This window comes from Pyrus communis, chromosome 14, assembly GCF_963583255.1.
Source record: "Pyrus communis chromosome 14, drPyrComm1.1, whole genome shotgun sequence".
Classification (NCBI taxonomy): Eukaryota; Viridiplantae; Streptophyta; class Magnoliopsida; order Rosales; family Rosaceae; genus Pyrus; species Pyrus communis.
The window spans coordinates 12,332,338-12,403,731 of record NC_084816.1 but is presented as its reverse complement, the minus strand read 5'-3'; the positions used below and the strand labels follow the sequence as shown (position 1 = coordinate 12,403,731).

Genomic DNA, 71,394 nt, shown 5'->3' with positions numbered 1-71,394 from the left:
GCAGAGGAGGAACACAAGAAAGTCATCACCAGCATTGCAGCCTACTAGCAGCAGCTCATTTCCAACGACAACAAAACGGCAAAGATCCGACAATTTCAGCCTGGAGATCTAGTCTTAAGAAAAACATTCATCGTTGCCCGAAGAGAAAACTCCAAAAAGATGAATCATATTTGGGAAGTTCTGCACAAGGTTAGCAGAGCAGGCGACAAAGGTAGCTACACCCTCACTACCATGAACGACAGAGAAATCAACAAGCAGTGGAATGCCTACAACCTGCGGAAGTACTACACATGACCTCCTACTTCTCCTTGAGCTCTGCTCGAACGAAAGAAGCTTGAAGACTCAAGCAACTGAACGAGCATTACCTCACAAGCCGAGGATTATCTAGTTTTTACATAATTTTTACCTTTAAACTAAGTTTGATATCCTTCTTCTCATTTTTCAATGAAGATCTCAAATTATTCATCACTTGGCTCAATTACGTATTTGCAACAACTGTCTACTCCTGCTATCATATGAATTATGTCCCTTCCTAGGGACCAACCATGCTCTCCCCCTAGGAGAGGGCAAACTACGCACTTTGAATATCCAGATGTGGATAGGTCGAGCTACTCTAGTGTCACTAGAACACAATGGTCTGCGTCAGCATCCCTATAAATAGCCGCAATGGTCTTTTTCAAGGCTTAACTAGATTGAAGGATTTTAGCCATTTGACATGATCTGCGATGACTTAAGCCTCAGAGACGAAAGAGACACGTAGCGTAGGTTGCCCTCTAGACGACTGCCCATGAAGATGCACCGCAAATTAAGCATCCTTGATATGACAACCTGATGGCAACCCCCAGCTAAGCATCCTGTATATAGCCAACTAACGATTTTCGTGTTATGGAATAATATTTCTCCTACCTGTTAGAGGCATATCCCTTTTGAGCATCTGCGATGTAACTGCCTACATTTGCAGCTGAGCATCCTTGGTGCAACATATAGGTGATCTCTGTGAGGATACAAAATTCTAGCTTTGGCTACACACATGGGCTTCACACGGTTAAGTATCCTTGATGTAACCAACTAGATTAAGAAGCTGAGCACCTTGTATGTGACCAACTAACAATCTCTGCGTATCCCTGGAAACCTAAAGTCGTTGCCAATTTAACGAGTAGCTTATGGTCTTTGGAAGATTCCTAGGAACCTAAAGCCACTGCCAATTCAACGAATAGCCTACAGTTCCTGGAAGACTGCATACGATACACCATTCAAGCAGTTAGCATCATAAACCCATACAATAGCACAATTATGTGAAAAGTTAACATGTTAACGCGCATATGCACTACCTAGCGCAAAACAACCCTTTAGGTTTGCACTAATTCCTAAAGTTTTGTGCTACTTGCTATACAGCCTACAAAATTGGTTACAAAAAGTGCAAAGTGTTCTTTCAAACCACTGCCCACAAATTTCCATAGAACCACGCACTTTTGATACGAAAGGGTAGTGAATTTCGTGTCCCGGCAATCTTTTGTATGTTGTGATGCAGGCCATGCAGCTCAAAGGATTCGAGAAATGACAACCAGCTAAGCTGTCAATGGTCAGAGGGCAATAACGCTAGATAAATCTCAACAGTTCAACGTCTTAGAAGATCAAAGTTAACAACCAAGCAATCATGCAGACTTGCCTATTTCTGTAAGTAAGTCGTTTAGCTGCTGACTTTCTAGTTAACAGCTTTGCAGAGGTCCTAAGCCTAGATCGGTAGCCACATCATGCAAGCTCATCTGTTTATTAAAAAGTAGCGCACTTCACTAAAAACCTTGTGATTAAAGATCTAGTGGACCACCGATATGAAACATGCAACTACAGATGTTGTTCGGCCCTGCAAGTTAGAAGTTTCAAAATATGCCTCAAGCAAGCGAAGACCCATACCTAACAGTCCGAAGTTGGTGCCTAAAGCAATGAAGATGGGCTTAACTGCTTTGTTCAAAGCAGCTTGCTCAGTTGTTTATTGTACAGCTAAAGCTTAAAGCAAGGCAAAGAGACAAAGATAAAGTAAAACGAAGAAAAATAGTTTATTAATTTCTAGCAAATTGGTAAATTGGCACAAAGGCCAACAGAGTGCAAGCAAAGAAAAAAAAACAAAGCAAGAAAGGAAAATAAAGTAAATCCTAAAGTTTATCTAGAAAATACTACTTATCAACAACTTGGACATCTTCAGCAGCCGAATCGTTCCCAGCAGTATTAACCTCCCACACTTCATCTACAGTTGCCCCATCCTTGGCAACATTGTCACTAGCCGCCTCTGCCTAGGTAGCACCACCTTTGGTCGCACCTACCTCAGTAGCCTGATCTTCAACTGCTCCACCAATGGCCATCTCGAAGGAAAACTTAAGCAAATCCTTTGAAAAAATTAGCAAAAAGCTTAAAGTCATTATCAGAGAAGGCGTAGTCAGACGGCGTACCAATGAAATGATCTATATAGCCAAGCTTGTAGAAGTCAGCTTAACCTTAGGCAAGGACAACCTCAAGACTGGACTTCTCGCTATTCAGTTGCTTATTCCCCTCAATCAGATCAGTACGAGCATTCTGCAACTCATCCAGTTCATTCTTTAGGTTCTCGCTAGTAGACAACACTTCTTGTAGCTCCACTTCCTTGGACTCAAGTCTACTGACAACCTTCTTGAGTCGAACAAAGTCATTATGCATGGCAAGTAGCTCTAAATCCTTAGCAACACGGGCAGACCAAAATTCTGAAATGGCGTGCTTAAGGTCATGCATTAGCAACAGTTGGACTTCAATCTCCTTTTCTGCAACGCCATACTTCAAGTCACTGATCTCTTGGCGCGCAATCTCAAGCTGCTAAGCAATGGGGTCAGAAACATCAAATCTTTTCAAAAAGGTAAGTTCAAACCCCAACTCTTTAATTTTGTTAGCAGCCGAGCAAGCTTCTGCTACCATAGTTGTCGTTATCACCTTAGCAACCTCAGCATCATCCTGCTTCATACGCATGTACTCATCTGCCAAGATCACAAATTTCTGCATCATAGTAAGCAGGGAACCCTTCTATGAGTAAGTTTCACGCCTTACGAAGAAACTGGAATCAATAACCTTGCTTAAGCCATCAACACACTTGACACATGTTTTAATGTCTTTAAGCAGATCGGGCTTCAACAACGCACGGATGTCGAAAAACTCCCTTAAGGCTGGTCTAGCAAACTGTTCACGGTTGCTCATATAGGCAGACGTTTCCTTCTCAACAAGAAGAGTCAGCCATAACACCACATTGGCAGTGGAATCGCCATCCTCGCTCTTCGTCACTACACGTACCTCTAGAATCGGATCGATCTTGGGCACGGAAGGCTGTCTTGGAATAAAACCAGGCATATAGGGCACGACAGAACTCATATATTGTGCAATCCTGTTAGCAACTGTTCTAGCAACCCTAGGAGCAGTAGGCTTCACAGAGAATAAGTTAAGTCAACCACGAGCCTTCTAGCTGTGGAGGAACCCTTGCGAGTAGCAGAAGAGATCTTCGACTTTTTCTCTACTGACGGCTATAGAACAGGGAACAAAAATCTCTTTCTCCCGCCTCTACTAGCAACAGGCTCTATGGTAACGATTAGACGAGCGAATGCCTTACCCTTGATATTAAGCAGGAATCTCAAAAGCGATGTGCACCTTCTTCATGTCTGGAGAAGTCTTGGGAGTTGAACCGAATTCCAAATCTACATAAACAGAAGAGAAAAAAATCAGAAGGCAGTTCAGCCAAAAGTATAAAGTAGTTTAAAGACTAAGTAGCCTACTTACCATCGATGAAAGCAGTCGGAATGCGCAGCCCAGGCAAGGAGTCGTATTCCTACTATTCGCTAATCTCTAGGGTCTCCCTAGCCTAATCATGATCTCTTTTGCTCGAATGATCGAGGAGCCTATGATGGGTCCTCAGCTGCCCAACATCATCAATGTGACCTATGTCAAAGAAGTACCAAAATTCGTTAACAGTCAGGTCCAAGTCAAAGAACATGCTTAAGTTGTGGAACCCCACTATTGCGTGGATCGTATTCGGAGAGTACTGAGTAGGAGCACACTTTATAAAGCACATCACCTCTTGGAAGAACCGAGGCATAGGAACGGTGAACCCCAACTTGAAGTACTAAGGGTGGAATTGATAGCTTTCCTAGAGCCACACAGTTCACGGCTGTTACCATCCTTGACTCGCTTCACGCAAACCCCAAACGGAATTGCATGCTTAAACATCTTAAGGGAATCTTTGAACTACTCATTGAAACCTACCTTGATGTTAGCAACCCCGAAGTAACCTAGCTTACTTGTAGATCTGCCCTGGCGATACAATGGTGAAATAAATTCATCATTCTTGTGGCTCGAGGAAGACATGTTAGAAAAAATCCTACAACGGCGCAATGAAAATTTGTTAGAAGGCTACTCGAAGGAGAAACAAAAATAAAAAATAAAAAATAAGACCAAGACTAAATGAGCAAAGTAGCCATGCTAAGCCACACGTCCTGGTCTCTTACGCTTAGCCCAAATGACCACATTGCAAGGCAAATGGGTAGGTGCCCTAGGATTACCTACCTCTTTCTTTCCCTTGCGGCCCAAACCAACTGAAAGGGGGCTGGCGCCCCTACTCCTCCCTCTTTCTCTTGCATCTCTTACTGCTGCACAGGCCCTAGCCCATGACCGGCGCCCCAGCACCCAAGTCCATGCACCTGGCCTAGCCTGCCAAGCCGTAACATACCAACCGCAACAACTAAGCTACCACGGCAGCAATAGCACAACAAGCCGCTACCTACACTTTTTCCAAGTCCTCAACCCACATCAAGCCAAAGATTCTAGCCCCGAGGCTCAGCAAAATCAAGAAGAAGGAGAAAACTAATTTTTTTTCTTACCTTGGAAAAGAAGAAAAGCAATGGAACACAATTCTTTGCATAGGCAAGAGAAGAAGATTGCTAGGGGAGGGAGAACAAATATCCTTTGGCTTTTTCTCTTTCTTGCGGGGTTTTATTTGCACTCCATACACGCAGACGCAGACTTAAATAGGTTTTGGTGGCAATTACATTCCCTTTCCTAGAAAAATTTAAATTCCAAGTCAAAAAGGGAATCTACATCAAATTGGGACACAAACTCCATTGCAGCTTTGGATTCCTACACCTCCTACCTTTTCCTGCGAGCAGCCCAACAAGTGGGGGCATTTGTGGAGCCAAAAATAATCCCAAAAATCATGAAGTTGACACGTCGATTGTTCCCCAATTAAGACGAGACTGGCCCTATTAAATAAGTAGGGAGCAGTCTCATTCACCATGCATAGTTGAGGTAGAGCAGGCCGAGATTAACGACTACTCAAGGTACCCTTGTCTGTATGAAAAGTCAACAGTTTTTATGATAGAATAATCCCTTATTCTTTTCATAAATACATTCCCAATCAGATAATACCTTTTTCAAGTAAGTAATCCTAATCCCATTTATTTAGGATATTTACCTAATTACTCCAAGATATTTATTTACACAAATATTATGGAATATTCTCACCTAAATTCCACCCTAGGGCCGGCCCACTTCCTCCTTTTCACCTATAAATGCTCCATTTATCTCCAAAATTCAAGAGGCATTTCGCTACCCACAAACACTCAAACACATTCTTCTCAGAATTCTAAATTTGACATCGGAGATTCTTTGGTCAAAGCCCCTCCCCTCCCCCCCCCCCCCAACCCCCCAAAATTTATCGTGGGCGCATGAGGCTTTTGACCTTAATCTTAGGTGTTATTATTTTGTAAGTACATTTTTGTCAAAGGAAGAGACGGTGGAAACTTGCATCCGCAACATGCATCCTTCTTCTAAAAATAAAAGTGTTTACAATTTATGGTTTCTTTGAATACAATGAGAACTCAAAGAAAATTTGAACAGAATATATGGAAAATAACTTGTTTTTCCGTCTTCGGAGTCTTCTCTTATAGACTTGGAAAATAAGAGTTGGATAACTTAGATGATTGAGTTCTTTACTATTAAAAGCACGGGAAAGCAAATGCTTTGCTTTTACTGTTGATGAATAGTAGACTGTTTGAATAATTGTTGCTTTTCTATTAGCTCTGATCCGCAGAGACTTGGAATTTCCAACATGGATATACATCTATCGGAAATGGATTGTTCATAAGTTTATGCGGCTGCTTGAAATGTTGTGCGCCAGCCATTTTGGAAAATTTGTTGATGTGATAGACATGTATTAACGTGCATGTTTTTATTCTCGCTAGTTGACGCGGATATATGTCGATCCCTTTTTTTTCCAGCAAATGTTTCAATGGATATATTTGGAGCATGTAGCAAAGAGATTAAGATGATGAGTTTAATATTTGGTATAACGACACTCATATGCGTGCTATGATGAAGATGCATACATTTTTGCTTTTCAAAGAGTGAGAGACTTCTTCAACATTGAGGTTATCATTGCCGCTTTCTTTGAATAATCAATTATTTTTTTTAGCGATGATGTATTCCCAATCGATAACAAAAATTTGGAAAAAGAAAAGAGGATTTTTGTTTCTAGTAATAATTTAGTTGCTAGTCGAACTGGACTCGCATTTAAAGTACGTGGTAGTCATTAATTATGGATCAACAAAAACATATGGCAACAAACTAACATTTCTCTTTTTAGATCAGTCAGACTGCATTGTAGATAAATGTCATTTATTTTTATGTTGCAAGTATTTCTCGTAAATCATAACATTTCCATAATGTAAGCATCAAACTCAAATATATAAAGATTATGTATATAGTGGGAAGACTTTGTAAGACTTCTATGCCTAATGCAAAACACTCATACAAGATGTCATTTATTTTCATGTTGAAAGTCATGCTTAAAGTGAGACCACAGAAAACTTATCCAAACCTAACAAGAGGAAACACAAATGGTTGGGATGGTTGTACCCAATAGGCCGTAGGCCATTGCTTCCTCGTTGAGAAAGCCTTTATTTATTCGTCTTTTCTTTAGGGCTATGAGTACTTAATCTTTACTCGTTTAGATTTTGATAAGGAAATGTGGATGCAAGAAAGTGGTGCTAAATTATATAATGTTAAAACATCAAACACCGTTGGTTGTCAATTAGAGAGTGTGTGTAACTTGACTCTGTGTGGCTTGGCTGAGTTGAGTTGACTTGATTTTTGTATGCGTAAATTTTGCCTCCACCTCCACATGTACTAAACTTAATATATACTATCTCATTCACAAACTCTAAACATTTTTTATTCTTAATAAATTAAACTGAAGAAAAATCAACATTGCGATTTCATACTTGGGTTCAAATATAAAGATTGATTTTTTCAGTCAACCAAATTGTATCGAGTTGAATTATGAGATTGAAAGGACCCTAATAACACCCTCGACCATGGCTGCATGTATAGTCACTAATTTTTTGCAAGCATACATTTTGAATGCCGATATTTGAAACAAACGATTTGGATCATGAAATTTTGCTATGGAATGAGCTCAAATGAGCAGGTAGTGCCATATTATTAACTAGCTCAAAAATATTTGTAATGAGACACATCTTCCACATATACTTAATTTGAACCAATTCAATGGTGTATAAAGAGCCACACTACATAATCACATTTGTGATCAAATAAATAAACAAATTATTATAATCGAAATCCCATTCTGCTTCTCCATTGTATGAACTTTTCTATACATTTTGGTATAAAGAATTAATTAAACTGTGTAATTAACAGTAAAGTAACTTAAACCCAACTGTTTCCTTGATTTTCTGGGTTTCATCATCATCGGTTTTTTCACCACCAGCATCATCATCATCCATCATCACCATCATCATCATCATCTCTTAGACTATCTGAACAAGACAAATGACCAGAACGCTATCAAAATAGTAACCCCAGTAACAATGCAGATCATGTCCAAAGCCTTCTCTCTCCTCTCCTTTCTCTCTCTCCTCTCTCTCTTCATCTCCAAGTACTCATCGAATCTCGCCTTCCCGTTTACCTCCTTCCTCCTCTTCCCTCCCTCGATCGCCCTCTGCAGAAGTAACAAACTCTCCCTCCCGTTCAAGTGATTCCCCTCCATTCCTTCCACCTTCATGCTCACCTCTCTCACGTGCAGCTCCCCTCCTTCGCTTCCCTTGCACATGACCACCATCCCGCACTGCACATACTCCCCCTTCTTCTCTGCCTCCAAAATCGTCGCGAAGCGCAGCTGTATCTCCCCCGTTAGCCAGTGCCGCTGCACCGTCACCGCCCTCCGGCTCGACAAGTTCGCCGCGCGTTTCCGGGCCCGGTCGATCACGATCCAGCTCAGGCTCAAGTTGTCCTCCAAGTGCTCCAACAACTTCTGGTCTTCCCCGACATGTCGGATTGGTGTTGGGACGGTTTCTTTTTGGTCAAGTAAGTCAACTCGGAAGGGCGAGCAGAGGAACCACCCGGACTCGGTCTCGGACTCTTGAACTTTCGAGAAAATGACCTGGCCTTTGTAAAAAATATCGACGGCGGAGATTAACTCCGTGGTGGGACACGATGGGCTGAAAACGAATTGGGAGGGGGAGTAGTCGAGGAGCGGGAACGAGTCTGAGAAGAAAGAGCGGTGACCGGCAGGGAAAGTGGAAATGAGGTCGTCGACTCGAGGATCGGTTATTGAAGGCCACATGGTGGTGTTGACGTCCCGCCAGAGTTTTTCTTCGGCGGAGCAGGCGTGTAATTCGGAGGAAGCGCAGGCGGCGGAGGCCAAGGTCTGGCCGTCGAGGCGGGTGAGGATGTGAGCCGTGATGATGTCGGAATGGACGGAGGAGATTGAAGCTCCGTCGCCATGATCGACAGCCGGTACAGAAAAGCTCATTGTGAAAAGAAAAAAAAGAATAATTGTTGTAGTTTTAGTTTCTCTGGGTCTGATTGGATGCAGAGAAAATGCAGTGAAGGTTTTGAGGTTGTTTTTGTGTTGAGATGTGACAAGGAAGGGTGTGAAGGGCGGGTTTTATAGCGAGGACTGAGAGGGGAGTAAGCCAAAGCTGAATGGGTCAAACAACGGCTTTCAAGTTACAAGAATTTTGAAGCTTAATTAATTAATTAGTTAGTTAAACAATAATTAAAGTAGCTGCAGTGAAGGAGCAGGCAAATCTCTCTTTGATTGGATATGTGTAATTGAACACAAGCGTGTTTCATATATTTCCTTTGGTTTTAAATAACGAAAAAAGAAGAATTGAACAATCTGTGTTCTCTTTGGTTTTTATTTAGGTTGGTTGATTATTGTATTGTTTTTTGGTGGGAGTCGGGGAGTGTTTGGTTTCACGTATTCTTTTTGAGTTCTTTGGCAATTTTTATATATTATTTACATAGCCTGTTGTAGACCTGGCAAACGGGTCGTGTCTGTCGTGTTCGTGTCGTTTTCGTGTAACACCTGTTATCTTAACGGGTCGTGTCGTGTCACACCCGTTATCTTAACGGGTCCTTAACAGGTCGTGTCACTTTACCCAACGGGTAAAGTGACCCGACCCGTTATGACCCATTATGACCCGTTAAGAAAAAAATATATTTTTTTTAAAATTTGCACATACCACATATTGCGACATAAATATTACTTGAAAACATTAAAACATTTCTCGTTCAAGTACTATATCTACACTCGAAAATGAAAGCCTAATAAAAAAAATAATACATACATTACTAATCTATTACAAATATTAAATGTGCAAGGATAAAGAGTTTTTGTTTTTAAGATTGACTAACACTTAGAGTTTATTTATACTTTTATTAAGTATAACATAAGATTTTGTGGTATCCACTTGTGTAAATATTTTAAATTGAAGATCGAATTCATTCATTGTATTCATATAGGGTCAAGGAGTGTAGTTATAAAAAATCATCAAAATCGGAGTTAAAATAACCGTTAAATCGTGATTTTTCGTTTATAACCGTTGAAAAGCTTTGTCCCGTTACTTGATCTCTGAATGTTTTTTTTTGTGATTTTTTGCTGATGTGATCTCCAAGCATATACAAACAATTTTGACGGTTTGGATCGTTGAAATTAGTTTTGGAGAATTCGTAAAACGATAGATTGACTAACACTTAGAGTTTATTTATACTTTTATTAAGTATAACATAAGATTTTGTGGTATCCACTTATGTAAATATTTTAAATTGAAGATCGAATTCATTCATTGTATTCATATAGGGTCAAGGAGTGTAGTTATAAAAAATCATCAAAATCGGAGTTAAAATAACCGTTAAATCGTGATTTTTCATTTATAACCGTTGAAAAGCTTTGTCCCGTTACTTGATCTTTGAATGTTTTTTTTTTGTGATTTTTTGCTGATGTGATCTCCAAGCATATACAAACAATTTTGACGGTTTGGATCGTTGAAATTAGTTTTGGAGAATTCGTAAAACGATAGATTGACTAACGCTTAGAGTTTATTTATACTTTTATTAAGTATAACATAAGATTTTGTGGTATCCACTTGTGTAAATATTTTAAATTGAAAATCGAATTCATTCATTGTATTCATATAGGGTCAAGGAGTGTAGTTATAAAAAATCATCAAAATTGGAGTTAAAATAACCGTTAAATCGTGATTTTTCGTTTATAACCGTTGAAAAGCTTTGTCCCGTTACTTGATCTCTGAATGTTTTTTTTTTGTGATTTTTTGCTGATGTGATCTCCAAGCATATACAAACAATTTTGACGGTTTGGATCGTTGAAATTAGTTTTGGAGAATTCGTAAAACGATAGATTGACTAACACTTAGAGTTTATTTATACTTTTATTAAGTATAACATAAGATTTTGTGGTATCCACTTGTGTAAATATTTTAAATTGAAGATCGAATTCATTCATTGTATTCATATAGGGTCAAGGAGTGTAGTTATAAAAAATCATCAAAATCGGAGTTAAAATAACCGTTAAATCGTGATTTTTCATTTATAACCGTTGAAAAGCTTTGTCCCGTTACTTGATCTTTGAATGTTTTTTTTTTGTGATTTTTTGCTGATGTGATCTCCAAGCATATACAAACAATTTTGACGGTTTGGATCGTTGAAATTAGTTTTGGAGAATTCGTAAAACGATAGATTGACTAACGCTTAGAGTTTATTTATACTTTTATTAAGTATAACATAAGATTTTGTGGTATCCACTTGTGTAAATATTTTAAATTGAAGATCGAATTCATTCATTGTATTCATATAGGGTCAAGGAGTGTAGTTATAAAAAATCATCAAAATCGGAGTTAAAATAACCGTTAAATTGTGATTTTTCGTTTATAACCGTTGAAAAGCTTTGTCCCGTTACTTGATCTCTGAATGTTTTTTTTTTGTGATTTTTTGCTGATGTGATCTCCAAGTATATACAAACAATTTTGACGGTTTGGATCGTTGAAATTAGTTTTGGAGAATTCGTAAAACGATAGATTGACTAACACTTAGAGTTTATTTATACTTTTATTAAGTATAACATAAGATTTTGTGGTATCCACTTGTGTAAATATTTTAAATTGAAGATCGAATTCATTCATTGTATTCATATAGGGTCAAGGAGTGTAGTTATAAAAAATCATCAAAATCGGAGTTAAAATAACCGTTAAATCGTGATTTTTCATTTATAACCGTTGAAAAGCTTTGTCCCGTTACTTGATCTCTGAATGTTTTTTTTTTGTGATTTTTTGCTGATGTGATCTCCAAGCATATACAAACAATTTTGACGGTTTGGATCGTTGAAATTAGTTTTGGAGAATTCGTAAAACGATAGATTGACTAACGCTTAGAGTTTATTTATACTTTTATTAAGTATAACATAAGATTTTGTGGTATCCACTTGTGTAAATATTTTAAATTGAAGATCGAATTCATTCATTGTATTCATATAGGGTCAAGGAGTGTAGTTATAAAAAATCATCAAAATCGGAGTTAAAATAACCGTTAAATCGTGATTTTTCGTTTATAACCGTTGAAAAGCTTTGTCCCGTTACTTGATCTCTGAATGTTTTTTTTTTGTGATTTTTTGCTGATGTGATCTCCAAGCATATACAAACAATTTTGACGGTTTGGATCGTTGAAATTAGTTTTGGAGAATTCGTAAAACGATAGATTGACTAACACTTAGAGTTTATTTATACTTTTATTAAGTATAACATAAGATTTTGTGGTATCCACTTGTGTAAATATTTTAAATTGAAGATCGAATTCATTCATTGTATTCATATAGGGTCAAGGAGTGTAGTTATAAAAAAATCATCAAAATTGGAGTTAAAATAACCGTTAAATCGTGATTTTTCGTTTATAACCGTTGAAAAGCTTTGTCCCGTTACTTGATCTCTGAATGTTTTTTTTTTGTGATTTTTTGCTGATGTGATCTCCAAGCATATACAAACAATTTTGACGGTTTGGATCATTGAAATTAGTTTTGGAGAATTCGTAAAACGATAGATTGACTAACACTTAGAGTTTATTTATACTTTTATTAAGTATAACATAAGATTTTGTGGTATCCACTTGTGTAAATATTTTAAATTGAATATCGAATTCATTCATTGTATTCATATAGGGTCAAGGAGTGTAGTTATAAAAAATCATCAAAATCGGAGTTAAAATAACCGTTAAATCGTGATTTTTCATTTATAACCGTTGAAAAGCTTTGTCCCGTTTACTTGATCTCTGAATGTTTTTTTTTTGTGATTTTTTGCTGATGTGATCTCCAAGCATATACAAACAATTTTGACGGTTTGGATCGTTGAAATTAGTTTTGGAGAATTCGTAAAACGATAGATTGACTAACACTTAGAGTTTATTTATACTTAGATTCACCACTTCTATTAATTTTCATTTTTCCCTCTCTTTTTTGTTTCCTTTTCAACTTTTTCTTATCATTTTCACTTTTCCCTCCAACATCTTTCCCTAATTGAATTCCCTCACTTTTTTGTTTTATTTTCAACTTTTCTTAACATTTTCATTTTCCCTCCATTTTTTTTTTCAAAAAGGGCGGCAAGTTGGCAAATGGCAATGGCAAGAAATTGATTATTGAAATTTGAGAATGGAAACAAATCACATATGAGTCCTGACGCATCAAATTTCAATGGATGCAAAATCATGCAAATATGCAATGCATGATCATGCATATTAAATTATTAATTAATAATTATTATAGTTTTTATAAAATTTAATATATATATATATATATATATATATAATTAGTATAGATAGACTTAATATTTTGGGGGTATAATTATTATAGTATATATAATTATTATAATTATTATAAATTTTATAGTTAATTTAATATATATATATATTTATTATAATTTTTAGGGGTATAAAATTGTAAAATTAATGTATATAATTATGACAGTATTTTTTGAGGGTTATAAAATTATAAAAATAATATTCTGCTTATCGTGTATCGTGTTTACCCACGTGTATACCTGACCCAACCCGTTATCTTAACAGGTGCTTATCGGGTTACCCGATAAGACCCGATTCGTTATCGTGTCGACCCAAACACCTGTTAATTTCGTGTCGTGTCGTGTCGGGTTATCGGGTCGTGTCAGAAATTGCCAGGTCTAGCCTGTTGTTATCGGCTTTACCAGACCCCAACAGTAGTTGTGGGTATGTTCTAGTTTTGTGTTTGGTTTCAAGTACAAAAACTTATGTACGTATTTATTAGTCTTTGTTTTCCTTGGTTCACTTTAGGCTTGACAAACGGTCCTCTTTGTAGTATGTATGTCATACATGTTATCATAACGGGTCGTATTGTATTAAATTCGATATCTTAACGAGTTTTTAACATGGGATCCAATAACAACTTAATTCATTAATAGGTCATGTATGTTTAACGGGTCATGCAAGAAATTATCAATACTATATTTAACAGTTTTTGCAACGAAGAACATTTGGTTGCGCAAAGAAAATTTCGTCACATAGATATTAAAGCGACGAAATCTTCGTCGCGCAAAGGTCGTGAAAAAACACCTTCTGCGACGAAATTATGAACTTCATCACACAACAAACGGCCGCGCGACGAAATGAGGTTTTGTTGCAATCAATGTATTGGAACGAAGCCCTTGGTCGCAGGAAGAATAAGGGTAACGAGGTACTCATTGGGACAAGATGACAGTGTTAGTAAAGACATTGCACGACGAATAGTTTCGTCCAGTAAACATTCATGCAACAAAAAAGAATTAATTTTAACATTATTAAATTGTTGAACTTTTGTTGTATAAATGATTAAAGTTTTTGTTAAGTGTAATCTAGTGCGAAGAAGATTTTCGTCACGCAAAATTATATTTTTTTTATTTTTTTGGTTCTAGTTACATTTTTCATTTAAAATAATAATTTAATTGTAACTATAAAAAAATAAAAAAATTAAAAACAAAATATTTATGCAAATAGGAAAATGAAAATCTACTGAAATATGTATTGAAAATCTATTTGGCCATAGATGGCGGGCTGTTGGATGTCTTGCGGCTAGAGGGGCTCGGAGGTCTACCGGTCGGGGTGCTAGGTTTGCTCTGGGTTGAGGGGCTCGAAGGTGGACATGGCAACAAAACCTGGTGGGAGACGGATGCAGGACGAGCTGAGGGCCTCTATGATAAATGCAAGCTTACTTCTCAAGTTAGCCACTTTATGTGTCAATGTTGTGACCTTGCCCTTTGACTGCATGGATGAAAAGGCCCAGTTTCGCACTGACGAGCATGCCCCATTCCCCTGCAATACTTCATCTACCTCCAACTGAGGGTCTGATCCAAGGTCTTTGTCAGTAAAAGAAACCCCGCATCCACGGGCGGATCAAAATACTCGACCAGGGTGTTAGGGGTAAGCTGGGAAGTGGACACCTAAATAACGAATTGGCTTTTCTCCACCAACGTTGCCTAAGACAATAAGATAGAAAATTTTAATAATAATTAATATTGAATCAATTTTTATATATACTTGAAAGCATAAGAGACTAATTAAGAATTCAATTATATTTACATGCAATTCCTTGGCCAACTCATCCTCGGGTCGAACATAAACGTCCTTAAAGAAGTCGATCTAGGGTAATTTTCAACCCCCCTGAAAACAGAAAAAGATAAGAAGAATGTTAGTGCGCAAAAAAGAAATTAATATTTGTCACATTTAAAAATTGGAATATTAAACACTTTATTACATGTCGCGCCTCCATCCTATATGATAAGGGCCTTGAACTCGAGTGGTGGAGAAGAGTCTTCTTGTCCTAGTTGATCTTGTCGGCTTTCGCCTTCTTCTATTATACAAAAAAATGAAGGTATTAGTTGTAATATGTAATGAAAATATAACAAAAATTAATTAACATTAGTAAGAGTTTTAAACAATTATAATTAATTAAGTCGTATATATTAACATACATACCACATAGGAGTCCTCTTGAAAATGACCACAGAGCCACGCCTAATCCTCCCGGCGCTCCTCTAACTCCTATGGGCAAACCTCCAGGAGAGCAACCTCTGGATCACAAAACAAGTCAAAACATTTGTGAAGGTCGCTCTTCCACCGCTTAGCCGTCAACGAAGAGCCTATTCAAGTAAGTCTCCATAGACGCGTTCATGTTGTCAAAATCGTAGTTTGTCTACAATTTAACAAATATAATATTAAAATAATATTAAATAGGACATACATTTATTAATAAAAATATATATACCATGAAAACTAATACAAGATAGTTGGATATTTACTGTCAAATAACTGTGCACCTTCTCCTTCATCTCCGTTGGCATCACTTGCCAAAATTTTCACAACATAATGCAATTAGCCTAAAGCGACGTGTCCAATGTCGTGCACCAATGCGTTATGCTGCTCCGACATATGTGCAACCTGATGCCGCTCATTGTATCCAATCGTGATACCATCATTGGTCACCTGGGTGACCTTCGTCGTCTTCAACTGTCTACAAGAATCCCGAATGTTCTTCTTAGCTACTAAAAATTAAGAGCGTCAATTAACATATACTAAAAATTAATATGTTTATTTTTATAGGATTTATAGGAAATTTTGTTTGATATGTTTATTTTTGTTGATGCGCAAAATCAGTGAAGACTTTGGAACAACGTAAAGTGTCAAGTTTGTGAACTTCGGTCGGTTGCTCTGGTCACCTAGTGAAGATAATATGTGAAGAGATAAAGATAGGGAAGCAAACACAAGATGTACATGGTTCATCCTAAGTTTAGCTACGTCCACGGAGTAGAGGAGTTCTCATTAATAGTGAAGGGTTTACACAATACATAGGTTCAAGCATAATCATCATTAGTGAGTTCTAATGACTAGTTTAAGTATCATAATGACATTAGGGATTAATTGTAGGAGAATGGTCTCCTTTTATAGTTAAGTTGAGTCTTTAGCTTTTGTCCGCGGTCGATGTGAGACTTTATGAATCATCATTAGTGAGTTTTAATGACTAGTTTAAGTACCATAATAATATTAGGGATTAATTGTAGGAGAATGGTCTCCTTTTATAGTTGAGTTGAGTCTTTAGCTTTAGTCCTCAGTCGATGTGGGACTTTATGAGTTTTATTCTGACGTTGACATGTGTCGTGCTGTGATTGGCCTCTCAATGGGTCCTTAAAGGTATGACGTTGACCAGTACTCGATAATTTCGGAATTGATCAAGTATGGTACAAACAATTTTTATTAATAATTATTCACTTAAAAAATTGAACAAATATCCTTTTGTAAAATAAGACTGAATGTTGTTACCAAATGATCATGTGCCATCAAGAAAACGTTTAGAATTGTCTCTTTTTTTTTTTAATATATAGTTTTGGGCCATTAAACCTAAATTTGCGTTAATATATTAAGATTTGAGGTAGATTGCAATAATATTCATCAGAAAGACAATTGTGACTTAAGATTGTACTGTTTAAAGAATAATTAAACAGTGCCACTTAGTATTATCATCTAGTAATGTTATTCTTCAATTGTAATGAAAGCTCTTAAGTTTAATTTTCGCCAATAACGAATTTGAACCAAATTCTTATAGCTAGCGTATTGTAAAACTTAACCTATTTAACATAAATAATATCAATGTATCAAAAAAATAATTAAACCGTTATCACAAATTTGTTGACATAAGTGATAAGCATGGCTAGTTGATAGCTCTATTTTAGTTGTCTTTACTTGACTAATAAGCTTAAGGGTCAAACACTCAAACTGATTGAATTAATTAACACTGTTTTGGCATTTACTTTAATTAACGATAATGGAGAATGCAAGTGGACGCAGCGATGCTTTTCTGACTTCCTCTTATGAAGATTCAGCCGTACATTATTTGTGGTATTGACTAAGAAGAGTGCTTGCCTTTGTGTATTAATTTCTTAAGATATGATAAGGACCCTTGTTTTCTTTTAAATTTTCTCACAAAAGACGGGCAGTAGATCATTAGTTTTAAGAAATCGTTTAGAAAGGAAGTAGGTTAGTTTAGTAGTTCGAAGATCAAATTCTAGGGTCTTAGAGCATCTCTAAAGGAGATATCAAAATCCTAGGTGGAATGCCACTATACATATTTGACATCAAAAGTCTCTCCAACCGAAAGAGATGTCAAATGTTAATTTGATGGTTGATGTGGCAATGTCCAATTTTCTATTTTTCCAACCGATATGTTTTTTTGTCATAAATGATATTTGTAGGACCCTTTTTTAAAAGAAATAGATTAAAATAAATTTTCAAGATCTATAATTTGTGAATTAATGGGATCCATACAATAAAATAATTAAAAATTATTTGGCATCACATTTTTTCATATGCAGTTGGAGCTTGCTATTACCTTCAAATTTAATTACATGACACTTCACTTTGGATTTAAATGGTCTTAGTGCTTTGATGTCAAATTTAACATCAATGTCAAATTTATTTTTAATTCATTTTAATAGTGGGTCCCTTATTCCACTGGCATTTTAATCAATAAAATTTTTATTTAATAATTACAATCATTTAAAGCTCTATTTAAATAATAAAATAACATTTGACAATTCGGTTAGAGAATCACAAAATTTGACATAAGGCTTCAGATTACCATATCAGCCATCAATTGTAATTTGACTCTTATAATTTGACATAAGGCTTCAGATTACCATATCAGCCATCAATTGTAATTTGACTCTTATAATTTGACATTGAGATGGTCTTACCACTTTCCATCTGTGCGAGATGAGAGTAATTAATGCTGCTAGTATGAACTCAAGACCGCGCTCTCCCTTTCCTCTCCCAAAAAGTTATCCCTCTTCCAACAAACGCTAGTCGTCACCCCCTTCGCCGCCAGCCTCTGGCTATGGCTGGGGGCCGGTGGCAGGCTCTCCCCTCATTTTCCTAGCTTTTCCTCCCTTCCTTCCCCCTCTTCCCCTTCTCAGCCATCCTCGTCCCCTCACCATTCTCGTTTCTTCACACCACCTCATTCCGACCCCTTATTCCTAACCTTTCACTTCTTCCTATCCCCTCCCTTGCTTCTCTCCCCTGTACCCTGACCCGGGCCTTGACCGTTCAAGATTTTCTTCGATTGGCACTTGTTTCCTAGTGTGGGGTTTAGATATGTGCTGCAGGTGGGCTGGATCCCCCTTTATCAACTCGATTTCCATGGTGGTATCTCCCTCCTCGACGGCTTCGATGATTTCCGCTCTTGAGATTCAGCTTGGTCTGGGATCTTGGTACGTTCATCTCATTGGGGCTTGGCTCGGCTTGAGCGTATTAGTATGGCTCGACTCGTTACGGCTCATTTTATTGTACCTTGGCTCTTCTCGTTATGGCACAGTCCGTCTCGTTAAGGCTTGGCTCGGCTTAAGCGTGGACGCCGGCGTCCCACTGTCTGGATTTTATAGTTGATCTAGGCCTGAACGCCTCGATCCCCTTGCTTTTGAGTTGTTCATCAGATCTTTCTCGGTGTAGTTTAGTTCTTGTTGCCCTTGTGCACCGCGGTGACACTGATGTTTTGGCTAATTTGGTCTTCGCCTTTATGCGTTGTTATTGTGAGTCTCGTTTGCTAACGATGACTTTGTTGTGATCTAGCACTTTTGCAATGACTTTTTATGCCCTCGCTATTCGGTGATGACCGTTGTATCTATCAGTATCTACTCTGTTGCTGCTATCGTTTATTGTGATAGGTCTATACTGGTAGTTTTGTGCGCTTGGCGACTGTGTGATTGAGCTTGTGGGTGTCTACTATGTTATTTGCCTGCTTTGTGCAAATTCATTCCAGATCAATTTATTGGTCACTGGAATTTTGTACGCAATGACACTCTATAATTACTTGGTGTTGACTAATGAAAGGCTATGCGATCGTTTCTGGTTAAAATAAAAAAAAATAAAATAAGTATGGACTCAAGATCTGCCCTGAGGAAAACTGATGTAGGTGCTTGCCGGAGGATAATTTTTTTAATATATACATATATATGTGTGAGAAAGCCAAATTGATAAAACATCAAATACGTTGCTACTTTTGCTGAGTTAAGAGCACTCAAATGTGTGAACCTGCATGCTTCCTGACATCACCTTTCCACATGCACTAATCTCATTAACCACCGAATCAATCAACTGTTGGTTCTTTGTTGAATCAACCCATCATCCCGCTTATTTCTCCACGTAAAACGATACCCTGGCAACAACGGGGTGGATGAATTTATTTCCTAATGCGAAAATTAAGCATGTGGTGCTGGAAGGTTTGGATCATTCTGTGAACACGAAAGATTCCTTGAAACAAGAAACAAGAATAACGTGTACAAAATAATATTTTTGTGTTTATGATTTTGGGGTTACGATCTCTCTCAAATTTGGTCCTCTGATTCTATCTTCGTAGGGTGTAGGTTTGTGGATGAGTTGTTGATCCAAAGGGCCGTCGGGGCTTGATCTAAGGATGAACAGTTGATGAACGGATCTTCAAGGGGCGTTGGGCTTGATCTTGAAGAATGGGTGTATGGATTTCTTCAAGGGCTTTTGGGCTTGATCTTGAAGGTTGATGGATGAGCAGATCTTCAAGGGCTTTTGGGCTTAGTCTTGAAGAACGATTGGATGTGTGGATTTGTTTGTGCTGTTGATCCAAGGGGCCGTTGGGGCTTGATCTTAGGATGAACGATGATCACTTTCTTCAAGGGCCGTCGGGGCTTGATCTTGAATAATGGTTATGTGGATTTCTTCAAGGGCTTTTGGGCTTGATCTTGAAGGTTGATGGATGAGCGGATCTTCAAGGGCTTTTAGGCTTAATCTTGAAGAACAATTGGATGTGTGGATTTGTTGAGGTTGTTGATCCAAGGGGCCGTTGGGGCTTGATCTTAGGATGAACGATGATCACTTTCTTCAAGGGCCGTCGGGGCTTGATCTTGAATAATGGTTTAACGAAGAACGAAGAGAGCTTTCTTGATCCTTCGGAATTCTTGGGAATTTGGATGGTTGGAAGCTTTGGAGTTTCAAAGCTTCAAGGATTTGGGGAATTCTCTTCTAATTTTGGAGTAGAGAAATGTATTTGTGAATTCCTTGATGCTTGATACCTTGATGGAGAAGCCTATTTATAGGCTTTGAGAATGAATCACCACCACAAAATATTTTTTTCCTTTCCAAGCACCATTGCCTAATTTTCCCACTTAATGCAATATTGAAATTGAAGTGGTGTAACTTATGGCCTAATTTCCCACTTAATACCATTTTAAACTTGAAGTGGTCTAACTTATGGCCTAATTTCCCACTTAACACCATTTTAAACTTGAAATGTGTATGCTTTGTCATTGCCCAAATGAGAAAAACTTACTTTGATCCGTAATGGATTGAAGTGTGCTTGCCTTGTCATTGCCCAACATGAGAAGAAAAACTTGTTTTGATCCTCAATGGATTGAAATGTACTTTCCTTGTCATTGCCCAAAATGAGAAGAAAAACTTGTTTAATCCTTTAAGGGTATTTCTTCCTATTTTGTTGAGTCACACGCCATGTGTACAATTTGTACCACACGTGGCGTATGCCATGTATGCCTTGACACGTCAAAACTTTAATGCGTTGGTGAACATTTGTTTTACTGAAATTTTGATGTCTACAAATGGCCCCACTTCAAGGCGCGTCGTAGACATGTGCTTGTCACGTGTAGAAGATGCGTTTTGAAGTCCCTTAATGTAGATGTCAACCCAAGGGCCGTCGAGGCTTGATCTTGAATTGGGCTGGAAATTTCTTCAAGGGCCATTGATGCTTGATCTTGAGTTCGACTGGAAGATTTTCTGGTTTCCTCCAATCATTGATTTTCCTTTGTGCTACTCTTGAACTGGGCAGCAGGATTCTTTTGGTCTCCTCCGAAGGTCTGAGCTTTACTCCTTTTTTCTGTTTCTTTGTTCAATCTCTCCAATTCGTATTGAAGAGGGTTAGAGGATAGCTCAGCATATGCAGTTGTTGCTTGTCTCCACATGCTTCAATGTATCATTTTCACTTGCCTTACTTGCTCCCCTTTGCAGAAGTGGTCCCTTCTCTGGAAGTGTATCAACCGTCGAAGATGACTACTCGAGAGCAACGCTAGGTAAGCAACCAGGGAATAGATTCCAGGCAGTCGGTTCCAGATCGGAAGACTGACTCCAAGTGCCGGCTGATTGCTTTTTTCACTTTGCCATGCGAGTAAGAACAAGGACAAAGAAAAAAAACAGGGAAAGAGCATGATATGAGATACTTTTGCTTTTGACCTTGATGATATGAGATACCTTTTCTTTTGAAGAAGCGGCGAATGGATCAGCACATGTATTTGTTGTGCTTGTCTCCACATGCTTCAATCTACCGTTTCCTCCTGGGTCATCTGTACTCCAGGCATCTGGTATCTTCTTTGGGGAAGAAGAAAAAATTGAGTATTTCGAAAGGCTTTGCTGGGAGTGCGCCCTCAGAGGTGAGGAAGAGTTGGGCATTTTTTTTTTTTGCAGGTCTGCCTTGCCATAAAAGATGAAGGTTGACATATATAGGGATTTCCTAATAGCAAGTGGTGGTACTGTTCCTTTACCATTGTCGACAACTGTTGGGTAATTGAACAGTAAGATTCACGCATTCTCAACTTTGTCAGAAATCTTTGACAAAGTTGCCCGTGATTTCTGCAAAGCTGGGGTTGCATATGAAGGGTGATGACAAATCTGGAAGAGCCCAGCTTTTGAAATTCAGAGAGTGATGACTCTTCGATCCTTGAATAAGCGGCCCAGCTTTTGAAATTCAGAGAGTGATGACTCTTCGATCCTTGAATAAGTGGCCCAGCTTTTGAGGTTCGGAGGGTGTTACCTCTTTGATTTCTGAACAAACGCTTCTTCGATTTTTGAGCAAGCGTCTCTTCGATTTCTGAACAAATGCTTCTTCGATTTTTGAGCAAGCGCCTCTTTGATTTCTGAATGGCAAACAGTAGTGCGGATGCAGCTTTGTCAGAGATCTTTTGACAAAGTTGCACGCGTTTTCTGAAAAGCCGAGAAAGCGTCGCCTAACTTACGCCTTTTATCTGGCTTTTGAGATTTTGAAGAGTGGTGTCTCTTCCATTTTTGAATCGGTGGTCGTATCGCCTCTCCTCTTTATAGAGGTATCGATTACCTCCAACATGCACATCTTGAAGGTTGCTCATTCCTGAAAATCATCTCCGGTGCATTTTGTTTTAACAACCCCTTGAGATTTTTCTCCATCCGACCCTTCTCTTTTAACACCTTTGAAAAATGGCCAACCCATCTAACATTTGCTTAGATTTGAGTCTCAGCAGTGCGCTGCGTCAGGGTAAGGTATGGTGCCCGTCTTTTTTATCTTCTAATGGCCCTCTTACAGGTGAAGACTCCGTGATGACGGATGCAACAACAGCTACGATAGTAGCTAGGAACCTCCTTACTCCCAAAGATAGTAGGCTGCTTTCAGGACGGTCCGATGAGTTGGCCGTTCAAGAGTCCCTCGCTCTCAGTGTTCAGTGTGCGGGCTCTGTGTCCAACATGGGCCAACGCCTGCTTGCTCGATCCCGTCAAGTGGAATCATTGATGGCAGAGGTGGAAAATCTTAAGCAAGAGATCAAACAGCTTAAGTACGAGAATAGAAGTTTGCATGTGCTTGCAAATAACTATTCGACGGGCATGAAGAGGAAGCTTGATGAGCTGCAAGAATCTGAAGGTCGAATTCAAAGTGACCGTCAAAGGCTTGCGACTTATCTCCAGTGGCACCTTTTTCCTGGGTCATCTAGCGTTCCACCCAGTATTGAGGCTTCGAATGCTCTATCTTCAATGCCTCCCGCTCCGATGCCTTCTGCTCCGATGCCTTCCACTTCTAGAGTTTTACCACGTAGTGGGGCTTCACATGAACAACCTTTGTGAAAGCTCCATCTTTTTTTTTTCTTTTTTTTTTTTTTATGATGTAATAAAATTGACTTTCTTTAATGAAACATTTATTTATTTATTTTGATGTGACTGTACTTGAAGTTTTGAAGTTTCAAGTTGCCTACGTACTCTTCCAAAGAAGGGATCAAGTCATAACGTAGTTCAAATGAGTGATGGTTTTGATGATGATTTTGCCGTACACAGTTTATGCTCTTGCGGGCCAGGAGCGTGGTGCGTTTGCTTTAGGGGTAGTAGCGCTTCAAAAATCTGCCGTTGATGGGGCCGATCTTCAACCCGTCTTCTGCCATGATTAAGTAGGCGCCATTGGTGTAGATCTCTTGTATTACGTAGGGTCCATCCCACTTTGATGTGAACTTGCTTTTTGTCTTATGAGTTGTAATGATAGGCCTACGCAATGCCAGCACGAGATCTCCGGCTTGGAAAGACCTTGGGCGGACTTTCTTGTTGAATGCCTTGGATAACCGTGCTTGGTAGCATTCCAAGTGTTGTTGAGCTTCGAGCCTTCTCTCATCCAGCGCTTCCAACTCCTGAAGGCGTAACTTTGCATTTTCTTCATCAGTCAAGCCTTCTTGTATAGCCATCCTTAGTGAGGGAATTTGACTTTCGAGCGGTAGAACAGCTTCTACGCCATATACGAGAGAATAAGGTGTAGCTTGGGTAGGAGTCCTATGTGTAGTCCTATATGCCCAAAGTGCTTCACTTATTCTTTCATGCCAATCTCTCTTTGTTCGGCCGATTACCTTTTTCAGGAGGTTGCACAGCGTCTTGTTGAATGCTTCCGCGAGGCCGTTGGCCGGAGCATGATACATGGAAGACTTGTGCTGCTTGAACTTGTATTTGTCGCAAAGCTCGTCCACGAGTCGGTTGGAGAACTGCTTTCCGTTGTCAGTGATAATGTAGCGAGGCACCCCATATCGGTGGATGATATGCTCTTTGATGAAACGAACAACAGTTTCCTTTTTTACTTCCCTTAAAGGGATGGCTTCAGCCCACTTGGAGAAGTAATCTGTTGCAGCTAGGATGTAAGCTTCCCCTGCAGATGACTTTGGTGTAATTGGTCCTACAACGTCCAATCCCCATGCGTCGAACGGCCATGAAGCAACTGTAGGGTGTAATGGTTCAGGCGGTTGATGTATGAAGTTGGCGTGTAATTGGCAGGCTTGGCACCTTTTGGCGTGTTCCAGGCAGTCCTTCACCATGCTCGGCCAGTAGTAACCCATTCTTTTAAGCCAGAAATGTAGCTTTGGTCCAGACTGATGTGCCCCACACACACCTGAATGTGCTTCTTCCATGGCTAGATTAACTTCTTCCTCACCTAGGCATCTCAGGAGCACTCCTTCAAAAGAGCGTCGATAGAGTGTTCCTTTGTAGTAAAGGAAGCGAGGTGCTCGTCGACGTATTTCGAAACGGTGTCTGAGATCATCTGGAAGCTTTCCGTGCTCTAAGTAGTCGATCAGCGGCTGTCTCCACTCTTCAGCATCGACTGGAAGTACTGAGATGACATTTGTATCATCTAGTGACATTTCATTAACGAGCGGAATCACCCATCTTTGGCAAACTGGCACGTCTGCAACTTCATCTTTTCCTAGTGTCATACTCGAGGCTAGATTGGCGAGAGCGTCTGCCATTTGATTTTCCTTTCTTGGCACATGTTCTAGTGTCACAGCTTCGAACTTTTGTAGCAGTTGGGTTGCTAGCCAGAAGTATGGGACGAGATCATCTTTCCTCACCTCATATTCAGTTAAGAGTTGATTGATTATGAGCTTGGAATCGCCATATACCTCAAGAGCTATGATTTCCATGTTGATCGCCATTTGGAGCCCGATGATCAATGCTTGGTACTCAGCAACATTGTTGGAGCATAGCTCATTCAGTTGGAAGGAGTAAGGTAGTATTTGCCTTTGTGGCGACATGAATACTACTCCTGCCCCCGCTCCGTCTGCTCGTGCGGATCCGTCGAAGAACATCGTCCATGTTGGGAAGATGTCGATGTAGAACACCTCCTCGTCAGGCAAGTAGTGTTTGGTGCAGTTTGCAGTTTCAGCTCGTACATGCAAGGAGCGTTTGGTGCCGTTTACAGTTTCAGTTCGTGGAGGCAAGGAGCGTTTGGTGCCGTTTGCAGTTTCAGCTCGTGCAGGCAATGAGCGTTTTGGTGCCGTTTGCAGTTTCAGCTCGTGCAGGCAAGGAGCGTTTGGTGCCGTTTGCAGTTTCAACTCGTGCAGACAATGAGCGTTTGGTGCCGTTTGCAGTTTCAGCTCGTGCAGGCAAGGAGCGTTTTGTGCCGTTTGCAGTTTCAGCTCGTGCAGGCAATGAGCGTTTGGTGCCGTTTGCAGTTTCAACTCGTGCAGACAAGGAGCGTTTGGTGCCGTTTGCAGTTTCAGCTTGTGCAGGCAAGGAGCGTTTTGGTGCCGTTTGCAGTTTCAGCTCGTACAGGCAAGGAGCGTTTTGGTGCCGTTTGCAGTTTCAGCTCGTACAGGCAAGGAGCGTTTAGTTGTCGCCTTTTAGGCTCGTGCGAACGAGGAGCTTGTGGTGTCGTTTGCAGTTTCAACTCGTGCAGACAATGAGCTTTTGGTTATCGCCTTTTAGGCTCGTGCGAACGAGGAGCTTTGGTTGTCGCCTTTTAGGCTCGTGCGAACGAGGAGCGTGTTTGAATTTGTCAAACGATCTTAGCGAGGCATTCCTTGCAATCTTCATAGCAAGGAGTCTTGACCGAGTGATTGAAGAAGTCTTTGGGGAAGAAATCGCACATTGTGATGGCAACAGACGATCTTTGTGTCATAACTTCCTCATCCTCAACACTTTCATGTAGCTTTGAAGGTTGACGGTAGCTGCTTTGCCCCCTTTCCGATTGGTGAACTTGTGGAGGAGACCTATGTTTCTTGTGCATTTTCTTTGGAGTGACATAAGTCCATCCTTCAACTTCACTTGACGTGACTGACATGGTTTTGGAGCATGCCCCCAGCGGTTGAGGTGAAGATTTTGAGTTCAAAGAGCCAGAAGTGACGGTGGTATAGTTTGACTTCACCACATCATTAAGATCTAGCTCGATGATCCCTTTCTGAGCTAACTTCATGATGAGATCTTTTAGCACAAAGCACTTTTCCGTCGGATGACCAATGAAGCGGTGGAATTTACAGTACCTTGGACTGTCAGTACGGTTCATCTCTTCCGGCCGTTTGCACTCAGGTAGGTCGATCACCTTTTTGTCAAGCAAGTCTTTCAACATGGCAACCACGTCAGAGTCGGGGAATGGATAAGTCTTCTCCTCAAGCTCCTTCAAAGTGCGTCTACGTATCTCTTGATCACAAAAAGCTTCGGTTTGAATCGCCTTGCCTCGTGTATGGGTTTTGACTGGAGTTGTGTTGACCGTCATTGCTTCCTTGGTGGGTTTCCACGCAGCCTTATCCACCTTGGGCCCCAAAACTTTGTCATTCTTGTAGTCGGTGATCTGTTCTTTCTTCCCATGACGGGTGATGCTTAACTCCATATCATGGGCGCGGGTGGCTAACTCCTCAAATGTTCGTGGTTTGATGCCTTGAAGGATGTAGTGTAGTCCCCACTGCATGCCTTGAACGCACATCTCAATGGCAGAGGTTTCAGAAAGCCGATCTTTATAATCCAGACTTAAGGAGCGCCATCTATTTATGTAGTTGATGACAGGTTCATCTCTCCACTGTTTCGTACTGGTCAGCTCTAGCATGCTTACAGTACGACGAGTGCTGTAGAAACGGTTGAGGAATTCCCTTTCTAGCTGGTCCCAACTGTTGATAGACTCGGGTTCGAGGTCGGTGTACCAGTCAAAAGCGTTACTTTTCAGCGAACGTACGAACTGTTTGACAAGGTAGTCTCCCTCTGTCCCAGCATTGTTGCAAGTTTCAATGAAATGGGCGACATGTTGCTTCGGGTTGCCTTTTCCATCGAACTGCATGAATTTTGGGGGCTGATAACCCCTTGGCATCTTCAAAGCATCAATCTTCTTGGAGTAAGGCTTTGAGTACAGTACGGAGTCATGCGAGCTTCCTTCGTACTGTGTCTTGATAGTGCTTGCGATCATCTCCTGTAGCTGCTGGATAGAGAGAGATTCCATGAACGCCGTTGCTTGGTCTAGCTTCAGCTTCTCTTCGACTTTCTCCACTGGAGGCTCCTCTTCTTCGTCGACTTCTTTCTTTAATAGGCCAACATTTGGGTCGACTTTCACGTCGGGCAGCGCATCTAGTTGGTTGACAAGTGCGGCAATCTGCAAGTCCTTCTCTTCCACAGTCTGTGTAAGCTTTGCAATTGCTTCGCTCATCTGAGCCAGTTGTTCTTCAACAGAGGTGACGCCGATGGTCATGACTTGTGCAACCAATAGACATGACTTTCCTTCAGACATCCATAGTGCTGATGAAGAACCCCATTGGCCATTTTGGGGTGTCATCTTGTGTGCCTCAATAGCATGCTTTGGTGCCCCCATCAAGGTCAGGTGGATGACCGACTCGTGCCTTTGATGCTGCTCTTGCTTGCTTAGCAGTACCAACTTTGCAGCGGCATGTTGAGAAGTGGTTGTGGCACCAATGGATGCTCCATTTGTGGCGGAAGTGCTTATGCTTCTTCCCTTGGTGGTTGCAAGAACGGCTTGTCCCTTGCTTGATGCCATTGATTTTGGAGGTGTGCTTTGGTTGTTGTCAACTCCGTAACCATGCTCCTTCAACTTCTTTTGAGTCTCGGTGAGGTCGCGATCTTTGTCGTTGACGGTGTTTGAAACCTTCTTTCCAAGATTTGAAGAGGAGGCAAAGTCATGCCTAGCCTTTGACATGAGTTCGTAGGCATTTGGGTTAAAGCCTTCTTCGGTCTTCTTAGTTGGAAGAGAGCTTGGTTTCACTTTGACGCCATGCTGTGCCTCCAGACAGTTGATGAGTCCGGCGGTTTGCAAGTTTTTCTCCTCTGCAGTCTTTATCAGCCTTGCAACTGTTTCCTTCATCTGAACCAGCTGTTTTTCAATGGAGGTAGTGCCGATAGTCATGACTTGTTCTTTGTTTGAAGCCATGGACTGTGCTTGAATATCTTGAACGGAGACAGAGATGAGAGGTAGAGATTGTCCCACTGGGCGTGCCAAATTTGTGAACACGAAAGATTCCTTGAAACAAGAAACAAGAATAACGTGTACAAAATAATATTTTTGTGTTTATGATTTTGGGGTTACGATCTCTCTCAAATTTGGTCCTCTGATTCTATCTTCGTAGGGTGTAGGTTTGTGGATGAGTTGTTGATCCAAAGGGCCGTCGGGGCTTGATCTAAGGATGAACAGTTGATGAACGGATCTTCAAGGGGCGTTGGGCTTGATCTTGAAGAATGGGTGTATGGATTTCTTCAAGGGCTTTTGGGCTTGATCTTGAAGGTTGATGGATGAGCAGATCTTCAAGGGCTTTTGGGCTTAGTCTTGAAGAACGATTGGATGTGTGGATTTGTTTGTGCTGTTGATCCAAGGGGCCGTTGGGGCTTGATCTTAGGATGAACGATGATCACTTTCTTCAAGGGCCGTCGGGGCTTGATCTTGAATAATGGTTGTGTGGATTTCTTCAAGGGCTTCTGGGCTTGATCTTGAAGGTTGATGGATGAACGGATCTTCAAGGGCTTTTGGGCTTAATCTTGAAGAACGATTGGATGTGTGGATTTGTTGAGGTTGTTGATCCAAGGGGCCGTTGGGGCTTGATCTTAGGATGAACGATGATCACTTTCTTCAAGGGCCGTCGGGGCTTGATCTTGAATAATGGTTTAACGAAGAACGAAGAGAGCTTTCTTGATCCTTCGGAATTCTTGGGAATTTGGATGGTTGGAAGCTTTGGAGTTTCAAAGCTTCAAGGATTTGGGGAATTCTCTTCTAATTTTGGAGTAGAGAAATGTATTTGTGAATTCCTTGATGCTTGATACCTTGATGGAGAAGCCTATTTATAGGCTTTGAGAATGAATCACCACCACAAAATATTTTTTTCCTTTCCAAGCACCATTGCCTAATTTTCCCACTTAATGCAATATTGAAATTGAAGTGGTGTAACTTATGGCCTAATTTCCCACTTAATACCATTTTAAACTTGAAGTGGTCTAACTTATGGCCTAATTTCCCACTTAACACCATTTTAAACTTGAAATGTGTATGCTTTGTCATTGCCCAAATGAGAAAAACTTACTTTGATCCGTAATGGATTGAAGTGTGCTTGCCTTGTCATTGCCCAACATGAGAAGAAAAACTTGTTTTGATCCTCAATGGATTGAAATGTACTTGCCTTGTCATTGCCCAAAATGAGAAGAAAAACTTGTTTAATCCTTTAAGGGTATTTCTTCCTATTTTGTTGAGTCACACGCCATGTGTACAATTTGTACCACACGTGGCGTATGCCATGTATGCCTTGACACGTCAAAACTTTAATGCGTTGGTGAACATTTGTTTTACTGAAATTTTGATGTCTACACATTCCATGCTAATTTTGTCTCCCAAAGGGAACTTTCTGAAAGGGCCACGGCGTTTCATTTATGATTCTAGATGGGGGAAGAAGCTGGAATGTCGAGAGATTATCACGAATGCTTGGAGGAAATCGGTGGAGGGTTCATTAGCGTTTAAGGTATGTGAAAAGCTTAAGGGGACTCATCACCATTTGGGAGAGTGGAAGAGGATCAAAAACCGAACTCCCAACGCCGTATTGTGGAGCTTCGTGCGGAGATTAGGAAGGGGGTGGTGGATGCGGGTGTGCGGCAAGACTATATCAGTGGGAAAGAGAGAGATTTGGAGGTGGCTATTAAGGAGGAAGAATTATATTGGAAAATGAAATCTCGAAATACGTGGCTCCGAGAAAAGGACAAAAATACTAAGTTTTTTCATGCTCAAACAACTCAACGGAGAAGAAGTAATTGGATTTTGGGTTTAAAGGATAGCAACGGAGTATGGCAAAAGGAATCCGTATGTGTACAACAGATTGTAGTTAATTATTTTACCACATTATTTCAGTTTGGCAGTGCTCGGTTGGAAAGGGAGGTGGCGGGTTGTGTGGGAGGAAAGGTTGATTATAGGCAAAATGCAGAACTTATTAGGCCATGTTCTATGGATGAAATTAGAGATGTTGTGCACCAAATTCCAGCTACTAAATCTCTTAGTCCTGACGGTTTTACGGCTGGGTTCTTTTAGGATCATTGGGAGGTGGTGGGGGACGATATTATCCGGACGGTGCAGGCTTTTCACCACTCGGGGAGGTTGTTACAGAAGGTTAATCATACCCATATTGTCTTAATACCGAAGGTGAAGGCTCTGCGAAAGATGACAGAACTTAGGCCAATCTCGTTATGTAATGTTGTGTATAAGATAATTGCTAAAGTTCTAACAAATAGGTTGAAGAATGTGATGGACCGGGTTATTAGTGGCAATCAATTGGCATTTGTACCAGGGAGGCAGATTCATGATAACATTTTGGTTGTTCATGAAATATTGCATTCTTTAAAGCAGGGTGTGGAGGGCAAGGAGGGTCAAATGGCGGTCAAATTAGATATGGCAAAAGCATATGATCAAGTGGAATGGAGTTTCCTGATTGAGGTTATAAGAAGTTGGGTTTTCATCCACTATTTTGTACATGGATACGTGAATGCATCTCTATGGTGTCGTATAGTGTGATGGTGAATGGTGTTCCGTCGGGGTACTTCCGACCGGAGAGGGGATTGAGGCAGGGTGACCCATTATCACCTTTCCTTTTTTCTCATATGTGCAGAAACTCTATCAGCTTATATTCGAAAAAATGAAATGGAAAGGCAGATTAGCGGGGTGCGAGTGGCGCCTGGAGCAAATGCCATCTCTCATTTGTCTTTCGTGGATGATTCGATGGTGTTTTGCAAAGCAGATGAGACGGAGGTCAGGAACATAATAAAGATATTGGAGAAGTATGGTCAGGAGTCCGGTCAAATCATTAACTTGGACAAAAGTTCTATTTTCTTTTGGAAAGGTTGTTTGAAGAAGAATAAAAAGCGTATTGTGTCGAGAACGAATATTCAAGCAAGAGACGACTTTGGCAAATATTTGGGGATCTAGGTAGATTTTGGACATTCGAAGAAGGCAGTATTTGAATCGGTACGACATGGCATTGAAAGTTGCATAGATGGGTGGGCGGAGCAATTTTTGTCGCCGGCAGGGAAGGAAATATTGATTAAATCAGTGGCAATGGCGATGCCGAATCATGCTATGGCGTGTTTTAAATTGCCAGTGACCACGTGTAAAGAGATGGAGCGAGTCATTGCTCAGTTTTGGTGAAGAAGTCAAGCGAAAATCAGGGGATGTCATTGGGTGGCATGGGATAAAATGATTGTGAGTAAGAAGGTTGGAGGTTTGGGTTTTCGAGACCTTATTGGGTTTAATTTGGCTATGCTTGATAAAATTAGTTTAAGGGTGTTGTGGAAGCCAGATTCAATGCTTAGTATGGTGCTTCGGGACAATTATTTTCCTAATTCATCTTTTCAAGGGACAAGTCAGCAAAAGAAATCATCGTTTAAACCGGTGCTGAGGAATATGGATCCTAATACAAGGGAGTGTGAGTTGATGACAGCGGATAGGCAGGGATGGAATCTGGATACGCTTGGGATGGGAATGGCACCAGAGGATGTTGAGTTGATTCGATCTATACCGTTTAGTCGACATGGGTGTGAGGATAAAAGAATTTGGCATTATACGAAGAACGGGGTGTAAACGGTGCGGTTAGGATATCATGTTGCAATGGAAATGTTGAAAAATGGTGAGTTTGGAAGGAAGGGGAGTGGGATGGCAAGTTCTTTGGGTTTATTGGGAGGGACGTGGAAGAAGATATGGACTCTCGCTGTTCCGCAGAAACTCTGATTCTTTATGTGGAAAGCTGGTAGGAAGGCTTTGGCAGTTAGGCATAATTTGGAACGTAGGTGGATCCGAATAGTGAATAGATGTGAATTGTGTGAAGCAAGTGATGAAACTGAGGCTCATCTTTTCTTTGATTGTGAGTTTAGCTGTATTTTTTGGTTTGGGATTTGGAGGGATGGCAGCAGATTATAAAGCGTATGGAGAAGGAAATGGATGCTGATTTGATCTTGCAACATGTGGTCTTTGGCTTCTGGCGAATTTGGATGTGTAGGAATGAAATGTTTTTAAGGGGGTGCGGACGTTACCACAAGTGGCGGTGGAGCTATGGCAGCGGCATGTGGAGGAATATAAGAATGCTATGGATGTTACAGTGGGGGAGGGTGGGGCAGATGGGAGAGGTAGGAGGGATGGGGTCTGGTTGGGTTTTGGGGAAGAAATCGAGGAAGGTATGGGTGAGGGGTGGAGTATGAGGGAGGGGTGGGAGGTGGGGAAGGAGTAGTTAAGTGGCAGAAGCCGGCTTATGGGGAGTTAAAATTGAACTGTGATGCAGCATGGAGGAAGGACACGGGGGAGGGAGGGGTAGGGTGGGTACTTAGGGACTTTGTGGGAATCCCAAAGTTCATAAGAAGGGTAGGAGGTGGACGGTTTGGGGATGCCACCATGGCAGAGGCGGAGGTGAAGACGATTAGACAGGACCAAGAAACGATGGTAGGGAGGGAGGATTGGGAGGTTTGTACTAGACTGGTGGTGGAATCGAACTCCAAATGCTTGATCAAGATGCTAAACAAGGAGACCACGGTTGATGTGAATCTCGAGATTTATATCCAAGATATTTGGAGAATGACTAGTTTATTTCTGTTGATAAGGTCGTCAATGCAATTATGCAACTCATTCGATAGCGGCGTACGTCATCAAGCATGACAGGAGATTTGGCTAGGATGAATTAGGTCCTGAGTTTCTCTTTAATATTTTAGCAAAAGATGCAAATGTAACTGTTCATATTTAATTTCTAATAAATTCTTATCTTTCAAAGAAAAAGAAAAAATCACATTTTGGTTGTTACAAAAACGTATTTTGTATACTTAATAAACTATTAATCAAAATAAAATTAAAGTGCATATCCAGGACACTATCTTTTTTTACACAACTTTTGACATAAGTTTGTGGGACTCACTCCGCAACATATTTCAACGATCTGAACCATCTTATCTTTTGGAACATCATTCATAAATCATCCTTACAACAAAAAAATAAAAAATAAAAAATAAAATAAAATTTAGACAAATCCAAAACCATTAAGACATTCATTTATAATGAAGAAAATGGACAAATATGGTTTTACAAAGAAACCCTATCCCTTAATTCAGCAATCATATAGTATCATATTTGTGTGACTTTTTCCAGACATAATCTCTGATAGAAAACCTAAAAGATAGATGGTTTGGATTGTTGAAATATATTACGAAGTAAACCCCACAAAAACTTGTGTCTTGCCCAAAAAATGGTGTCACGACAACAATGATGGTGGTGATGCTCATGGAAAAGTGGTGTTGAAAGCTAGTCCAAAACCCTCTATCTCTACTGATAAATGCTCAAAGATTGTTATCTCTACAGCGGTAAAAATCAAAACTTGACGGAAAGGAATGCAAGTAAATGGTGAAAAGTTATCGAACGAAAAAGGGTAAATGGTAAAAAGTTACCAAACACGTTATACTCTTTTGCTTGCACATCTGCAACTCCAAATGTGCATGAGTTTAACCAAACTTGCGGAAGAGAAGGGGCCCAATCTGCACGCTAGCTCAACACAAAATTTCATGGGCACAAAGCATCTACCTCAACAATCATTAATCATCACCCCATGTCGATGGCCCACCTGTTCCAATTTCATCAACAGGCGACGGATGCAGTGTAGAACCTGTGGAGGGACGGTTTTTAGCTTTTTTACTCTTAGAAGGGAAGGTTACTAAGCCACCCAAGTCCCTAACCTTGTCATTAACCTTTTTCTCACTAGCAACCTCAGCATCAACAGAAAAAAGCTCCAAAAACGGTGTATCTGCATCATCAATAACATCAAGTTCACCTTTTCTCCCCTTGGATTTCTCTGGTTTCTTTCCAACCTCAGCATTATCTTCTGTGTCGGCTGGACTCTTTTTCTGCTTCTTCTGTTGCAATGCTTTCTCAAAATGCCCAGCATTCTCCAGATTACCAGGATCATCTTCATTTTGCATATGATGTATGCGGTTCTTTTTCTTGACAGAATCTCTTTTTTCATCCCCCTCGACAACAACGTCATTGTTTGAGACATTGTCTTTTGATCCCTTCCTTTTCCGTTTCGATTTCTTTGTATCAGAATCACTAGCATTTTCAATACCACCCTTAGCTTCACCCATTGCATGATGTTTGAAGTCTCTCTCCTTTGGCTCTTCTGTTTGAGTTTCTTGCTTGTCAGCAGCATTAAGTGTAGACTTATTAACTTCATCAGCTCTAGCGCCCTTTTCACTCTTGATGTTTTTATCTATAGGTCTTGCGTTGAATACATGGAGGTTCGGCAACATCTTTTTAATCTACAGTGACATTGTTTGTATAAGTATATTTAACAACGGTAATCTGGAGTCAAAATAGAGATCTAAAAAAGAAAAAACTAGGACAGCAACTAGTACCTTCTTTACTAATTTATCCTTTTCAACAACAGGGTTTCCTTGCAGATTGAGATTCCTCAGATTTACCAATGAATTGATTATCTATCTCAAAATGCAACCGAGAATCAGGGCCACATAAAATTCCAAAGACAAATAAAGAAAGAAAAGTTTCGGCACGTTGGATCTAACCTTCAGATCTGACCATCTTGTGATCACATTATTACCCAAGTCCAAATTCTGGAGTTTCTTATTAAGAGCCAACTCGGTTGGGAGACCCTGAGTAGCATGCACAGAGACAGTAGGTGAGTAAGTGAGAAAGAGAGCATCATAGTGGGAAAAACCAGACAAAACATATCAAACCTAGCTACTTGAACAAAATTTATTTTCAACACTGAAGTGAAGAAATAAACAGTAGAAGAAATCACTGCGTAATCATGGAAGAAAATAATTACACTAATTGAGTAATGTTGGAGGTAATTACAACAACTCGGTTTTTTTTTTTAAATCTACAATTGAGATAACATGCTTTCCGACAGGTATACCAATCAGTAGAAAACAAACCTTAATATCATTATGAGCAAGACGGAGCTCTTTCAGTTCAATACAGAACTTGAGTGAAGCCTCTATAGTCTGAAGTTGGCAGTGAGATAGAGAAAGCTGGAACGAAGAAAGTTTCGGGGGTTTAGCTGAATTTAAGTGAAATGACCACCAAGGACAATCAACCACCAGAAAAATGCTTACCTTTGTGATAGATTTCACCTTCTTCAGAGAATCACCAATGTCACGGATCGGATTTTTAGAAAGAACTACAGAGAAATCAAAACTTTATTGCTTTGCATCAATCATGAACAAAAAATATTATATTATTTCTTGATAAATATGAATCATGAATAAGAATAGCAGGTAAAGAACAAACCAATGGAATATGAGGTTATCAGCTTTGTAGTGTCAGAAAAAGAAAATTGGGGAAATTGTGGCTTTTCATACAGAGTTATTCTGAACAAAGCTCCACCAAGAAATGGAACAAACTAATAAGAAGCTGCTATCTAGGTGGCCCCATACATGTTAATAAATTTCGAAGTTCACCTCTAAACAAAAGTAGCTATAGAAAGACACCAAACTCTTATATACATTTACATTCACTCCATGAAAGTATCTCTACCTCATGTTTTATCTCCTACCATTTTTCATTTCAAACAAAATAAAATAAAAACAGTCGTAGAGGTACAAAATTGGTTATCTTTATAACAATAAAAATACAAGTAATAAGTCATTATTGAATACAGGAAGAAAAACTTTAGAACACATACCAAGAGTGTTTAGTTCTCTCAACGGTTCAAGTCTGCAAATTGAAGCAATCTCATTATCTACAAAACCCAGAAGATAAAATGAGAAACAGGGAAAGAGAGCACGAGAGATAGAACTTTAAGTAGTTACTGGTATTTAGTTATCCTCTAATACTACTATTCACTATAATTCGCCCACTTGACTTACAATATCATGAATTTAAGCTATTCCTCTCTTACATCATAATGGTTTCTTGGGTTTGAAGCCACTGCTTTCTTGATCTTATCATTGCAAGAAAATGTTCTCACGGTCCTACTACCATGCTAAAAAGGTTTGCTATTAAAAGAACATTCTACTATGGTGTCATTAGTACTACTAGCCTAGCTTTTGTGGGTGCCCATTAGTTCACTTGGATATCCCCTTTTGTATGTCTTTCCATCTCTAATTTGTTTCACAAACATCAAAATGTAAAGGAGAAAAAAGGGGTATTTTAGCATGAGCCCATATGGTATTCCTCAAAACATTCGAACAAAAACTCACCATTCAAAATTACTGCACGTAAGCCCACAATAGATTTGATCTCATCCATCGCCTGAAGTTTATTGTTGCCAGCATTTAACACCTGGTTACAAGATTGAACAAAGTGACTCTAGAACCCAAAATGTGGATTTATTGATTATAGAATTATCCTGAATTGGTCAATAGTCAATGATTTAAAAGGAATGAAGGAACTCAAATAAACAAATTTCTACAAATACAAACTATCAGCACTCTTGTTTGTACGCTGTCTAAAAAAGTGTCTCTAGGAAGGGGAGAAACAAAAATGTAAAAAAGGACCAACCTCTATCGCGGCCTGCCTTTTACTTCTCAGATTTGGAGAAGCTGAGAGTTGTTTAAATATGTTATATCCTGGAAAGTCCTTAAAGATCCATTTCCCTCATTTTTTCCCCTATAAACAGATACAAGCAGGGGAAAACTAGAGAAATTTTTTTGCTTCACTTTTCTCCTGTTATTTCTCCTCTCCTAAGTGTCAACAAAGACTTCAAAACACACCATCACATCCAATCCTTCCAACTGATAAAGCATTTTTTTTTTTTTTTGTTCTTATACTTTGTCTAATCTAGTCATAAATTTCCTTGTGTAGTATAATTATTTCATCTTTATTCACTCTAGTTTTGAAGTGTTTTCTATCAATTTCATTTATTCATCTGGAGCTAACCCTCCTCATACTACAGGAGGAAGTAGGGCTGGAAATTTTTCCAGAAAATCCCAAACTAAACCAAAAAAATCTCAATCACATACCAAAAAATTCCCAAACCGATAATACCAAAATTTTTGGGATTCATATTGAACCGATCCTGAACCTTTCGGTATGGGAATCGGGGATTACACATTCAATGGTTGGGGAATCCCGAACCGAACCGAAAATATATATGTATATTTATTTTGGTTGCATGCAAGTTGAATGTTGAATTTAAGTAATTTGAGAGTAGACTATATTAGAAATAGAAGTATGAAATTAAGTACTTTGGAACTTTGGAACATCAATTTGACTTAATAAGAATGATTTGGTATTTCAATTGGTAAGAAATTTCAAATTGTTAAAAGGTAAAAAGCCTAAATTTCATATGATATGAAATTGGGCAACAAAATTTTAAGCCAACGGCCCAAATTTTAGCCCACAACCCAAAAATCTCAAATTTGTGGCCAAAAGCCAAAACGCAATCCCCATCCATCCCGAAATACCGAAAATATTTTGGGAATACCGAAATTTTGGTTCAGGATTGATCTTCAAATTCCCGTCTCGAAAATTTTTGGTTTGGGATTGGGGATCCCATTTTCGGTTTGGGATCCCATAACGAACCACCCCTAGTAGAAAGTAGCTGACATGAGGTCTATGATTTATCAAGTTGTCAACCCAAGCCAATGAAGCCACAAAACATAGCTTCTTGGAGTAGGGTTTGACATACTTTACATACAGATTTTAAATCATCTTTGGTATGTAAACGTAGTACAATAGCACTAATATCAACATTTTTTGTCTTAGAAGATTTCTATGGTTGCAGCACACATGAGCCTTTCATTCAAAAACATATCAAGCATGATAACAATACTACATGTCGTTGAAAGATATATTTTTGAATGAAAGACCCATGTGAGCTAGAACCCTAGGTATAAGCTCTTATTCTTATACATGCAAAAGGGCATGTAATCAATAGAAAGGAACTTAATATATTTGAATTGATTGCTCTGGGAGCATCACTGGATCACTTAGTCCCCATGATTTCATGCTTTGTGCTGTCTATGAAACAATTTGTTCATAAAACATAAGCAAGTAGATGAGAAAGATAATTATTAGGTTAAAAAATCCAAACAATTCGATGGGACAAAAAACTTGAACACCATTACGACCATATGTTTATCAAATTTACAGTCTGAACAACAAAGAGTACGGTAGCATAAAATACCGCCTGACCAAGTTAGACCAATTGAAATTTCAAAATTTCCCCCCAAATGAGCTTTACTAACTAGTCCAGGCTACATGAAGCACTACCCTAAACAAAGTTCGACATCCATATTCGACTAATATCAAGTAGCTAAACGTGTATCCTCAAAATATTTACATTCTTCCAACACCCACATTTTGATTAAAATCATAAGTAGGAAAAGGTTGGTACTTACAGTGAGCTTAGAAAGTCCCTCAATTCCTTTGAGGCTCTGCAGTTTATTATTCGCAACGGATAACCATTTTAAATTGATACATGACTTCAACCCCTGAATTTCAAGCACACAAATTTAGCTTCAACAAAATTCACAGCACAAAAACGAAGACGGCTTACCGATCAATTACCTCGAGAGAAGTGAGATTGTTGAAGCTGAGGTCGAGCCTCTCCAAGTTGTTGAACTCGCCCAAGCACGAAACCTACCCATTTTTTGGAAATCACAAATTAATTTTATCCATAAAATGAAATTGTAAAAATTGATGATAATCCAATACAAAATGAAGAGAGAGGGAGGGAGAGGAGGGAGATAGAGGAAAACGACGTCGTACGTACGTCGGAGAGAGCCTTGTGATTGAGCTTGAGGGTTGAAATGGAGTTGGGGTCGCGGGTGTTGTTTTCCTTGAGCACCTGCTCCAAGCTCAGACGATTCATTGCTTCTCTTCTTCTACGCGTTTTGCTTTTGGTATTTGCAATTGCAATGTAAGCGACTTCTTCAGTCTTCACGTTGGGATTAGGGTTTAGGGTTTAGGTTTTAGGGTTTATGGTTCGGTAATCTGTGATTAGGGTTTTGGAATAGTGGGGTGATGACTTGCGTGTGTTTTCATCTGTCTCCATTGCAGCTCCGTTCTGGGCTTTTGAGTGCTCCTGTTGGGCCTGTCTCGTCCTTGTGTCTGTTTTCAGTGTTCCGAAGTATAGAATATATCTGATTTTTAATGGTAATATTGTTGTATATAAATGCAAAATCAAAATTTAATAGTTAAAATATTTAGAGTATTGTATACTTCAGAGCATCATAAAATTTTGGGTCTATTTAGACTAGAAAGAGTTTTGGTTTACACTACAAATTCGAATTCACTATTGATTGCTAGGTACGAAGCACTTTTGTATACAAAAGCACTTCTATTAGGACTGCTTTCATTAATGAGATTTTGAAATTTTTATTAAAAATATAACCGCAACTTGAAAAAACACTTTGGGAATACTTCCTAAAAATGTATTTGACATGTGCTTTTTCAAAAATCACTTTTATCACTTTTAACTTTTTTTACCAAATACAATAAGAAGCGCTTTTAACCCTTCCATAAGTAATTGCAAAGAAATCTTAATGCACTTGCAAGGGGACGAAGTTAGACCTTGCAAAATGTTGTGTTTTACGAGTCATGCGATATTCGTTGTGTCAAATTATCCTAAATTCAAATCTAACTCATTTAACTTATCATGCACAACTATATAAACAAGTTAGCATATCTGCCATGGCATCCTAGCCTAGTTTTTATTGGGTAATGCTATCCACACTCATTCTTCTACTTTTTACACACACCTCAATTTTTTACCGTCCGATTAAATTTTTTTTTTTTTTTTTTTTTGTTAAACGATGGATTTTGTTAAATTAGGTGTTAAATTAACCACTAACGGGGTTTGAACCAATGTCGTCATACAATGGCTCAACTCCTTTCCACCACTGTGGTAAAGAGCCACTTACATCGAATTAAATGAATTAAAGATGATCAAATGATAGAAATTAACAAGAGCTGTACAGATGGTAAAGAAAGGTGCATGGATAGCACCATCCTTTTTGTTTTCCATTTTCTGTTTTTGTTCGTAATTGGAATGCATTTTCTAAAGATAGCAACAAGCTGATAGGTTAAACTCCTTCCACAACGAGGCGTTACGTCTCTTGAGTTCATATACGATACTTGTTAAAATCTATGATGCTTGCCCAACAAACTACAGCCACAAGGAACCTAATTTCCATTGTTATCGACTCAAAACTCGACGATGAACAACCACCACAGGACGGCCAAGTGATTGAGGATGAATTCCATGCACGTATTCCTCACAGCATGCCTTAAATTTGATTCATGGCACTGGTGAATCACACGATGATCACCAGGAGGAGGAACAAAATTGTGACTTCCGTGCAATGGTTGTATACAACATGATTCTCATTGCTGCTCCTCATGCCGTCCGACCAAATATCGTGAGAAAGATGTATACACCCATTGTATTCAAGAATTTCATGTAAATGAATGAAACACGCAATTGCTTACGAGAACCCTGTCTGGTCTCATGACCAATAATCGACTAAACAAGAAAACAAGTTACAAGTCAATTAAAATTACCTACACCGAGTTTTCTCATTTGAAAATTGCGAAGAATCTCTCACGCAGATGTAAGATACACACATTACTCAGATCAGACGGAAACTCAAAACCATTTACTTAACCAATGTGTCTCACTCAAGCCAAAGTCAGGGAAAGTGAAGATAGTACCAAATCATGCTACTTCGAAAACCAAACTAAGACTTCTAGAGAAACTGTTCAGTACTTATGTAATGTACTTTTCCTGCTGCTCTTGAAGAACCTTTGCCGAAGACTTGGCATCCAGATATAGCGTACCCACCTCCTCTAGGTCAGCCTACAGATCATACAAAACAATAACGCACTAATTTCGTGGACAGTGAATGATAAATCTTCAACAGCTCACTTCAAGCACATATAATAAGTAATAACATGGTCAAATCTGTAACTACCTTGCATATTTTGTCTCTGCCGTTCATTTTTGCCACAATGCTTGCAGGCGATAAGAGCTGAACAGCATGCCTGATGAAACAATAAATAAAGTAAGCACCTTCAGAGGGAATGAATTCACAGCCATCAAGTCTAAAATTTCCGCCAGACCTTAAAGATGATTTTTGTCCTATCTCTCCGAGGTAAGCCAAACTGTCGTCATCTATAGCCAGTTCCTCTACTTGTGCACGAATTACTAAGATCTGACTCAAGCACCAACCGGTACAGTAATCAGTAGTTTGACACTTACACGAAAGGAAAACAAAAATAGTAGTTTGGTACTTGATAAGATGCTCTGTTGTAGAAAGAGAAGTTCTAGACAATAAGCAAATGGAAATGGTCAAGACCTTTATCATCTCTTCAAGACCGTAAGTCTGTGTTCGGATAATCACCAACCGGTCCAACAAGTCAACGGGAATTCCATGAGGACTAGCCATATCAGTCCCTCTGCACAGCAACATATTCATGTTTAAAAAGCAAGAAATTATAATTACAGTGAGCATACCCAAGGAACATTACAGTCAGAAAACTGAAGGTTTCTAGGAAATTTTTGTACAATTGGACATGGAAAGAGAGGCATTGCCTGGGTATATGCTTTTATACTGACATAACGGTAGTATCTCAGAAGATATTGTGGTAAATGCCTGTATGATTAGAACTCTCATACCTTACATTGCAAATTCCTCTATTGGTGGCAAATATTACGATTGGAGATAACGAGCTCTCCAAAGCACGGTTCAAGTACGAAAAGCACTCCATATCCAGCATATGTACCTATTGTTCAAGTTTTAAAAATATAAGTAATTTGGAGAAATGAAAATACTTATAAGGAATTTGACTTGGATAAGAAAAGAACCTCATCAATGAACAGAACTCCAGGTACAAGTTCCGCTACACCTTCATCAATATACCGGTTAACAACCTGCCATCAATTAAAAGTAAATCAAGCATCTTCTTTTCCTTTTATTTCATAGATAACAAAAATATTAATAGAAGGGGGAAAAACTACTATATTGGTGCAACCTATGTAAATTATTTCAATTAGTTATAATTAGTATTTTAAAGAAATTGATTTAAGATTTAGGGAGAAGAAATAAATAATTTTTACTTCTTCATTGTGAGAAAAACCTGAGTGCACAACTAAAGTAATTTGAATGCTCCACCACAGACTAGATAAGAAAGAAGTTATAACGCAAAATTAAAAGTTGAAGTTCTAAACTCAGTATGCTTCATGAACCACCTCACCCCACTTCTACACATGTAATTACTAGAGAACTCCCTCACACGCACTATTGTTCCTTTCCTACAAATATACCACTTTCAGTAACCTATCACAAACTTCCTTGCTAGACTGCCATCACCTCCGCCAATAAAGGCCTTCCTCAATAAATTTCAAATAAAGGGGATAAATCCCTAGCAACAGACCTTCCTCAATAAATTTCAAATAAAGGGGATAAATCCCTAGCAACAGACTATTTCAGGAGCAAGCAGTTCAAAACATATGCCAATTTAATCCATATGAGGAACTAAGAACACTAGGAAGTTGGGAAAGGACATTAGCTGTTTCTATTGATAGCAGAAGTTGGATTGACTTAAACATGCTTAGTGTCTAATTCATGTAGAAAATAGAGAAACAAGTCATCGAGCAAGATTTAGATGGAATTTAAAGCTGATGTTGATTTGACTTATAACATGTCTAAGGCTTGGAAACTTTTTTTATCAGTTTACTTCATTAGTATTTTTCAGCAGGTTTCTCCAACTATATTGAAGAATTAGCAAGGAACATTGGTCACATGGAAACCATATATTTGGTTCCTATCACAGAAAAGACATTAAGTTGGGTCAAAATTTCCTACACGAATACAAGATTACCTTATTTATTTCTTGTCGCAACTTGTCAGTAATTTCTGTTTTCCTCGGCTTCATCATTTGACCCATTAGAGATAAAATGTCTTGCCCACCTTGAGGCCGCGCATTTGCAGCATCCAGATCATGTAGTGTTACATCCTGTTAGCAAATTGTATAAGTAAACAGAAATTGAACATCAAGTGAAGATCAGAGTATATGTACACAAAAATTGAATTCTGTTAACAAAAATAGAGCATAATAGAAATTTAAAGAAAGAACGGAAAAAAAAATTGATCAGAACCACTATAGTGTTTATGGTCTTAGGAAGAGATACTGATAGATGGTAAGTTCACATAGTATTCCAAGAAAATATTAGGCGTCCAATGCAAGGAATTAGCAGGCCAAAAATCCTTAACAATTTCATTGGTGGGCTATATCCATCAAATGCAACTACTCAATTGCAGGTAAAAATAATTTAGCATGTTTCAAGAATCCAACTTCCTATATTAATCAAACAAAGAAACAAAAAAATGTATTATTAGGAAACATCTGCATCATGCAAGGATGATGCATATTCCTTTCGAAAAAAATTTACCATACAGCTAGAATCATTGACCAACCAGTTTGAGTAATAATCCATATAGTTACTGATAAGGCTGCTAGCTGATGACAAACCCAATCCTAGACTACGTCCGATAAAATGGATGCTATCAACATCAAAGAGGACATTTACAACAAAGAGTACAGATCACATAGCACAAACCTGCACAATCTCCTTCTTTTTGTGAACCTCTCCTTTTGGAAGTGGTACATACTCTTCTGCTTCCAGATCAAACTCTGTAGCAAAAGCATCACTTCTACCAACTCTTTTAACTGCTCCGCTATTTGCTTCAATGTATATAACATCACCAACAGCTACCTGCATGTTGTGTCAACAAAGTTGTACGAAAAGAAGAAATGACCCGAAATAGAAAAGCCACTTCAACATGACAAGCAACATGAGTTGGACATCGTTCAGACTATTTGCCATCAGTAGCTTCATATACAATCAAGAATACCAAGCAAAATTATATAAGCAACAAGACAAAACAAAAATCTTTCTATTCAACACAAAATAACTAATAGTACCTTACCTTTTCCTTAATCAATGCATCATAAATAGTGGGGTCCAACTTCAGTTGCTTGGTTCCTTTAACAGTTTTTAATCCAATGATGACGTGACTAATGCTTTTACCATAACCACCGGTTACACTCTCTGTTTCTTCTGGTGTGAGTTCCGTCACCTAAAATGAGATTATCAAAACATCAAGAACCATAACCAACCTACTCATATAGCATTATCACACTATATTGACAAAAAATTGATATCGTTAGCAACTTGCCTCTCCTTCATACACCTCTTTATTTTCCTTGATACGTAGACCAATAGCCCGTCTAAAATTTTCCATTAAAACCTCAGTTTTCTTAACTTCTGATGAGTATACTTCTGATCCAACCATCGGGCAGAACGGAACCTGCATACAAGAACCATCAACCATTCATAATCATAATGAAAAAATCTATTCATTGTGGAATATGAATCAGAATATCCCATGAAACACAGGATAATCAGTTAACATTAGATATTAGACTACTGAGAGCAAAAAATGTGTGGAATACCTTACTCCCAAGCTCCTGAGATATTCCAAGAGCCAGCGCTGTCTTTCCTGTTCCAGGAGGTCCAGCAAGTAGAAGTGCCCGACCAGCCATCTTCTTCTGCCGTATCATATCAACAACAAGGCCAGAAGCTTCTCTTGCTTCCCCCTGACCCACAAAGCCAGCAGCCCACGCTATTGCCCTTCCATTGGCCTGGAAAGAATGAAACCGAAAAACCCATACAACATTGTCATTCATTCAGATGGACATCACTCCATAAACTAAATTTTTTTAAAAGAAAACAAATCATGGTTTATGCAGTATTGAAGTTAAACAAGCCCACATTAGTTCCTCGCACTTAAAACTTTAAATATACAGTCACAAACCATTTCTCTTCCAGCCAGAAGTAAATTTAATTGCTACAGTACAATCTATAAAACATAATCGAAAGATAAAGCACTGACCTTTGATTTAAAAAACACGCACACATAAGAACTGTGAGAGAATGTTACAGAAAACAGCATTGCAAATTCAGTGAACACCAAAGTAAAAAAAATGAAGCATCAGCTGCAACCCCTCTAAGTTCTAAACGTGCATTCTCAGTCAGAGTACTAATACCCTACAATTTCCAGCATATCACAGTGGAATTTCGATCAAATGTCGTGCACCAAACAAACCCTAAAACCCTAAACCCTAAAATCAAAGACAATTTTACAGCGGAAAAAGGAAGAAATAGTTTTGAAATACAGTACCAATCAATGCGTATGGAACAAAAAAATAGAGAGAGAGAGATAGAGAGACCTCAAGACCAAGGCCTTTGATGTGGGTGTGAGTGGCTATGCGCTGCTTCTTGGTAGTCGACTGAACCTCTTCTATCCTCACCTTGTCCATCTCTCCCTCTCCCTCTCTCTCTCTCTCTCGCTCTTGAATTAGGGTTTTTAGAGAAGAGAGTTCCAGTTCAGCTGTTGTGACCTGTGAAGAAGAAGAAGTTGGCCCTGTGTAATCGGACACGAGGAAGAAGAAGAAGAAGGCGACGTTATTTTCCTCTTCCTCTCTTATTAAATGGGCTAAAATTTCAGATATGAATTTTGGGCCGGGCTTAGAATTCAAATCAATCCATGGTACACAGGCTTTATTGATTTATTGGAATATTTTTTCTCATCACCATAATTATGGTGTATATTCATTGTACACCTTATCTATTGCGTGTCTATTTACTTAACTTTAGTTAACTTTCATATGAAATGTTTCTTTTTTATTTAAAAAAATTAATCAAGGTTAAGTGAAATGACACATGACAGATGATGGTGTATGGTATGCATGCACTACAATTTATAGTGGAGAGCAAAAATGCACCTTGATTTACTCCTTTTAAATTGGATTTTAATCTCACTTTATCCTTTTAAACTAGCTTTGTATCACTTTACTCCCTGAAATTGCAAAATTGAGCCATTTCACCCCACATACGTCCATGGTAGTGGCAGAGATTTGGCACTTTAAGAGGTTGAAGGTAGTCTGAAAAATTTCATATCTCACTTACCACAATAACTCATCTCTGTCAATATGGTATGAAATGCACAAGCTACACTTTCATTTGACGTCTATGAGACATAATTCACATAAATAGGGTGAAACGACTCAATTTTGGTTGTTTCAAGAGGTAAAGTGAAACAAATCCATTTTCAGGAGATAAAGTAGAGCGAAAATGCAGTTTCATGGAAAAATCACATCATTTTTGTTCACATATTTCGTCTTTTAATTTTGGTCATGATTCTCCTTTTATTTGTACAATCGGCTCAAAATAGTGTGTGCACCTAAAATAGATTAAATTGATAATCATTTATCACTAATAAATACAAATAAAAGGAAAACATTCCAACAACAAGAACAAGAAAACTTATTTGTCAATTCAATAACTAATCGATATTAATATCAACGTGAAGCTGTTGCACAACAAATTTATTCAATAGTTGATGACAATAATATTCTGCATTAACACATGTAACTCAGCTTTAATTTGATAATTAAAAAAAGGATAAATTATATTTTGTATCCTCGTTACAACCTCATACATCATCTTTAAAACATTACAATTTCATATACCAAATATGATTTAGTTGCAATTTTATACAATCCGTTACATAATCTGTTAGATTGGCTATTAAGTGATAATGTAGCAAATATGGGACCCAATTTTTAATGAGGTGGATGTCAACTTTGCGCCACGTGGATAATTTTTTTTATAAAATATAAGTTATAAAATATAAAAAATTATTATTATTTGAAATATTTAATAAATAATTAAAATGTCAAAAAAAAAAAATTCAACCCCACCCCACCCCAACACCCAACCCTCTTCTCTCTGATCAACTCCTCATCCGCTCCTCCACCATCCCCACACCTCTTCTCCCTCTAATCAACCCCCACACCTTATAAATTTTCATTTGTTAGCTTCTAGGATGGAGAGATCAACGAATATGGAGTGGGATGTGTATAGGTGGGGTTTCAAAGAAAAAAAAATTGACACCGTCTGGTTCCAGATGGATTCACAATTGAAGAACAAGAAGAACAGGAAGAACCCACCCACCTCAGAGCTATTGCCATGGCAGTGCCACCTTCTCTGTCGATCCGCCACCACACCCACTTTTCTCTCTCCCATGTGACGACTTAGGTTCCCTATTTCAACCACGGAGGCTTTCGATTTCAATTGATTCACGAAATTCTCAATTTCAAACCACGCCAAATTTGAATTGTTGGGTTTCATTTTATGCGATTTGGTTGTGGCCCTTGTGGGTGAGGGTGTGGTGTCGAGGGTTAATGGTGACAGTGAGGCGTGTTGTTGGTGGTTATGGAAGATGGAGTTGATCAGAGGGAGAAGAGGTGTGTGGATGGTGGAGGAGCGGAGGAGAAGTTGATTAGAAAGAAGAAGGGTTGGCTGTGGGGGTGGGGTGGGGTTGATTAATTTTTTTTTTTTTTTTTTATTTTGACATTTTAATTATTTATTAAATATTTCAAATAATAATAATTTTTTTTAATATTTTATAAAAAATTCAAAGTTGACATTCACCTCACTTAAAAACTAGGTCCCATATCTGCCGCATCATCACTTAACAGCCAATCTAACAAATTATGTAATGGATTGTATGAAATTGCAACTAAATCATATTTTGGGTATAAAACGTTTTAAAGATGATGTATGAGGTTGTAATTGCACTCATACTTGAGGGTGCAAAATGTAATTTACCCTTAAAAAAATCTTAGGCCAATATATGAAAAAGCTTTCGAGTGACAAATTTTGGTTTAATTCAAGTACAAAATTGACTAGAGAGGTTATGATTAGAAACGGATAAACTAATATTTACAAAAATAATATTGATGAAATAATAATACAATACACAATTAAATTATAAAAATATAGTACATACGATAAAACAAATGACAGTACTAAATTTAATACAAATACACAAACTCGTTGAGTAGACTAAGGCTTGCCCATTGTAATGTCATTAAAACGGATTTTCGTCTGCTCGATGTTTGTAGTTTGTTAGGTGTCCACTTCACTAGGAAGTACTTTCTATAAGTCAACAAATGCCGAAGACCTCCTTTTTTTTATAAGTTAACAAATTCAAAATCATTCCAAGATGCTTTGGCGCCTTCTGTGCGAACGACTTCTTCACAATCCAACTTCAGCAAAACTACTTCATGATAATCCTAGTTCTGTTGCTTAGTTATTTGTTAATTGGACACTTTGTATCTGATCCTTGTTTGCAAGAGATCTTTGATTAAAACCTTGTTCTTTTTCAGTTTTTGATTAAGGCCCTTGGAGTTTGTACACATCAACATTTTCTTGTCAACATATTTCCATGTCAGCTTTCTTTTTATTTTTCTAAAATATTTAATTTTTGTATTATTATCCCACACCACTTGCTATATTATTATTCTAGCCACCCTACATCTCTTTACACTCTTGTGCTTATTCCTCTACACGTAACTGAACTCAATTTTTGAAATTCATCATTATTATCTCTGATATGAATCTTCAAATTCAAATTTCGTCAAAATTTGAGCTGAAATCATATTTTATCCACCAGCGTTAGAACGAGCGCGGTTTGTTGCAGAGGAACTTGAAGAATCAACAACCATTCCGAGCTAGAATTCGAGATATTTTTTCTTTCTTTTTTTCAAATTGTACCCATAGTTCGATTATGCTGGTTTGTCCCTATTGTAAGATTTTTTGTGTCACAATTTGTGTGCCCATATTGAGGGGAAGTGTAGTATGGTTTTTGTGGCTTCAACACTTGGTTTTGCATATGGTAAATAAATGGGTAAATTACACTTTCATACCTCAGGTTTGGGGTCTATTTCAATTCGTTACAACATCTTCAAAACATTTCACTTTCATACCTTAAGTACTATTTTATTTCAAAATAATACCTCCGTTATATTTTCTATCCATTGATCTGTTAAATGCTGACATGGCTGCAACATATATGCCATATGGTTGCCAAATGTCTACCATGTGGCAAATAAAATAATTTTTTAATTTTCTTTTAAAAAACCTGAATTTTCTCAAAAAAAAGAAAAAAAATTGAAAAAAAAAAGGTATATTACACTTTCATACCTCAAGTTTCGGGTCTATTTCAATTCCTTACAACATCTTTAAAACATTTTACTTTCATATCTTAAATACTATTTTATTTCAAAATAATACCTCCGTTATATTTTCCATCCATTGATCGGTTAAATGTTGACGTGGCTGCCACATATATGCCATGTGGCTGCCAAATGTATGTGTGACAGCCCGTCCCGGACTTTTCGTACCGTAGGGGTGAATTGACGATTTTGCCCCTAGTATGGTTGTTTCGTTGTGTGGTTGTTTTTGGGTTTTGCTTGGCTGATTTTGGACCACACACATATCACACTCACTCACCATCTCTCTCTGCCCTGTCCCGAGCTCTCTCTCACTCTCCCTTTCCTATTCTTTTTGTACGGACGACACCCAAAACCCTTGAAACCATCACAGATCGAGGAAACAAATTACATATTCGTGCTCGTGAGGTCCTTAGGAGTTCAACCATACCCATTTCAGGTAAGGATACCTTCGTATTCACGTCGAACTCAGGATCCCCCGATTTGGTCACTGTTCATGCACACGTTAATTCTTGTGTTTTTGGGAATTTCAAGCTTTTAGGAAGCTTAGTGAGGTCTTTAGGAGGCTTGGGGTGGTTCGTTTAAAGGTTTTGGACATCGGGATCGTGAGTTACAAGTTTGGCCGGAGTTGGTGGTGTTTTTCTGACGAGTTTCCGTGGGTTTTAGTGCTTGAAAGTGGTATGGATATGTTCCTCTTGTTGTAAGCTTCATTTTGGTACCAATTTTGTGAAATTTGGTTGAAAAAAGAAGAAGATACAAAGTTTTAAAAATTTCCCGTTTATCCGGCGTCGGCAACGGAGCCGGAGTTTGGCTGGAGAAGATGACGGAATATTCAATCAGTTTGGATGGAATATTCTTAACGACGTTAACGGAATCCGTCAGAGTTAACGGAATATTCCTGACGGCGTTAACTGACGCCGTCAGTGTGCCAGGCACGTGCCTGCGCGTGGGCGGCGCGTGTGGCTATGCCTTGGTCGATGTGGGGGCACGTGCGGCATCGGAAAATTTTTCTAAAAATATAGGGATGTTCCTGAGGTTGAGCAGATCACGTTAGTGTATTCATACACCCCATTTAAGCATTGTATGAGAAGTTATTTCGTAAGGTTGGTTATGTGCTTTAAAATTAACGTTTTTATAGTTGTTTCGCATATAGGTGAAACTTATCCCAAGGACGAGCGCGGTCACTCAAGGCAAGGGGGTTATGACCCTTCTACATATCAGTGAGTAGGCTTTGGTTTTCCGTATATACCTATATACTTATGTTTTTCCCAGAAAGTGAATTGAAACGTTTATACGTTTATACGCCATGCATTATGTTTGCCGTTTGTTTATGCATTATTAGTAGCATATATATATATATATATGTATGTTGGTGCTGCAGACGCACAGGTAAGTGTCAGGTAAGTAATGGTTTATGTTTATGTTCAGTAGTGATTTGAGATGCATAAAGAGCTCATAACCTGTAACCCCGGTGTTAGTGCTCCCGCCCAGAGTTGGGCACAGTCCTTCACGTGATGTTCACCTCCTGCACCACACGCTTATCTTGGATCCAAGTTAGGTGCACAGTCCTGTCGTACGGACTACTTTAGGTGGTTCCGACTCGTAGGTGACCCACGATTATTCGCCCAGCCTTCACGTGATCGTAGCACTTGAGCGTACTTATTATACACCCAGTCCTGTCGTACAGACCACTTTAGGTGGTTCCAACTCATGTGCAGGTATAGTTAGTGAGATGGAGATTTGAGCTCTATATTCAGCCGTACAGGTCACGTTAGGTGACTCCAGCTGACAGATTACATGGCATTGTTTGTCATTACCTGCGTACTTGCATTTTACATCGAGGCATTGGCATGGCATATTTCCAAGCATGATTTATATATATGTATATATTCTATTTTTCTGGGAAGTATACAGGTTTTACGGCGAGGGGTTAGAACTTTGTTTTTGAAATGGTATTTGAAAAGCTTTGTTTTTGCCCACTCACGCTTTCTGTTTTGCGCCCCTTCAGGTTCTAGTTGGCTAGCACTTTTGGTGGCTCCCCAGAGGATTTTCCCGGCATATCTGACAGATTATCACCAGTGTAGGACCACCTTTGGGTGTGTTTATTTAGTGTTGTTTCTCTCAGACTGCACTAGGTCTTCCGTGCTCTGAACTTTGTTTTTCACACTTACGCTTGCACATGTATGTTCTTACTTTGTGTATAGCTGGTTTTTATTTATTCGTACTTTTATTATTTATTAGCTTCTGCACTGTGCACATGGTTACGTCACTTCCACGTGACAGCCAACATGCCCTGATCTCGGTCGGGGTGTGGCAGTTTGCCACGTGGTAAATAAAATATTTTTTTTATTTTTTTTAAAAAAACCTAAATTTTCTCAAAAAAAGAAAAAAATTTGAAACAAGTGCCTTCCCCCGCCCCCTTTCCCCCAGCGACCCTAACCTAGCCACGTGGTAAATAAAATATTATTTTTTATTTTTTTTAAAAAAACCTGAATTTTCTCAAAAAAAGAAAAAAATTTGAAACCAGTGCCTTCCCCCGCTCCCCCTCCCCCCAGCGACCCTAACCTAGAACCTGAATTTCTTTTTCTTCTTCTTCTTCTTCTTGTTGTAGCAGGTTTTTTTTGGTTTTGGGTTAGGGATAGGGATAGGGATAGGTTGCTTGGGGGGGGGGGAGGGATAGTGGGTTTCATTTTTATTTTTTTGAGAAAATTCAGGTTTTTTAAATAAAAAATTATTTTATTTGCCACGTGGCAGACATTTGGCATCCACGTGGCATCTATGTGACAGTCACGTCAGCATTTAACAAATCAATGGATAGAAAATGTAACGGATGTATTATTTTGAAATAAAATAGTACTTAAGGTATGAAAGTGTAATTTTTTTTTTTTGCAATTTTTTTTCTTTTTTTGAGAAAATTTAGGTTTTTAAAAAAAATTAAAAAATTATTTTATTTGCCACATGGCAGACATTTGGTAGCCACGTGACATATATGTGGCAGCCACGTTAGCATTTAATAGATCAATGGATGGAAAATGTAACAGAAGTATTATTTTGAAATAAAATAGTACTTAAGGTATGAAAGTGAAATATTTTGAAGATATTGTAAGGAATTGAAATAGACCCCAAACCTGAGGTGTGAAGGTGTAATTTACCCTAAATAAATCTTCTACAAGATTTTTTTGGCATGTATTGGGTACTTGTATCTTATAGTTTTGTAGTGCATACCAAGTGTTTGCCGAAATGTTTGAACGAGATTGTTTTTTGCATATGAAAACTTTGTATGCATAGCAATGCTTTTAAAAATGATTGAATATGTTTTTTTTTTCTCCACTTTTGTGGTGCTTAAAAAGTCATGCTTGGGGTACATTCAACCGCTCTGTCATTTTTTACAATGTTCCATAAAACACCATTGCATGTGTGGTAGAATGTTAGAGTTTCAAGGTATAGGCAAGGGTACAAACTAGGTGTGGGGTACATTCAAATGCATCATTTTGGGCACAATTCAATTACACTATTGTGTTGAAAAATATTAGAGATGCAAAGTATAGGTAGGGGTACAAACTAGGTGGCGTGGGGCATATCAGTTACATTCAACTTCACCATTTTGGGCACAATATAATTGCACTATTGTGTTGGCGAATTTTAGAGTTGCAAAGTATAAGCAGGGGTACAAACTAGCTGGTGGGGGGTACATTCAATTGCAGCACTGTGTCTACACTTTTTAATGGTAGTCAATCGTGTTTGTTTATAGCCCATATTGATGATCTTTTTTGCACCCACACCCCAAAAGTGCAAGAGGTAAATGTGTTGGGTACATTTATGCTGTTTTTTTTTTTTTTTTTTTTTTTTTTGTGTCTAATTAGGTTCATTGTTACTAGTTTGTTCCTTTACTTATGGGTCAAACAAATACATGTGCAAGTTGGACAATGGATTGTTATGAAGATTTGTTCATGAATCAAATGTTTGTGTTTTTGGATATGTACAGTAAAATATGAGGTATCAATCAAGCCTTCTCCATTTTGCTAAGTTGTACCCAAAGATGGAAGGATTTATTCGAGACGGGCATGAGGAAGAGATGAAAAAAAAACACCATTTTGGAAGTTGTTTAAAGCATACCATTATATTCAAGGACATTTACGAGAGTTTCACACCAAGTGATATAGCTACTATTCTTGGTTTGTCTAACATGGGTTCCACACTTAAGCATACTGGTATGAAAGGTGTGAAAGTGAAACACACCACATTTATGAAGAGGTACTTTTGCATTTAAAAGGGTCGGGTTACAAAAAGTGATGTTGAGGGCGCACTTATTAAATCGGTTATTAGGGAGGGATACAAAAGAAAACAAAAAAGATTGTAAAAGATTGGTATGCCTATACTTCTGCAACTCTCTGCCATTCGCCAATATAGCAACACACGTTTCATGGACCATTGTAAAATTATGTGAGGACCTTGATCAAATAGATAGGTACAATTGGGCAACGGTTACTTTTGACCACATGTCCAGTTCACTTCAAAAGTTAGTCAACCCAAGTTTAGTTAACGGTTGCGTGGTTGCATTGTTGGTAAGTTACTAAATACTAATTATTAAAGTAGTTTTTATTTTATTTATTTTTTATTTACTATTAGTTAGTGTCTTATTATCAATATGGTTCTGAAACAGTTTTGGGCTTGTGGTAAAACGGGATTATGTAACAAAATTGCTGGAAGGGAAAACATCTCTCCAAGCTTTTTGACATGGAGCATGACAGATTTTCATGAAAAATATATTCAAATAGATCTTTCCACCATGAAGGTATAACATTTTCCTTTATTATCATTATATAAATAGCACTGTCTTTAAACAGCATTGTATATTGATTATTGCTCAATTTGTAGTTGTATGCAAACCATGCAATGGTGTTTGATACACATGTCGATGACAATAACATACTTATAGAAAAAAATACACATGCCGATGATGAGAATGTACTTATGGAAAAAGATGATATACATGAAATTACTATCAATAGGGATGACACTAATCAACATAGTGCAACAACTAATCTTGTTGAATTTGATGCTCCAAACTAGCAACTCATTGCAACACAAGATTTTTGTTCCACACCATCTAAGTTTTCCCCAATTGTCAGACCACTTGTGATTGCAACAAATGGTATGAATGAGAGTGCAATTGAGAAGAGCACCCAGCAGTTAAGAATGAGTGAAATGGATGTTAAATGTGAAATAGCTGAAATAAAAGTGGATTTACTGATGGAGTCATTGATGATTGTTGATAATGATTTGGAGGCTACAAGGATACAAATAGAATCACTAATTGAAGAAAACAAGAAACTGAAAAAATTGTTGGCTGAAATACAAAACATGGGTTTATATCTGTCGGTTCTAACACAGTGTTCCATGTACAAACGAATTAAAACAAGAGACGGTAGGAGAAGGCACATGCTACCTGATTTTAATTATGGGAGCACTATCAAAAAGTGAAATCCCAGTATGAAACAAGCAAGAAACTCATCTGAGAGTATTGTTGCAGCCCATGATATCAGTCGAGAAAAGGTAAGAGTTGATGCAAATAAGCTATGTAAAAAGAACAATGTGTCAGAACCAATTCATAGTATAGACCCTCACTTTGATGAGCCTATGCGAACAATGCTTGAAAAGCCGAAAGAGAAGAACACATATTGTGATTGTGCTTCTGAGATTGTTGATAAGCATCCACTGGTACAACAAAAACGTGTTATTATTGATGAGGGTGAGAACTATGAAATCGATGTTGCTAGAGAAATATTTGAACTTAAGAAAACCCCTGTAGGGCCATATTTGAGGATAATGACTTTAACAGGCTTGAGAATTTTATGAATAGTGACTATTTAGGGTAAGAAAACTATACTTATTAGTTACTATTGTATTAGGTCTTTTTTTTCTTCTCTTTTTGGTATGTTGTTGATTGTTCAAGTGTTTTTATCAATAGAGTAATTGTCTAATTTTTCAAACAGGACTCCATTATGGAAAAGTGATCAAGCTATCGTTCTACACGAGGATATTCTATTCTTACTCACTAACAAGGCGATCATTACCAATGTAAGAATATTACAAAATTGATTAGAATAATGATATATGTAGTTTTTATAATGTGATTTTTGAATAATGATTTGACGTTGCAGATAATTAATGCATATGGAGATATCTTACATATACACCAAGCATAGGATAAGAATATATTTAAGGAATCTTATTTCATGTCTGCATATATATGGGTTAGGATGGATATTTTAGTTGTTTTCAAATTTGTAGTATTAACTTTGTATGGGTGGTGATTGTAGATGCAAATTTCCGCCTCATTCTTCTTGGACAAAATTGCACCTACAAAACAATTAACATCTTAGAGTCAAGGCCTCACATGCCCACGATGAAATGGGGGGGGGGGGAGGCTTTGGCCGAAGAACCTCCGATGCCAAAGTTAGAATTTAGAGAGAAAAGTGTTTAAAGAGTTTTTGGAGTTTTGCAAGAGTGTGGACTTAGGTTTTTAGAGAAAAATGGGTAGTATTTATAGGGCATGCCCAGTCCCCTTTGGAGAAAAGGTGGCCGGCCTTTGGGATGCTTTTTGTGTGCATTTTGTGGTTTAATGTGTGAGTTATTTGGCAATTAATGGATTAATTACATAATTAATCCATTAATTAGCCAATTAACACTTTTTTGGAATGAATATTTTGGAGGTTATGAAATAATTACCTTGTGGAAAATATAGGATGAGGATGGATGAAATAACTTTGAATTTGTTACCTATTTTGGGCACTTTTGACTTGATTCTGGAATGTTTGTCCACCGCTCGCGCGTAGGAATTCCGGTGCTCTTCAAGGGTAATTTTGTCATTTTTGCCCAAAAATCTACGTGTCGCCTCTTGATTATTTTTGGCTCCACAGTGATAATATGGGTACATTTTATATCATTGTCATGCTTACAGGATTTCAAGATTTCCAACAACATAAAGGCTCTTGAAACATTTCTTTATAACCCATTGCTTAAAGTGTTTGGCAAGTATGACATGATATTCTTCCCTATAAGACATGGGTTCAAAGACCACTACACACTTGCTCTACTTGACACCATAGAAGGGAAGTGGTACCATTACAATCCATGCCTTTCGAAAAATGAAAATCTACATAATCCATGATTTAACGATGTTGTTCAATTGGTAAGTTATTTGTTTTCACAATGAATGAATGCTATACAATCAGTAAATTTTAAATTTTCACGCTACATCTACATCACCCTCCTCTTGTATGTATCAAATAACATTTAGACAATTATTTTTTTGTGTCCCTATTTTTTATTGTTTTTATCTTTCGGTAAACGTTGATTCATTAATATCAATAAAAAGTAAGATGGTGATGGAATTCCTAAAACATCATCAAAAACGTTCAAGATATGCACTTCTTGAGGGAGTTATTATCAAGGGTTTATTCCACCTTGATAGTAGTCCGGTTGCGGGGAAAATGTACCCATTGTCAAATGATGAAAAATTTACATTTGAGAGTATAAAGGATATCAACATTGATTGGCCAATGGTGTATGTCCAAAAATGCCTGCAACAAGCTCCAGGCTCGTGAATACATTAACTAATTTTGTCATTCCTATTAGTTTGTACCTAAGAAATATTCATATATTAACACTTTATGAGGATGATGAATATGCAAGCTTGATTGTGATGTCTTGGTGTTATACTATATGGAGCACATGTCAAAGATGTGGCTGATAATGAAAAATTTTGATGAGGATGAACTACTCGAGTACAGAGCAACATTTGTTTGTGCATTTCTGAATGATGAATCTAAATGGAGGCCACCAACATACAGTCAGGGCTATGTATCCAATATTCGATACATTTAGATTATAGTCATGTCTAATTATGTTGTTTTTTACTTTTGACGTTTTCATTTTTGGTAAAACATATGATATATTTTATGGGTTTATTAGATTGTTTTTTATGAGGAACTAGTGACAATTGAATTCCACAAATGTGTTCTCGTGCTTATATTAACTAGTTTATGTTCATTAGTGTTTTGTTTTCTTTTTTTGCTTAATATACAAAATTAAAAAAAATGAATAACAAGGAAAAAAAAACATAAGGAAAACTCCATCATACACAAAGGGAAACGATCGCATGCATATCATAATGTACCCCATTCAGAATCTCTTTATTTTTTTTATAGGTGGAGTTCAAAGGTTTGTCCAAAGCAAGTTGAAGTCATGCACTCTACCCCCTGTGCATATATGAAATTGGCTTGTACCCAAAATAACACATGTTTGTACGTAAAATGGTGCAATTGAATTATACCCCAAATTATGCAATTGACTTGTACCCAAAATGATGCATCCTTATAATTTTGCACTATACCCCCTGCCTATAGTGATGCCATTGAATTGCACCCCAAATGATGTAACCCCCACACCACCTAGTTTGTATGGCTCAACTTCCAAATTTCTTAATAAAAAAATGAACCAAATTTGAATCCGTAGAGAAGTAGCAAAATTATTATACTTAGATTAAGTTGGGTACAAACTTTAAACGTAAAAAAATTATTCAAAGTTTGAATAAAAATAGTAGCAGCAGCATAAGCTTATATCAGTATTGAACAAGTTCTTTGACTGTGATGGCCCACTTGATGACACCGACCACACACTAATGGTCTAGCTTCCTCCTTGGTAGATTTGATACTCTTAACCCTTAGTCTACCAAGTTGCTTCCTTATTTTAGAAGGCTTCACTATAAACTCTGTATCTTCATGCATAGGAAGCTTATCTATTTAGGGAATACGTTGAATTGAAAATGAATACGAAGACTATTAGTAATTAGCGCTGAAATAATCCTCAACGTAATCAAAAGGATTTGCATCATTTTTCAAGACTGCAACAAGTGCGAATAAGCAAGAGAAGCCTTTTACTTGCCATCATTGACGACATGAGCAAATTCGACTATCCAAGTCGACCATTAATGAAGTATCATCAGTTTGCACTTCAAACACAAACTTACTAGACTGTCTAACAAGCCAATGTTGCAGTCTCTAATCCTAGAAAGGTTAAGATCGGCCCAAAAACCATTGAGTGTATATACATTGGTTATGCTTCTAATAGTAGTGCATACCGATTCCTTGTACATAAATCAGAAAATGTTGATGTACATGCGAATTCAGTAATTGAATCAAAGATACATCAATTTTTTAGAATCTATTTCCGTGTAAAATAGCATGAAGAACTCATGATAACGGTAATCTAAAAAATCATCAAGGTCAATTTGATCATAAATCTAGCGAACATGAGGGCAAGATTAAACCCAAAAGAAATAAGAGAGCGAAGACTTCAAAGTCTTTTGGCCCTAATTTTCTTACTTATTTGTTAGAAAATGAACCACAAAATTACAAGGAAGCAATGACATCTCTTGAAGCTCCTTTATGGAAAAAAAAAAAGCCATTAATGTTGAAGTGGAAAGGTGCAACTTCAACAAATTCAAGAAGAAGACATTGAAGTTGTTGGATTAGGAAAAAGGTCACGCACTCTTGGACCTATGAGTACGTTTGCATCTGCCATCAATCCTGATTCTTCAAATGATGGAAGCAAGAAGACGTGGCAACAAACATCCATGATGCATTTTGAAAGGAAATAGCACATCAAGTGGATCATATATGTGGCTTAATGGGTGTATGAAGCCGGTATTCATTTTCATGTTATTAATAATGATAGCTTCAAGTGTTTGATGGAAATGATTAGTCAATTTGGCCCAGGTTACCTACCTCCAAGCCAATACAAATTAAGGGAGTCAATATTGAAAGAAGAGGTAGAAAGAGTTAAAAAAGTCACTCAAGAAGCATGAAGAAGATTGGGCTTCGAATGGTAGCTTAATCATGAATGATGCTTAGAGCAACCGAAAAAGAAGAAACAAAATGAATTTGTGTCAAAAAACACCATATTTCTTTCTTCTAAGGAATGATCTAGTGAAGCACACATCAAGGAGAATATAACTTTGAATATGTTGACAAGTGTGTTGAAGAAATTGGGCCTCAAAATGTGATTTAAGTGATGACCGATAATGTTTCTAACAATATGGTGGTGGCAAACGTGATGAAAAAAAGAAGCCAAATATGTTTTGGACATCATGTGCCACTCATATTTTGAAATCTCATGCTTCAAGGGATTTGTAATCTCCCTAGGACAAGGCAAAGACTTTCACTATTTTCATTTATGCACATTATAAAATTATGGCATTGATGAAGCATACCAAGAAAAGACACATAGTGAGGTTCAAAGTCACCAGATTTGCAACTTCTTTTCTCACATTGCAAAGCTTCAGTGACAAGAAAAAAATACTTAAAGGTTATGGTTACTAGTGATGAATGAGAACAATGCAAACATTCCAAGAGTACAAAGGGGAAATTGGCATATGCTACTATAGTGAGTGCACATTTTTGGAATGGAATCTTACTTTGCTTGGAAGTGTTTGGTCCTTTATTTAAGGTACTTCAATTTGTGGATATGGATAAGAGGTATTTGTATGGTGTTGGGGGACTTTTAGGTTGAGGTGGACTTGGGCTTTGAGAACATCCTGTTGTCTTCCTTGGTCTAGATTCATACCAAATTCCAGAATATCTCGAAAGAGTTGGCTTGTCTTAGGAAATACCCCGATAATATCAACAACTCGAAGATAGCATGATTGATCAAGATAATGACTTACTCAAGTAAAACATGGTGTGAATGTTAGAAGATTATCGGTTTAGCATAAGAGAGAATGGATTTGCATGGTTGCATGGCGATCTTGGTTAGATGATTTAGGTTTTCCTAGGGTGATAACAAGACTTCTAATGGCTGGGATCTTCATCAGATGACTGTGGGAATTACTAAGGTTGCATAAATGATGATTCTTGAAGCTTGAAGTATGTTTCTAAGCTAAATGGAACTCTATGGGCTTATTTCCTAGGTAGTTATCTCCATGCCTTACCTTCTATCTATCCTCTATGCTAATGTTTTCCTCCCTCCTTTTGTAGATGAAAGGTTTTTCTCTAGGTTTCAAAGGAATCTCCCTTTGTGGCTTGGCCTTCCTTTTTCTTTTTCCCTAGCTCTCCTACTATTCCCTTTTTGGTGTAAAGTAGCTACACTGTTGAAACCTACAGTTTGCTTCTTCCCAAGGCCTGGCTTTCTCAAGCTGGCCTTCCTCAGGTGCTACTACTAGCAGTGAGCCTCATGGCTTTCACACGTTGGTTGTTTGTGCAAGCTAGGAAGAAAAGTTAGCATAAAATGCTTTACTTGATGGGTTAGCATATATTTAATGCAGGAATCTAGTTTAGTCTTAACTAAGAGGCTAGTTAGGGGAAGAGGTAAACTAGACTAGTTCTCTCTCAATGTTTGACCACGTGAAATACAAAAGAGTATGGCTTTGGATCCTTGCCCTCAAATAGCCCAAAATCTTCCATAACCCTGATTTCACATAGCCCCAATAACCTTCCATAACCATTCACACCACAATTCACTTGACAAGCCTCAAATATGTGACTTAGACTTAGCATGAATAGTGACTAACATGAGGAAGCTTTGTGTGATGAATAGGCACGAGCATATCAATTTATGTAAATATTATGCTGAATTACCATGGCATGGCATGTTTGTAAATATATTCCTTATTGATCTTGCACCTTGGCATGTATTTAGGCTTGAATGAAGGCTTTGCATGATAATTGGGACTTGAGACTTGGTTGGATTGGTGTGTGACATTTTTGGACCCCAACATATGGAGAGCTACAAAAAGCAAAGATGGAGATTAAAGAGGCATTCAAGAACAATGAGGCTAACTATCAACTAGTTCTCCAAATTATTGAGGAAAAAGCTCGTGAGGAGCAGTTGATAGTCCATTACATTTGGCGGGCTACCTCTTGAACCTTTATTACTTCATTGAAGATCAAAGCATACAACATGATCCAATTGTCATGAATGAGATTTTTACTTATGTTGAGAGGTTTTTTCCCGATAACTATCAGGTTCAAAACCACGTGATAAATGTTCAATCCATAAGTATAGAGGAAAAGAAGATGGATTTGGAAGACACAAGGCCGAGATTGGATGCGTTGAGAATGATGACAACTATAATCCGAGTATGAATATTCACATATACTTTTTTTTTTTTATTAAATATGAGTTTACTACTTATTTTTCATTACTAACTGTGTGTTTTTTCCTTCATTAGTTGCTTGGTCGTATAATTATGGAAATGTTATACCTAATTCGCAAATTATGTCTATAAGGATTTTCTCATTGACTACAAGTTTATCTAGTTGTGAGAGAAATTGGAGCACTTTTGAAGGTATACATACAAAGAAAAGGAATAGACTAGATACAACAAAGTTAAATAATTTAGTCTATGTCCAATTCAATGTAAAGATCATGAACAATAAGAAAAGAGAGGAGTAGAAAGCGGACATACTACTTGCAAGTAAAGTTAGTATGGCACAAGAATGGATTGTGGAATGTGGTGATGAAGAACTTGAGCTTGGTTTAGGAATGGATGGAGTTACATTGGAGGTAAGGAGTTCCCTAAAGTTTAGGAAGAGTTCTAGAAATGTTGAAGTAATAGAACTTCATGAAGAGGATTTTGTATCAGATAAGGACACATAAGAAAAAGAGGAAGAAGAAGATGATGATGATGAAGTTAAGGTTAAGTCCGACACAGAGAGATTATATACAAGAAATTTACCCAAATCCACCTAGGCTGCCTAGGCACCTGCTTAGACCCAGCCTAGCTGCCTGACTAGCACTTAGTGTTTTTTAGAACCTTGCTATTTACTGACCAAGTTTTTCAGATTCACATTGGTTTCATCCTTCAACTTTTTAACTAAATAAACTAACAGGTCATTGAATCCAAATTTCACACTATCATCATTATCATTTCATTTGCATTTGTTAGTGTTGGTCTCGGTGTCACAAGTTAAAGAGTTCAGGAGGAGTTGTCATCTTGTAAAGACTAAAGATGTCTCCATCTCGTGCAAAGTAAGGTTTCACAAAGGTAAAACTGCTCCGTAAATTAGATCTAGAAATTATGCCTTATGGTACTTTGTAAGAACCTTATTTGTGCTAGTCGATTGGACATAGTGGAGTCCTAGGTTTTTTAACCCAGAGATAGGTTTTTCCGGCCAAAAACTCCACGTGTTGTTTATTATTTTTCTTGTTTACATATCTCACTCTTTGCCCATCATGATTTGCAGATAGATATGTCTATCAACTAAGCTTTTCAGAGTTAGAATGTGCACTGAACTAGACCTTAGCTATCTAGGAACACTTCAATAAACCAGGTTTTAGATTGATTACTTTCACTGTTGGTAAACTAATAAATTTGATCTTAGTTGACTAGTATTGTTGACTAGTCAATCAAGCATAAAAGGAATACGACAAATTATTTTGTAGGTACAATTTCAAATTGGTTTGTATGTACAAATTCGTCAAGACTGAATACGATAGATTTTTGTTACCACAAATTGGTGCTTTTATTTAGAGTATGATTTAATTCTCGATGAAGTTCTCGGAATTCCTTTTGGAGATTCCCCTTTGAATTTTTGTAGGGCTAACAATCTCCAAATTTTTAATTCCTTGAATAGTGTGCCCTAGAAAGGAAAATATGGTTGAAATTTTCAAAACCACAATGAATGACACTCCTTATATGCCTGGATTTTCACCCACTGACGAAAACCCTAGGAGGGATCCCAAACTGATTCTGCAAAAAAAAGAATCACTGATCAACATTGACTCATCAACGGTAGCAGGTCAACGTTGACTGGTCAACAATCGCGAGTCAACGTTAAAGGTCACCAGTTTAACTCCAATTAAGCTGGTTCGAGTTGAGTGGAATTTTCGTCGCCTTTAACAGAATATTTCGTCAAAAGTAACGAAATACATGATGCTGTTACATAATATTATGTTGTCTCCTTTCTTATGCAGGTAGCGCCGTAGCCATCTGTTTCACCAGAATCTTTGCCTAAAATTGGTTTTTGGTTGGTTTTCTACAAGATTTTCAAATCATCCTAACTTTCTCATTTCTTAACCAAATTTCACATTTTTTTTATATCAAAACGAAGCTAGAGAGAGGAGGAACACAAATTTACCTACTTGGAGCCCAAAAGTGGCCGGAGATGATGACCTAAAACTGGCTAAAAAAACTTGGCCAAAAAGACGAAGTTCGAATCTTCTTACTTTTAGACAAATTCAAACTGGAAATGATTCAATCTTGACCTAAGGGTGAAGGGAAGTTGATTGGTGATTTCAAACCCTTCCAACTCAACAGAAATAGGGACAGAAAACTTGTCGAAAGTTCGTCTTTATTAGAGCCCGAGTTAGAGCTTTTCGGGCTTGGTTTTCCACGAAACAAAACTCTTATTTGAGTTTGTGGTATTAAGGGGATGAAGATGATGCTGTTTTGGGAGGTTAGTCCATCGAAAAATGGAGGTGGTGTCATCTTCCATGGGTGTAGGTCGGGGGAGTGAGAGAATTGAGGAAAGAGAAGATAGAGTTCTGGTTAGTGACCCAATGAGGAAAAGAGGGAGAGATATAGAGTAAAGGCGTGGGCCTTAGTGGCACGCAGTCTAACGCCAGAAAAAGACAAGCAAATGTGTCCCAAATTGTCCTTGACATGACATGCTTCGTAAAATCTTCCTTCGGGGTCCAAATTCCATTTCGCTTGCGTTCGTGCATTAGTAGTGTCGAGTACTACAAGAATACATTAAGATACAAGTTCACACACGTCACATTAATCACAAGTACAAGGTCAACAAAAGTCAACATTAGAGTATTTTGGTCAATTTAACATCAATGAAAACAAAATTACAGAGAAATTAGGAACGACTCGTAACAATAAAGGGAAGTGAATGCCAACCAACATCTTAGTATTCACTTTCCCCCTATTTTCCATGAGTCACTAAACTATTTTTCAAGCCTAGACTTACCTAACACAAGAAGGGCAAACGATTTCTTATTCCCAAGCTTCCTTTTCCACATACCAAACGAGGCTTTAGATTTTTAATTTTAATTTTGGGTAAAGTACAAAAAACTACCTCAACTATTGGTGTCACGACACTTTCATACCTCATCTTTTTAAAATGAGAATGTCATACCTCAACTTACGAATTTGTGTCAATGTCAGACCTCCGTCAGTTTTTCTGTTAAGTGCTGACATGGATTAAGATAGGCTCCATTCCTTAGTCCAACTAGATTAAAAAATAATTAAATATTATAAAATTAAAAATAAAATTATTTTTTTATATAAAATTGTGGGATCCACCCTCTATCTCTCTTTCCTCTTTCACCTTTCTTTTTTCTCTCTCTGGACAGCAACATCCCCAAAACCCAGACACCATAATCTCTCTCATCTCTCATCTCTCTATCTTCGGTGGCTCGGAAATTGACGAAAGGTCGACACTTTTTGTCCCCAATGCCATGAACTCCCTATCCTCCCTCACGAAGCTACTGTGCCTCATGCCATCGGGAATTCCGAAGCTCGGATTCTTTGCCACCAAAAACCCGTCATCAGATTCCCCGACCCCTTCCCTGCAACGCCACGACATAAGTGTCGGAGCCCTGACCCGAAGAGAGCAAAGCGGATTCGAGCAAAATCTGCACCTATACATTATTATTGGCTTTAAAATCTTTGTCGTTGATCTGAGCATCAGAATGTGAAGAGTTGGGATTGACGAAAAAGCTTGGAACTCTTGGACGTCGTCGGTCTCGGGGTATGCGATGGCATCATCTTCGTCATCCTCGTCGTCAGCTTCCGGGATCAGGATGATCTGAGACATTGGAGAGAGAAAAGACTCGGGGTGATGGTGTGTACTCCATTATTATCTTCTTCTCGAATTTGGCAGGCTTGGATTTGGGTTTCTGCTTTGGGGTGGTTTGGCTTCGGACGACGTCGTTCTGGGCGGCGTTGTTGTTGAGGTTCTGGTGGATGGGGGAAGAGTTGCAGGTAGCCCAGGGAGAGATAAGAGAGAAAGTGAGAGAAAGGAAAGAGAGAGAGGGTGGTGGATGAAAGTTGGGGGGACGAGTGGGGAAGGTTAGGGTTTTCTGTTTGAAAATGGGGAATTAGGGTTAGGGTTTGAAAGGGACGGCAAGAGGTAGGGGAAGGGAAGAGGTGAGGGATGGGGGGTGGGTTGGGGAAGGTTGCGGGGACGGGGAAGAGTTTGGGGTTTGTCGAACAGAAGAAGAAGGTTGGTGCTGGTGGAGGAAGGGGTGGAGGAAAGAGGAGGCCCGCACCCCTAGGCCATTTTAATCTTTTTTATTCTTCATTTTTTAATTTTATAATATTTAATTTTTTTAAATGTATTTAATTATTTTTTAATCTAGTTGGATTAGTGAGTGGGTTACGTTAGCATTTAACAGAGAAATTAACAGAAAAACTGACAGAGGTCTGACATTGTCACAAATTCGTAAGTTGAGGTATGACATTATCATTTTAAAAAGATGAGGTATGAAAATATCATTCGACCCATAGTTGAGATAAATTTTTGTAATTTACCCTTTAATTTTATACTTTCAGATAGGAGATTGGTTTAGGCCGGGAAAAATCCTCTCTCACCACCTTATCTCCAATAAAAATGGAACAGCCCCGTTTCCTTCAAAGTTCATCATTGCATTGCGGAACACACAATTAGCCACTGAGAGCATTGGCAGATAGGGACAATGGAGACCCTTCTCAGGGTTGAGTCCTTCTCCTTCCCAAGAACCCTTCCAATCCCTAATCGTTCACTTCCCAATCGAATCCGAACTGTCTCTGCCCTCAGAACAACCCCACCTCCTGGTAAGCCACCAAATCGATTCCATTTCTGCAACCTTCAATAAAAACGCTTCATTTGGCAGTTCTTATTTATGGGTTTTGATTGCTTTTTTTGTTCTTGAATTGCAGTGAGTGAAGTTGCAGAGGAGGACGTTCTGCAGACATTTTTCAAGGAAAGGCAATTGAATGGAGACTTGGTGTCAAAAGTTTCTGATGTGTTTTGGAAGCGGGAGTTTGCCAATTCTGTGGATGCTAATGATGGTGCCGAATTTGGTGATACTCCTCAGCTAGCAGAGCAGGTAAATTTTAGGAACCGGAGCTGCTTAAGATTTACATAACATTCCCAAGTTGTAGTCAATGTGCCTGAGTGTTCGGTTAAATGGATATCAAACCATATTATTTTGGAATATCCTGGGGTAAGTAATAACATTGCTAATTTCGGATTTATGGGTTTGAATTCGTTCTGTTGATCTCATCTTAAGTGGATCAATCGCTTTTTCGAAACTCTTTCCTTGCTTGCTTCACTTCATCTCGCCTATAGTTTGATAGTATGGCACATTCTTTCTTTCGTAACATAACTGTAGTAAAAGAGTACGTGATTCTTGCAAAAGAGTTTCGTAGTTCATTAATTTTTTGGTCGATAATGTGATTTTTGCAGAAGGGTTTCGTAGTTCATTAACTGACTTGAGTAACTTCATAACTGGTGCTCTTAGTTTCTTTACTTACAGAGGGAAAGTTGTATGAAATCCTGAGGAAAAGTTAATGTAGTCGCTGCGCAGGTTTTGACCATTGAGGCTTAAACCTTGTGAGCAACGATTTTTAGATTATAAATCAGTGGGAAAGCGGGATGAGCATAATTAAGGTCTGTAGGGCCTTACTTTTTGGATTTATTTTCCAGATAGAATATAGATAATGCTTTTCTTCACCGGCCCTAGGATTTGGTATATCCAATTGCTAAAACGGCATTGTATTTGTTTGTTTCAAATTTAAAATGGTGAGTGAAAAAAATGTATTACTTACTTCTTATTCTATTTTTTGTGGATCTAACTTTTTTAGGTCACTGAAAATGATGCTGGTGGATTTTTGAAATTGTCAACAACCAACGAGTGGGTTCTAGGTGACATATCTGCACCAGTAAATAGAAAAGCCAGAGCTAAGGTATACTTTCGTTGCTTATCTTGGCATTCTAATCTTTGTTTTATGTTTGCTATGCTTCCATTGTGACAAGTAAGGAAGAGACAGACTGAAAATTTCATAGTTAGTTTCTTTACAAGGGGAGATTTGATATTTCTCTGTTACCTTACTACCTTACGTAACTTTACAGGCCTTGCAGAATGACAGTGACAGAAGGAGGAAACTCAACCTTCTTCAGTATGAAGCTGTATGATACTTGAACCCAGTATGTTCCTTGGTGTTTTGTTGCAAGTCAATGGGTTATGTCGATGTATTTTTTTCTTCTTTTCATTTTTCTTCTTTTAAGTTAATGAAAATTGTAAAATGGGCACCATGAAATCAGAACGGAGGGCTAAGCAAATTTTTTTTTTTTTTTTTTTTGGGGCGCGGGGAGGAGAGAAAAAGGGGGGGGGGCGCTTCTGTACAAATAGAATTACCACATTGTTATGACAAAATTCTATTAGGAAGCTATCTATTGAAGTAAGATGAATTTTTATTTAGTGTGCTTGTGTCTCAAATAGATTGTTCAATCAAATTTACGCTTTCATGCGCTGGATCTACTATCAAAGTAAACTTTTAACTGTTGACTCTTTATATGCCTTTTGTATCCTAAACAAATCTATATGGTTGAGTAAATCTTAGGAGTACTTATTTTCAATATGAGTATCTTGCTGGTTAAAAATTGTTAGTTTAAGTATTTTGATTGCACATATCATGTTTTGCGTGGTTGAATGAACATTCAATGATTGATAAGAGTAGTTATCTTGCTATATGATGTTTATATAAAGAAATAACAATATTTAAGTATCAGTCACACTGTTATAAATTAGCCAAATCTATGCATGGTTTATTTCCACTAAAAATGACATTGTGGATATGCACATCGGTTCATTGATCGTGTTGACTTTATCTCATTGTCAAATGTTCGTATGATGATAAATTTTCTAGCATTGGTTACACTAATTCCATTGCGGATGTGCACTTTGGTTCCATTGGTTGGCACTTGGCAAGTTGGCAGTTAACATTGTTGTGTGTATATATAAGTGTACATGTTTATTCTGTTTGTTGGCATCTGACATTGTTGAGGCTTTGTTTCTGTTTGTTGCCTTTTGGTGTCAGCATGAAATATATCTATATATATTGTGTTTCTTAACAGATACAAAAATGAGTGATGATTCTCTGTCCTTTCCTGCAGTTACAGAGGGAATTAATGCTGTTATCCATTGGTATTGGAACTGCATGTACTGGGTATTGCTTAATAGCATTGTCATCCCAGGTATTACCTTTCAAGAATAAAACACACTAGCCTTAAGTTTGAACTTACCGATGACACCATGCTTAGGGCGTACTTTCACGAATTCTGCTAGGAGTACTTTGTTTAGTTGATGAGAAGAATATAGGAATTAGTGCCAGGAATATTAGAAAACTGATGCTGACCAAATATTTGTAATTTCCCGAGCGTCATGACCTATTTTCCACGGTAGATTGCTTTCATTCACCTTAAGTTTACACTAAACGGTGAAATAATGTAGTTTATGTTTCTGGGTATGGAGAACTAACTTGCAAGTCAACCACACAGGCCGCTATCAGTTATGCCACGGGAGTTCTTTTCAGGTTTGTTTATACAACTTATTAAATTGAGGTTATTTTGCTAAAGCTATAGCTTGCACCAATAGTCCAGGCACAATTCTTGTTTAATGAAGTCTACAATGATTTAACAACTCTTATTCCATTTGTATTATGCTTTTGGTTATTGGTTTACCTTGGGGGTTTAATAATTATTTTAACAATCTTGATTAGAATATTAAAAGGAAAGTTGCTTAGAATGGTACTTTGATGCGCTAGTGCTACATATTTATTCTTCATAAAATGTTTGACAAAAAGTTGGTAAGTGTTTTTCTTGAGAAGACATGTTTGGCGTGAATGAGTTAATAAGTATTTTTTTTTTTAATTATTTGCTGTAATAGTGAAGAGTTCTCTTTTGAAAGAAAAAGGTTGAGAAGAAAAGAGGAATTTTCGCTTTGTTAATGTAGCTCCTTTTGTTTGTGATTATCTCGAATTTAACTTACAGGCTGTATCATTTTCAATGCAGTTGCTTGTACCTTAAACTCTTGTACCAGCAAGCAGACAATATATCCAGAGACGCAGTCCCTCAAATTTTTAGGCAGAGGAAGACTAAGAAGTAAAAGCAAAAACATCTTCATATTAATTATTGTAGAAGTTGCTCTTATTCTTTCTGCTAAAAGTCCTTGCATTTGATTTGCTCAAACTTACATTCATCCTCTCATCCAGAATTGGAATAAGAAGCGAGGATTTGGAGGATTTTCTAGAGAAAACGATAAAGGGGTGTGGTATTGCGCTTTCATCTCCAAGGCTTGTAATACCAGCGGCAATATATGGATTGTGGATTCTGTCTCATCAAAAGTTTGCCGGTGATCTGTTTGATTTCCAGGTAAATCTTGAAGCCGTTCTTGTGCCTTCAGATTCTTTTCTGAAAGAGTTTTTCTATATAAACACCAACAGTTACCTAAGTTCAGCCGATAGGTATCTTCTTATTAAAATAGAATCCAGCCAAAAAAAATTTAAAAAAAAGAAAAGAAAAGAAACTGAAAGCTTTCCTTCCCTGATCAGGCCCTCCTCCCTCTTTGTACGTTGCCTCTCCACCACCACCACTCTTCTTCTCTTTGTACCCGGTACCCAGAAAAACTGAAGACAAAACATCCCTCCCAAAATGAAAAATTGTGATTTGAACCAAAAACAACAAAGCAATCTATCAAATAAATTAAAAGCATTAGAACCTTGATCTTTTCTGAGCAAATCCAATAAATTGGTGGATGGCAGAGCGGCACTTATTTAGTGTTTATATATAAGTTTGTCTAATAGAGCTCTCTGATTTGGGATTGCAAAGGGAAAAACAACACGAAACTGATTTGTGCTGCAGTGGTAGAAGGAAGAAGAGTAGTGGTGGCGGATGAGGCCACAGTGAAGAGGGGCGTCTGCCGTGTTTGTTTTTCATATTGCTAATTGAAGGGTGATATTGTATTTTAGGGTTGAAAACACATTTAAGTGGTGAACTTAGATGATGCGTGGAGTATAAATAGAAAAACTCTTTCTGAAACTATGCATTGACCATTCCTAGAAAGTCTGAAGAGCTCGTACTGATAAAATCTTGTTTCTTGTTTACACAACTGCTTCTTCATTACAGCTTGTGCCAGCTATGCTCGGGTTGTTTGTGTATAAGGCCGCTGCGCTATATCAAGTTTATAGAGATAACGAAGACTTGCAATTTATCTTTCCGGATAATGAAGAAGGCTCAAAGTGACCGAAACATTTGCTTTTTGCATTGTGATAATTTCACAAGCAGAGTCTGATGCCTCGCGCTCCCTGAAATTTTGCCCCGCATGTTCTCCTTCTCGTCAGTACCTGTATTATATCTTTATGTATAGCCAAACACGAAAAGCATCTTCCAGATAATCTGAAGAGTGAAATGAAGTAACGTGGTCTGGGGTGATACACGGTTGATTTCTTCGTTCAGGTTAGTTTCTGTTAGTTGTACCTGTAGTTACTTTGATCATGTTTCTCCAGCAAGATCTGTCCAAATGTTGGCAATTTATTATTCATCAGTTTATCCTCAAGGCATGTTTCGTAAAACCTACAGTTTAGAACAAATTGTGCGCTGTAAAACATGCTTCGGCCATTCTAATTGAAGCTGACAATTTTGTTTCTAAGATCCTGTTCTCTTTAATCCTGTCAAAATAATTATTGTCAATTGGTTCAAAAATATTCAATGTCATAAAAGTTTAAGGTGCCGGTGCTTTATTTTTAGAGTGGATGATGCGGTAATTGAGGTCGCGGGTACGTAATGCCTCGGTAACGTGGGTACCTTCTTATTGATGTCAAAATATTTCTAACTTCTCATTCATGT

The 71,394-nt window shown here is 38.2% G+C and overlaps 5 protein-coding genes across 5 annotated transcripts; 2 read left to right on the top strand and 3 right to left on the bottom strand.

Annotated features, from left to right (window-relative positions):
• Window positions 1-7,381: 7,381 nt before the first annotated feature.
• Window positions 7,382-8,926, bottom strand: LOC137716470 (F-box protein At2g27310-like). The gene has a single exon (XM_068455930.1). It carries the CDS (start codon window positions 8,834-8,836, stop codon window positions 7,838-7,840), a length of 999 nt encoding a protein of 332 aa, XP_068312031.1. The 5' UTR covers window positions 8,837-8,926; the 3' UTR covers window positions 7,382-7,837.
• Window positions 8,927-29,753: 20,827 nt separating this feature from the next.
• Window positions 29,754-31,567, top strand: LOC137714381 (uncharacterized). The gene is made up of 5 exons (XM_068453613.1): window positions 29,754-29,897; window positions 30,458-30,679; window positions 30,773-30,869; window positions 31,032-31,171; window positions 31,349-31,567. The coding sequence occupies exons 1-5, from the start codon at window positions 29,754-29,756 to the stop codon at window positions 31,565-31,567; spliced, it is 822 nt and encodes a 273-aa protein (XP_068309714.1).
• Window positions 31,568-33,825: 2,258 nt separating this feature from the next.
• On the bottom strand, window positions 33,826-39,414 carry LOC137715768 (uncharacterized). Its single transcript, XM_068455113.1, has 10 exons — window positions 39,126-39,414; window positions 38,921-38,992; window positions 38,752-38,844; window positions 36,610-36,691; window positions 36,093-36,149; window positions 35,524-35,588; window positions 35,344-35,439; window positions 34,972-35,058; window positions 34,804-34,884; window positions 33,826-34,707 (listed from the first exon to the last, which is right to left on the bottom strand). Exons 1-10 carry the CDS (start codon window positions 39,222-39,224, stop codon window positions 33,988-33,990), a joined length of 1,452 nt encoding a protein of 483 aa, XP_068311214.1. The 5' UTR covers window positions 39,225-39,414; the 3' UTR covers window positions 33,826-33,987.
• Window positions 39,415-40,905: 1,491 nt separating this feature from the next.
• LOC137715254 (ruvB-like protein 1) lies at window positions 40,906-45,879 on the bottom strand. The gene is made up of 12 exons (XM_068454509.1): window positions 45,647-45,879; window positions 44,870-45,058; window positions 44,593-44,724; window positions 44,344-44,493; window positions 43,974-44,129; window positions 43,235-43,369; window positions 42,219-42,284; window positions 42,030-42,136; window positions 41,710-41,809; window positions 41,474-41,565; window positions 41,326-41,395; window positions 40,906-41,210 (listed from the first exon to the last, which is right to left on the bottom strand). The coding sequence occupies exons 1-12, from the start codon at window positions 45,734-45,736 to the stop codon at window positions 41,121-41,123; spliced, it is 1,377 nt and encodes a 458-aa protein (XP_068310610.1). The 5' UTR covers window positions 45,737-45,879; the 3' UTR covers window positions 40,906-41,120.
• A 20,209-nt stretch (window positions 45,880-66,088) lies between these two features.
• On the top strand, window positions 66,089-71,199 carry LOC137715494 (uncharacterized). The gene is made up of 9 exons (XM_068454840.1): window positions 66,089-66,320; window positions 66,426-66,595; window positions 67,353-67,454; window positions 67,621-67,677; window positions 68,665-68,745; window positions 69,049-69,083; window positions 69,562-69,651; window positions 69,762-69,921; window positions 70,675-71,199. Exons 1-9 carry the CDS (start codon window positions 66,203-66,205, stop codon window positions 70,789-70,791), a joined length of 930 nt encoding a protein of 309 aa, XP_068310941.1. The 5' UTR covers window positions 66,089-66,202; the 3' UTR covers window positions 70,792-71,199.
• The last annotated feature ends 195 nt before the right edge of the window (window positions 71,200-71,394 follow it).

Excerpts from the sequence above, each read along its gene's own strand:
- LOC137716470 (XM_068455930.1), bottom strand. The coding sequence starts at position 8,836 with ATGAGCTTTTCTGTACCGGCTGTCGATCATGGCGACGGAGCTTCAATC.
- LOC137714381 (XM_068453613.1), top strand. The coding sequence starts at position 29,754 with ATGCTAATTTTGTCTCCCAAAGGGAACTTTCTGAAAGGGCCACGGCGT. Across the intron at positions 29,898-30,457 it reads AGGGTTCATTAGCGTTTAAG|GATCATTGGGAGGTGGTGGG; the intron begins GTATGTGAAAAG and ends GGGTTCTTTTAG. Across the intron at positions 30,870-31,031 it reads CCTGATTGAGGTTATAAGAA|AAACTCTATCAGCTTATATT; the intron begins GTTGGGTTTTCA and ends TCATATGTGCAG.
- LOC137715768 (XM_068455113.1), bottom strand. The coding sequence starts at position 39,224 with ATGAATCGTCTGAGCTTGGAGCAGGTGCTCAAGGAAAACAACACCCGC. Across the intron at positions 36,692-38,751 it reads AGGGACTTTCTAAGCTCACT|GTGTTAAATGCTGGCAACAA; the intron begins GTAAGTACCAAC and ends TCTTGTAACCAG. Across the intron at positions 35,589-36,092 it reads GAGAGAACTAAACACTCTTG|TTCTTTCTAAAAATCCGATC; the intron begins GTATGTGTTCTA and ends ATTTCTCTGTAG.
- LOC137715254 (XM_068454509.1), bottom strand. The coding sequence starts at position 45,736 with ATGGACAAGGTGAGGATAGAAGAGGTTCAGTCGACTACCAAGAAGCAG. Across the intron at positions 45,059-45,646 it reads TCAAAGGCCTTGGTCTTGAG|GCCAATGGAAGGGCAATAGC; the intron begins GTCTCTCTATCT and ends CATTCTTTCCAG. Across the intron at positions 42,285-43,234 it reads TGCGACAAGAAATAAATAAG|GTTGTTAACCGGTATATTGA; the intron begins GTAATCTTGTAT and ends AATTGATGGCAG.
- LOC137715494 (XM_068454840.1), top strand. The coding sequence starts at position 66,203 with ATGGAGACCCTTCTCAGGGTTGAGTCCTTCTCCTTCCCAAGAACCCTT. Across the intron at positions 68,746-69,048 it reads TAATAGCATTGTCATCCCAG|GCCGCTATCAGTTATGCCAC; the intron begins GTATTACCTTTC and ends TCAACCACACAG. Across the intron at positions 69,652-69,761 it reads AGGCAGAGGAAGACTAAGAA|AATTGGAATAAGAAGCGAGG; the intron begins GTAAAAGCAAAA and ends CCTCTCATCCAG.